The 72,089-nt window shown below is 47.3% G+C and overlaps 2 protein-coding genes across 2 annotated transcripts; both read left to right on the top strand.

The window, feature by feature from the left end:
* Positions 1-27,360: 27,360 nt before the first annotated feature.
* Positions 27,361-28,246, top strand: LOC123099370 (ocs element-binding factor 1-like). Its single transcript, XM_044521541.1, has one exon. The coding sequence runs from the start codon at positions 27,399-27,401 to the stop codon at positions 27,888-27,890; it is 492 nt and encodes a 163-aa protein (XP_044377476.1). The 5' UTR covers positions 27,361-27,398; the 3' UTR covers positions 27,891-28,246.
* A 37,442-nt stretch (positions 28,247-65,688) lies between these two features.
* LOC123099369 (uncharacterized) lies at positions 65,689-67,277 on the top strand. The gene is made up of 2 exons (XM_044521540.1): positions 65,689-66,567; positions 66,665-67,277. Exons 1-2 carry the CDS (start codon positions 66,066-66,068, stop codon positions 67,066-67,068), a joined length of 906 nt encoding a protein of 301 aa, XP_044377475.1. The 5' UTR covers positions 65,689-66,065; the 3' UTR covers positions 67,069-67,277.
* The last annotated feature ends 4,812 nt before the right edge of the window (positions 67,278-72,089 follow it).

Raw genomic sequence — 72,089 nt, 5'->3', positions numbered from 1 at the left:
GAGTTGCGAAACTATTCCGCATTGTTTCAAATGTAGACCAAACTCGTAACTCAAATATTCTCCTCCACGATCAGATCGTAGAAACTTTATTTTCTTGTTACGATGATTTTCCACTTCACTCTGAAATTCTTTGAACTTTTCAAATGTTTCAGACTTATGTTTCATTAAGTAGATATACCCATATCTGCTCAAATCATCTGTGAAGGTGAGAAAATAACGATACCCGCCGCGAGCCTCAATATTCATCGGACCACACACATCAGTATATATGATTTCCAACAAATCTGTTGCTCGCTCCATAGTTCCGGAGAACGGCGTTTTAGTCATCTTGCCCATGAGGCATGGTTCGCAAGTACCAAGTGATTCATAATCAAGTGATTCCAAAAGTCCATCAGTATGGAGTTTCTTCATGCGCTTTACACCAATATGACCCAAACGGCAGTGCCACAAATAAGTTGCACTATCATTATCAACTCTGCATCTTTTGGCTTCAACATTATGAATATGTGTATCACTACTATCGAGATTCAACAAAATAGACCACTCTTCAAGGGTGCATGACCATAAAAGATATTACTCATATAAATAGAACAACCATTATTCTCAGATTTAAATGAATAACCGTCTCGCATCAAACAAGATCCAGATATAATGTTCATGCTCAACGCTGGCACCAAATAACAATTATTTAGGTCTAAAACTAATCCCGAAGGTAGATGTAGAGGTAGCGTGCCGACGGCGATCACATCGACTTTGGAACCATTTCCCACGCGCATCGTCACCTCGTCCTTAGCCAGTCTTCGCTTAATCCGTAGTCCCTGTTTCGAGTTGCAAATATTAGCAACAGAACCAGTATCAAATACCCAGGTGCTACTGCGAGCTCTAGTAAGGTACACATCAATAACATGTATATCACATATACCTTTGTTCACCTTGCCATCCTTCTTATCCGCCAAATACTTGGGGCAGTTCCGCTTCCAGTGACCAGTCTGCTTGCAGTAGAAGCACTCAGTCTCAGGCTTAGGTCCAGACTTGGGTTTCTTCTCTTGAGCAGCAACTTGTTTGCTGTTCTTCTTGAAGTTCCCCTTCTTCTTCCCTTTGCCCTTTTTCTTGAAACTGGTGGTCTTGTTGACCATCAACACTTGATGCTCCTTCTTGATTTCTACCTCCGCAGCCTTTAGCATTGCGAAGAGCTCGGGAATTGTCTTATCCATCCCTTGCATATTATAGTTCATCACGAAGCTCTTGTAGCTTGGTGGCAGTGATTGAAGAATTCTGTCAATGACACTATCATCCGGAAGATTAACTCCCAGTTGAATCAAGTGATTGTTATACCCAGACATTTTGAGTATATGTTCACTGACAGAACTATTCTCCTCCATCTTGCAGCTGTAGAACTTATTGGAGACTTCATATCTCTCAATCCGGGCATTTGCTTGAAATATTAACTTCAACTCCTGGAACATCTCATATGCTCCATGACGTTCAAAACGTCGTTGAAGTCCCGGTTCTAAGCCGTAAAGCATGGCACACTGAACTATCGAGTAGTCATCAGCTTTGCTCTGCCAGACGTTCTTAACATCGTCAGTTGCATCTGCAGCAGGCCTGGCACCCAGCGGTGCTTCCAGGACGTAATTCTTCTGTGCAGCAATGAGGATAATCCTCAAGTTACGGACCCAGTCCGTGTAATTGCTACCATCATCTTTCAACTTTGCTTTCTCAAGGAACGCATTAAAATTTAACGGAACAACAGCACGGGCCATCTATCTACAACAACATAGACAAGCAAAATACTATCAGGTACTAAGTTCATGATAAATTTAAGTTCAATTAATCATATTACTTAAGAACTCCCACTTAGATAGACATCCCTCTAATCATCTAAGTGATCACGTGATCCAAATCAACTAAACCATGTCCGATCATCACGTGAGATGGAGTAGTTTTCAATGGTGAACATCACTATGTTGATCATATCTACTATATGATTCACGCTCGACCTTTCGGTCTCAGTGTTCCGAGGCCATATCTGCATATGCTAGGCTCGTCAAGTTTAACCCGAGTATTCTGCGTGTGCAAAACTGGCTTGCACCCATTGTAGATGAACGTAGAGCTTATCACACCCGATCATCACGTGGTGTCTCGGCACGACGAACTTTGGCAACGGTGCATACTCAGGGAGAACACTTTTATCTTGAAATTTAGTGAGAGATCATCTTATAATGCTACCGTCAATCAAAGCAAAATAAGATGCATAAAGGATAAACATCACATGCTATCAATATAAGTGATATGATATGGCCATCATCATCTTGTGCTTGTGATCTCCATCTCCGAAGCACCGTCATGATCACCATCGTCACCGGCGCGACACCTTGATCTCCATCGTAGCATCGTTGTCGTCTCGCCAACTATTGCTTCTACGACTATCGCTACCGCTTAGTGATAAAGTAAAGCAATTACAGGGCAATTGCATTGCAGACAATAAAGCGACAACCATATGGCTCCTGCCAGTTGCCGATAACTCGGTTACAAAACATGATCATCTCATACAATAAAATATAGCATCATGCCTTGACCATATCACATCACAACATGCCCTGCAAAAACAAGTTAGACGTCCTCTACTTTGTTGTTGCAAGTTTTACGTGGCTGCTACGGGCTGAGCAAGAACCGTTCTTACCTACGCATCAAAACCACAACGATAGTTCGTCAAGTTAGTGTTGTTTTAACCTTCTCAAGGACCGGGCGTAGTCACACTCGGTTCAACTAAAGTTGGAGAAACTGACACCCGCCAGCCACCTGTGTGCAAAGCATGTCGGTAGAACCAGTCTCGCGTAAGCGTACGCGTAATGTCGGTCCGGGCCGCTTCATCCAACAATACCGCCGAACCAAAGTATGACATGCTGGTAAGCAGTATGACTTGTATCGCCCACAACTCACTTGTGTTCTACTCGTGCATATAACATCTACGCATAAACCTGGCTCTGATACCACTGTTGGGGAACGTAGTAATTTCAAAAAAAATCCTACGCACACGCAAGATCACGGTGATGCATAGCAACGAGAGGGGAGAGTGTTGTCCTGGTACCCTCGTAGACCAAAAGCGGAAGCGTTAGTACAACGAGGTTGATGTAGTCGTACGTCTTCACGATCTGACCGATCCAAGTACCGAACGTACGACACCTCCGAGTTCAGCACACGTTCAGCTCGATGACGTCCCGCGAACTCCGATCCAGCAGAGCTTCACGGGAGACTTCCGTCAGCACGACAGCTTGATGACGGTGATGATGTTGCCACCGACGCAGGGCTTCGCCTAAGCACCGCTACGATATGACCGAGGTGGAACTTGTGTGTCTAGAGGTGCCCCTGCCCCCGTATATAAAGGAGCAAGGGGGGAGGCGGCCGGCCAGGAGGAGGACGGGAGTAGGACTCCACCTTTCCTTGTAGGAGTAGGAGAAGGGAAGGAAGGGAGAGAGGAGGAGAAGGAAAAAGGGGGGCACCGCCCCCCTCCTTGTCCAATTCGAACTAGAGGGGGGGGGGGGCGCGCGGCTGCCCTGGCCGCCCCTCCTCTTCTCCCACTAAGGCCCATTAGGCCCAATATACTCCCCAGGGGGTTCCGGTAACGCCCCGGTACTCTGGTAAATGTCCGAAACCTCCCAAAACACTTCCGGTGTCCGAACATAGTCGTCCAATATATCGATTATTATGTCTCGACGATTTCAAGACTCCTCGTCATGTCCATGATCATATCCGAGACTCCGAACTACCTTCGGTACATCAAAACACAAAAACTCATAATACCGATCGTCACCAAACTTTAAGCGTGCGGACCCTACGGGTTCGAGAACTATGTAGACATGACCGAGACACGTCTCCGGTCAATAACCAATAGCAGAACCTGGATGCTCATATTGGCTCCCACATATTCTTCGAAGATCTTTATCGGTCAAACCGCATAACACCATACGTTGTTCCCTTTGTCATCGGTATGTTACTTGCCCGAGATTCGATCGTCGCTCAATACCTAGTTCAATCTCGTTATCGGCAAGTCTCTTTACTCATTCCATAATACATCATCCCGCAACTAACTCATTAGTTACAATATGCTTGCAAGGCTTATAGTGATGTGTATTATCGAGTGGGCCCAGAGATACCTCTCCGACAATCGGAGTGACAAATCCTAATCTCGATATACGCCAACTCAACAAGTACCTTCGGAGACACCTGTAGATCACCTTTATAATCACCCAGTTATGTTGTGACGTTTGGTAGCACACAAAGTGTTCCTCTGGTAAATGGGAGTTGCATAATCTCATAGTCATAGGAACATGTATAAGTCATGAAGAAAGCAATAGCAACATACTAAACGATCAAGTGCTAAGCTAACGGAATGGGTCAAGTAAATCACATCATTCTCCTAATGATGTGACCCCGTTAATCAAATGACAACCCATGTCAATGGCTAGGAAACTCAACCATCTTCGATTAACGAGCTAGTCAAGTAGAGGCATACTAGTTACACTATGTTTGTCTATGTATTCACACATGTATTATGTTTCCGGTTAATACAATTCTAGCATGAATAATAAACATTTATCATGATATGAGGAAATAAATAATAACTTTATTATTGCCTCTAGGGCATATTTCCTTCAAGTACATGTGTGAATACATAGACAAAACAGAGTGTCCTTGGTATGCCTCCACTTGACTAGCTTGTTGATCAAAGATGGTTATGTTTCCTAACCATAGACATGTGTTGTCATTTGATGAACGGGATCACATCATTAGAGAATGATGTGATGGACAAGACCCATCCGTTAGCTTAGCATTATGATCGTTTAGTTCTATTGCTATTGCTTTCTTCATGACTTATACATGTTCCTCTGACTATGAGATTATGCAACTCCTGAATATCGGAGGAACACCTTGTGTGCTATCAAACGTCACAACATAACTGGGTGATTATTAAGATGCTCTACAGGTGTCTCCGAAGGTGTTTGTTGGGTTGGCATAGATCAAGATTAGGATTTGTCACTCCGTGTATCGGAGAGGTATCTCTGGGCCCTCTCGGTAATGCACATCACTATAAGCCTTGCAAGCAATGTGACTAATGAGTTAGTTGCAGGATGATGCATTACGGAACGAGTAAAGAGACTTGCCGGTAATGAGATTGAACTAGGTATGATGATACCGACGATCGAATCTCGGGCAAGTAACATACCGATGACAAAGGGAACAACGTATGTTGTTATGCGGTTTGACCGATAAAGATCTTCGTAGAATATGTAGGAGCCAATATGAGCATCCAGGTTCCGCTATTGGTTATTGACCGGAGATGTGTATCGGTCATGTCTACATAGTTCTCGAACCCGTAGGGTCCGCACGCTTAACGCTCGATGATGATTTGTATTATGAGTTATGTGTTTTGGTGACCGAAGGTTGTCCAGAGTCCCGGATGAGATCACGGACATGACGAGGAGTCTCGAAATGGTCGAGAGGTAAAGACTTTCATATATTGGAAGGTTGTATTCGGACATCGGAATGGTTCCGAGTGATTCAGGTATTTTTCCGGAGTACCGGGAGGTTACCGTAACCCCCCGGGGAAGTATTGGGCCAACATGGGCCTAAGGGAGAGAGAGGGAAGCCCACGGGGGTGGTCGCGCGCCCCCCTCCTAGGGAGTCCGAATAGGACAAGGAGGAGGGGGCGGCGCCCCCTGCCCTCTTACTCTCACTCTCCTTCCTATTCCCTCCGGTGGAGAAAGGAAAAGGGGGGGGGGGCGAATCCTACTTGGACTAGGAGTCCAAGTAGGACTCCTCCCTTGGCGCGCCCCTCCTGGCCGCCAGCCTCCTCCCCCCTCCTTTATATACGGGAGCGGGGGGCACCCAAAAGACACACCAAGATTTCTTTTAGCCGTGTGCTGTGCCCCCCTCCACAGTTTACGCCTCCAGTCATAGCGTCGTAGTGCTTAGGCGAAGCCCTGCGTGGATCACATCACCAACGCCGTCGCCACGCCGTCGTGCTGACGGAACTCTCCCTCGACCCTCTACTAGATCAAGAGTTCGAGGGACGTCATCGAGCTGAACGTGTGCTGAACACGAAGGTGCCGTACATTCGGTACTTGGATCGGTTGGATTGTGAAGACGTTTGACTACATCAACCGTATTAACATAACGCTTCCGCTTTCGGTCTACAAGGGTACGTGGACACACTCTCCCCCTCTCGTTGCTATGCATCTCCTAGATAGATCTTGCGTGATCGTAGGAATTTTTTTGAAATTGCATGCTACGTTTCCCAACAGTGGGATCCGAGCCAGGTCTATGCGTAGATGATATGCACGAGTAGAACACAAAGAGTTGTGGGCGATAATAGTCATGCTGCTTACCACCAACGTCTTACTTTGATTCGGCGGTATTGTTGGATGAAGCGGCCCGGACCGACATTACATGACCGCGTTCATGAGACTAGTTCTACCGACGTGCTTTGCACACAGGTGGCTGGCGGGTGTCTGTTTCTTGAACTTTACTAGAAGCCCGTAGCAGCCATGTAAAACTTGCAACAACAAGGTAGAGGACGTCTAACTTGTTTTTGCAAGGCTTGTTGTGATGTGATATGGTCAAGACATGATGTGATATAAGTTTTTGTACGAGATGATCATGTTTTGTAAAAGTTATCGGCAACTGGCAGGAGCCTTATGGTTGTCGCTTTATTGTATGAAATGCAATCGCCATGTAATTGCTTTACTTTATCACTAAGCGGTAGCGATAGTCATAGAAGCAATAGTTGGTGAGACGACAACGATGGTACGATGGAGATCAAGGTGTCAAGCCGGTGATGATGGAGATCATGACGGTGCTTTCGAGATGGAGATCAAAGGCACAAGATGATGATGGCCATATCATGTCACATATTATGATTGCATGTGATGTTTATCTTTTATGCATCTTATTTTGCTTAGTACGGCGGTAGCATTATAAGATGATCCCTCACTAAATTTCAAGGGATAAGTGTTCTCCCTGAGTATGCACCGTTGCTACAGTTCGTCGTGCCGAGACACCACGTGATGATCGGGTGTGATAAGCTCTACATTCACATACAATGGTTGCAAGCCAGTTTTGTATGCGCAGAATACTCGGGTTAAACTTGATGAGCCTAGCATATGAAGATATGACCTCGGAACACTGAGACCGAAAGGTCGAACGTGAATCATATAGTAGATATGATCAACATAGAGATGTTCACCATTGAAAACTACTCCATCTCACGTGATGATCGGACATGGTTTAGTTGATATGGATCACGTGATCATTTAGATGACTAGAGGGATGTCTATTTAAGTGGGAATTCTTTAGTAATATGATTAATTGAACTTTAATTTATCATGAACTTAGTACCTGATAGTTTTTGCATATCTATGTTGTTGTAGATCAATGGCCCGTGCTACCGTTCCCTTGAATTTTAATGCGTTCCTAGAGAAAGCTAAGTTGAAAGATGATGGTAGCAATTACACGGACTGGGCCCATAACTTGAGGATTATCCTCATTGCTGCACAGAAGAATTACTTCCTGGAACCACCGCTAGGTGTGCCACCCCCCTCCCCAGCAACTGCACACGTTGTGAACGCCTGGCAGTCGCGTGTTGATGACTACTCGATAGTTCAGTGTGCCATGCTTTACGGCTTAGAATCGGGACTTCAAAGATGTTTTGAACGTCATGGAGCATATGAGATGTTCCAGGAGTTGAAGTTAATATTTCAAGCAAATGCCCGAGTTGAGAGATATGAAGTCTCCAAAAAGTTCTATAGCTGCAAGATGGAGGAGAACAGTTCTGTCAGTGAACACATACTCAGAATGTCGGGGTACCATAACCACTTAACTCAGCTCGGAGTTAATCTTCCTGATGATAGTGTCATTGACAGAGTTCTTCAATCACTGCTACCAAGCTATAAAGGCTTCGTGATGAACTATAATATGCAAGGGATGGAAAAGACAATTCCCGAGCTCTTCGCGATGCTAAAGGCTGCGGAGGTAGAAATCAAGAAGGAGCATCAAGTGTTGATGGTTAACAAGACCACTAGTTTCAAGAAAAAGGGCAAAGGGAAGAAGGGGAACTTCAAGAAGAATAGCAAGCAAGTTGCTGCTCCCGGGAAGAAGCCCAAGTCTGGACCTAAGCCTGAAACTGAGTGCTTCTACTGCAAAGGGACTGGTCACTGGAAGCGGAACTGCCCCAAGTATTTGGCGGATAAGAAGGATGGCAAAGTGAAAGGTATATTTGATATACATGTTATTGATGTGTACCTTACTAATGCTCGTAGTAGCGCCTGGGTATTTGATACTGGTTCTGTTGCTCATATTTGCAACTCGAAACAGGGGCTACGGATTAAACGAAGATTGGCTAAGGACGAGGTGACGATGCGCGTGGGAAATGGTTCCAAAGTCGATGTGATCGCCGTCGGCACGCTACCTCTACATCTACCTCGGGATTAGTTTTAGACCTGAATAATTGTTATTTGGTGCCAGCGTTGAGCATGAACATTATATCTGGATCTTGTTTGATGCGAGACGGTTATTCATTTAAATCAGAGAATAATGGTTGTTCTATTTATATGAGTAATATCTTTTATGGTCATGCACCCTTGATGAGTGGTCTATTTTTGTTGAATCTCGATTGTAGTGATACACATATTCATAATATTGAAGCCAAAAGATGCAAAGTTAATAATGATAGTGCAACTTATTTGTGGCACTGCCGTTTAGGTCATATTGGTGTAAAGCGCATGAAGAAACTCCATGCTGATGGGCTTTTGGAATCACTTGATGCTTGCGAACCATGCCTCATGGGCAAGATGACTAAGACTCCGTTCTCCGGAACAATGGAGCGAGCAACTGACTTATTGGAAATAATACATACTGATGTATGCGGTCCGATGAGTGTTGAGGCTCGCGGCGGGTATCGTTATTTTCTGACCTTCACAGATGATTTGAGCAGATATGGGTATATCTACTTGATGAAACATAAGTCTGAAACATTTGAAAAGTTCAAAGAATTTCAGAGTGAAGTGGAAAATCATCGTAACAAGCAAATAAAGTTTCTACGATCTGATCGTGGAGGTGAATATTTGAGTTATGAGTTTGGTCTTCATTTGAAACAATGTGGAATAGTTTCGCAACTCACGCCACCTAGAACACCACAGCGTAATGGTGTGTCCGAACGTCGTAACTGTACTTTATTAGACATGGTGCGATCTATGATGTCTCTTACCGATTTACCACTATCGTTTTGGGGTTCTTTAGAGACGGCTGCATTCACGTTAAATAGGGCACCATCTAAATCCGTTGAGACGACACCATATGAACTGTGGTTTGGCAAGAAACCCAAGCTGTCGTTTCATAAAGTTTGGGGCTGCGATGCTTATGTGAAAAAACTTCAACCTGATAAGCTCGAACCCAAATCGGAGAAATGCGTCTTCATAGGATACCCAAAGGAGACTGTTGGGTACACCTTCAATCACAGATCCGAAGGCAAGATTTTCATTGCTAAGAATGGATCCTTTCTAGAGAAGGAGTTTCTCTCGAAAGAAGTGAGTGGGAGGAAAGTAGAACTTGATAAGGTAATTGTACCTTCTTCCGAGTTGGAAAGTAGTTCATCACATAAATCAGTTCCAGTGATGCCTACACCAATTAGTGAGGAAGTTAATGATGATGATCATGAAACTTCAGATCAAGTTACTACCGAACCTCGTAGGTCAATCAGAGTAAGTTCAGCACCGGAGTGGTACAGTAATCCTGTTCTAGAAGTCATGTTACTAGACCATGACGAACCTACGAACTATGAGGAAGCGATGATGAGCCCAGATTCCGCGAAATGGCTTGAGGCCATGAAATCTGAGATGGGATCCATGTATGAGAACAAAGTGTGGACTTTGGTTGACTTGCCCGATGATCGGCAAGCCATAGAAAATAAATGGATCTTCAAGAAGAAGACTGATGCTGACGGTAATGTTACTGTCTACAAAGCTCGACTTGTTGTGGAAGGTTTTTGACAAGTTCAAGGAGTTGACTACGATGAGACCTTCTCACCCGTAGCGATGCTTAAGTCTGTCTGAATCATGTTAGCAATTGCCGCATTTTATGATTATGAAATCTGGCAAATGGATGTCAAAACTGCATTCCTTAATGGATATCTTAAAGAAGAGTTGTATATGATGCAACCAGAAGGTTTTGTCGATCCTAAAGGTGCTAACAAAGTGTGTAAGCTCCAGCGATCCATTTATGGACTGGTGCAAGCCTCTCGGAGTTGGAATATACGCTTTGATAGTGTGATCAAAGCATATGGTTTTATACAGACTTTTGGAGAAGCCTGTATTTACAAGAAAGTGAGTGGGAGCTCTGTAGCATTTCTAATATTATATGTGGATGACATATTGTTGATTGGAAATGATACAGAATTTCTGGATAGCATAAAAGGATACTTGAATAAGAATTTTTCAATGAAAGACCTCGGTGAAGCTGCTTATATATTGGGCATCAAGATCTATAGAGATAGATCAAGATGCTTAATTGGACTTTCACAAAGCACATACCTTGATAAAGTTTTGAAGAAGTTCAAAATGGATCAGTCAAAGAAAGGGTTCTTGCCTGTGTTACAAGGTGTGAAGTTGAGTCAGACTCAATGCCCGACCACTGCAGAAGATAGAGAGAAAATGAAAGTCATTCCCAATGCCTCAGCCATAGATTCTATTATGTATGCAATGCTGTGTACCAGACCTGATGCGTGCCTCGCTATAATATAGCAGGGAGGTACCAAAGTAATCCATGAGTGGATCACTGGACAGCGGTCAAGAACATCCTGAAATACCTGAAAAGGACTAAGGATATGTTTCTCGTTTATGGAGGTGACAAAGAGCTCGTCGTAAATGGTTACGTCGATGCAAGCTTTGACACTGATCCGGATGACTCTAAGTCGCAAACCGGATACGTATTTATATTGAATGGTGGAGCTGTTAGTTGGTGCAGTTCCAAGCAGAGCATCGTGGCGGGATCTACGTGTGAAGCGGAATACAAAGCTGCTTTGGAAGCAGCAAATGAAGGAGTTCATATCCGATCTAGGTGTAATACCTAGTGCATCGGGTCCAATGAAAATCTTTTGTGACAATACTGGAGCAATAGCCTTGGCGAAGGAATCCAGATTTCACAAGAAAACAAAACACATCAAGAGACGCTTCAATTCCATCCGCGATCAAGTCAAGGAGGGAGACATAGAGATTTGCAAAATACATACAGATCTGAATGTTGCAGACCCGTTGACTAAGCCTCTTCCACGAGCAAAACATGATCAGCACCAAGACTCCATGGGTATTAGAATCATTACTATGTAATCTAGATTATTGACTCTAGTGCAAGTTGGAGACTGAAGGAAATATGCCCTAGAGGAAATAATATAGTTGTTATTTATATTTCCTTATTTCATGATAAATGTTTATTATTCATGCTAGAATTGTATTAACCGGAAACTTAGTACATGTGTGAATACATAGACAAAACAGAGTGCCCCTAGTATGCCTCTACTTGACTAGCTCGTTGATCAAAGATGGTTATGTTTCCTAACCATAGACATGTGTTGTCATTTGATGAACGTGATCACATCATTAGAGAATGATGTGATGGACAAGACCCATCCGTTAGCTTAGCATTATGATCGTTTAGTTTTATTGCTATTCTTTCTTCATGACTTATACATGTTCCTCTGACTATGAGATTATGCAACTCCCGAATACCGGAGGAACACCTTGTGTGCTATCAAACGTCACAACGTAACTGGGTGATTATAAAGATGCTCTACAGGTGTCTCCGAAGGTGTTTGTTGGGTTGGCATAGATCAAGATTAGGATTTGTCACTCCGTGTATCGGAGAGGTATCTCTGGGCCCTCTCGGTAATGCACATCACTATAAGCCTTGCAAGCAATGTGACTAATGAGTTAGTTGCGGGATGATGCATTACGGAACGAGTAAAGAGACTTGCCGGTAACGAGATTGAACTAGGTATGATGATACCGAGGATCGAATCTCGGGCAAGTAGCATACCGATGACAAAGGGAACAACGTATGTTGTTATGCGGTTTGACCGATAAAGATCTTCGTAGAATATGTAGGAGCCAATATGAGCATCCAGGTTCCGCTGTTGGTTATTGACCGGAGATGTGTCTCGGTCATGTCTACATAGTTCTCGAACCCGTAGGGTCCGCACGCTTAACGTTCGATGACGATTTGTATTATGAGTTATGTGTTTTGGTGACCGAAGGTTGTTCGGAGTCCCAGATGAGATCACGGACATGACGAGGAGTCTCGAAATGGTCGAGAGGTAAAGATTCATATATTGGAAGGTTGTACTTGGACATCGGAATTGTTCTGAGTGATTCAGGTATTTTTCTAGAGTAGCGGGAGGTTACCGGAACCCCCCGGGGAAGTATTGGGCCAACGTGGGCCTAAGGGAGAGAGAGGGAAGCCCGCGGGGGTGGCCGTGCGCCCCCCTCCTAGGGAGTCCGAATAGGACAAGGAGGAGGGGGCGGCGCCCCCCTTCCCTTTCCCTCTCCCTCTCCTTCCTATTCCCTCCGGTGGAGAAAGGAAGGGGGGGGGGCGAATCCTACTTGGACTAGAGTGTAGGAACCCCCCCTTGGCGCGCCCCTCCTAGCCGCCGGCCTCCTCCCCCTCCTTTATATACGGAGGCGGGGGGCACCCCAAAGACACACCAAGATTTCTCTTAGCCGTGTGTGGCGCCCCTCTCCACAGTTTACGCCTCCGGTCATAGCGTCGTAATGCTTAGGCAAAGCCCTGCGCGGATCACATCACCAACACCGTCGGCACGCCGTCATGCTGACGGAACTCTCCCTCGACCCTCTACTGGATCAAGAGTTCGAGGAACGTCATCGAGCTGAACGTGTGCTGAACACGGAGGTGCCGTACGTTCGGTACTTGGATCGGTTGGATCGTGAAGATGTTCGACTACATCAACCGCGTTAACATAACGCTTCCGCTTTCAGTCTACGAGGGTACGTGGACACACTCTCCCCCTCTCGTTGCTATGCATCTCCTAGATAGATCTTGCGTGATCGTAGGAATTTTTTGAAATTGCATGCTACGTTCCCCAACACCTCCCAACGCTCCTTGACCGCAGGGATGAAGCCTTCCTGCCGGAGCCAGAAGGATTCAAACCGAAACCGAGGAGGGGGTCGGGGATGCTCGTCAACCGACGATAGCATCAGAGGGACATGGTCAGAGCCAATGGGCGTGATCGCCTGGAGAGTAGCTAAAGGGAACCTAAGTTCCCAATCCGAGGATATAAATACCCGGTCAAGAACGCTCTGGGTGGGGGCCATCTGTCGATTAGTCTAGGTGAATCTAGCGCCCACCCTATCAAGTTCACGCAGACCAAGATCAGCCACCCAGTCATTGAACCTCTGGATGCTGGATAGGTCAATTCTAGCATTACTCTTATCCTCCGCCGAGCGGAGGAGGTTAAAGTCCCCTCCCACAACAACGGGAAGGGAGGCTGAACCTATCTTGAGGCGAAGCTCCTCAAGAAAGGCCGGAGAGCGACGATGGTCAGCAAGGCCGTAAACCACTATCACCTCCCATTTGAAGTTAACGGCCTGCTCCCAGATCTCCATGCTGACAAAGAATTCACCACGGTCCATAGACCCAACGTCAAAGGTGGTATCCTTCACACCAAGAAGGATACCACCGGAGTGGCCAGCCACTCCACTAGATGGCAGCCAGTGCCATGCAAACAAATGCCTACTAAGGCCCTCAAGTTCAGCCAAGGAGAATTCAGTACGCATCATCTCCTGGATCACCACAATATCAATGGCTTCCTCACGCATGTATTCAATTAGCTGCCGACGACGGCCATCATGGCCGAAACCACGCAGGTTCCAGAATAACGCACGCATCTACTCGGCCTCAGGGTCCACTCTGGACCCAACTGTGGTGGAGGCACTAAGAGAACGGCGGAGCTGGGTAGTACGGGGCCGAGTCCGTCCCCTAATCTCACCCGGATCTAATTCCGGGATCTCACGGCGACGCGAAGGGCGAGGGGCAGGGATATCCGCACCCTCGGCCATAGAAGCCGCGCGAGCCCGGGCAGCCGCAAGGCGGCCTTCGAGGATCTCCCTAGCCTGGAGGGACACAATCTGTTCTAGGGCAGGACCCTTTTCCCCACGAAAACTATTGCTGAATCAATCGCAATCTAGCGAGGTGTCCCAAAGGTACACCCGCTAGCGCCGAGAAGGAATCATCACAGGTATCATCATCAATAGAAAGGTGTGTAGTATTGGAAGACGGGCCTGCATCGAGGTTACGGGCAGCGGCCCGACGAAGGGCTTTCTCCACCGCGTTGGGAGTCGTCCCGCCTGTCTGCGCAGAACCCAGGAGAGAGCTCTTCCGCGTGGAAGACGGTGGAGAGGAAGCCGACCGAGGGCGCCCCTTGGCGCGAGGAGGTCAAGTCGGCGGTGGGGCCGTCTCGGGGTCCGGGTCAGCCAACCCCAAGGACGGCACCACCACCGAAGTTGGAGCAGCTGGAGTCGGGGCGTCCGGAGCCGAGGCAGGGAGGTGAACAGGAGACGCAACCCGAGGGGAGGAGGGAGGGCACACGGCCAGGCTCTTATAAAAGGGTCGACACGGGTCGTGTCGTGTCAGGTCTTTTATAGGCGAGCTGTGCCTGCCCATATAGTCAGATTTGCCAGGAGGGAGGTGAAGGATGGAGTTGTGGACGTAGTGGTGGGCACAACTTAGGGTGATGGATTGTGATGTTCTCATGCTCGCTCTTGTTGTTGCTGATTGAATAACCAAGAGGCGGAGATTGAGGGGAATCTGTGCATTATGTGTATACCTACTGCTATTTGCGCTCCCAATCTAGGTGTGAGTTGATGTTGGATCACTACCGAGCTTGAAATCCTGCAACAATAAAGACAAAGCATCAAACTCACGGGAGGCGACCAAGGTTAGACGACCACGAAGATTCACAAGTAACCCATTTTTCATGATAGAGGCTAAAATGTTTATGTATGTGGCATGAAAAAAAAAGTTTGGAAGTGGTCGACAGAGGGTTTATCGATGAGCAAAGCCATGTGTCTAGACAAAACAAGGTAGTTGTCCCACCGTTTCGGAGGATAATGGAGTTCTTTTGGAGGAAACTGGTCATTGATAATTTTGTGGATGTAGGAAGGTTGTGGTGAAGTCGTAGGTATAGAGTTTGGGTGTTGTAGCCATATACCACTCTAACAAGGGCATGGAGGTGCGAGGAACAAGTCCAACAGCGAATTTCATGAGAGCATCTACAGCTGTAGGTTGCAAATTTGGGCCTTCAAACGTCCGCCGACATGCCCGCGGACAGTGATCGGGTAGGCCTCAAATTTTACCATTTGCAACCATATATTCTATTTTCAAAACATCTATTACATGGAGGGCCATGCACGACAATCATGCCGTCCGTCTCAGGCCGGCTGGCCTGTCAAAACACACACAGAATTGCTCATACTTATGATTTTTACATCCGTGTTAGTCCCACCTCACCGCGTGATGAGCTACTCGGCCGGCTTAAATAGTCGGGTCGTCCAGAAGCGATGAGCTTCTGACATCATTGCATCCTTTGTTAAGAAGATAGACTATTACTATGAATCTTAGTCACGTTTTATCTCCTTGACAAGGGAAACATTCATGTCAGTACTGCTTTTTATGAATCACAATGTGTCGATCAAAATTGATGAACAAAAGAAAAATCTATTATCATTGTAGTAGGGATACCAACTTATATGAACGAGGTGAACTTGACACTCGATGAACAGTCATCAATTGATGAAATGCAATCTAGTGTCAAGTTATCCCGTTCACACAGCGAGAATTGATAGACCTACACAACAACAGATAAGTTTGCCACCATCCGCCAGCGCGGCTATTTAAGCCGGCCGGCATCCGCCTCGCGCGGCAATGTGGGACTAAAATTTGGGTGCACTGACGAGAGAGGAAGGAGTTTCTGTCGCTGCAGGTGGGACTGCTACGACCTACAGCGGGGTCGGCGGACGTGTCCGGACGCCCCCATATCCGCCCCATATTTAGGCTGGATATGAGGGGTGCCGGTCAGCCCGGGCGTTTGAGACCCGTTTAAGGCGTCCTGCCGTCTAGGTCGAACTTTTGTGACCGTTTAGTGACCGGGCCATGTGCCCGGGCGCTTGAGGCGGGTTTGGGGCGTCCGGCTGTAGATGCTCTGAGGCACATGTTTGGGTGTGAATATTTTGTGTGTCTATAAACCACCAAAAACTTTGGTTTCCAAACATTTTCCCAAGCGATTATTCATTCAGCTCATGTGCAACAAAGGCGAATATAGGGGAGATAATCTTATGGCAGAGGAGCCGCTGGAGTTGAACGGAAGTTAGGGGAGAATGGTTGTAGGGCCATTTTTTAGTCCACAATTAGGAGAACCTAGGCCAGCCAACCCACGGGCTCGAGGTTCAGTTCCATCGCTTTCATCAGACCTATAACAAGGTTCAGGTTGATCCCCCTTCCTGACTTCCTGTGTTGTGCATCCCTGCAGTTTTTCGTACCGTGCCCATTAGACTATCAGTCCAATTCGAAACTTGTCGCTCATACACTCGATGCTGACCCCTAAATTCAGGGAAAATACACATGAAACTTTTGCTGGCAACTGGCAAAGATGCATGCATGATGGGGAGCTCCTCCTCCCGCCCTTTTCCTTGGGGCACCAGCACCACCATCATGCGTTCATGTGCTACTCACTCCGGCCATAATCCACACCCGTGACATTATTTATGTGTACCTAATGCGACCCCGTCCCTTCTCCTACTACAAAGGGAGACAGCAAAGGACACTAATGGCCGCTAGCCTTGCAACTCTTACACGGGCAAACTTTTCATAAGTACTAGCCACCAAATTGGATGCCGACCCTTTGTGCTGGCCAGTACTGGTAATGTTTTATGAAGTTATTAAAAAGGGCGAGTTAAGATTGAAAGTTTGATGATAGGGAGGCGAGAGAGGTCAAGATCCTCTGCGGTAGTGTGGATGACATGTGGGGTCGAATCCACTCGACAGAGATCATATACTGAACAATGTGATATTACAAAGGATCGCGAGCCAGAGATGAGAGGTCGAGACAATTTGAGGTAGTGTAGATGACATGTGGGTTCGGGTCCACACGGCAGTGATCATACTACACAAGTAATACTGCAGAGGATCCAAAATACTCCCTCCGTCTCGAAATTTTGGGACGGAGGGAGTATTAGATTCGACCGAGAGAAAATTAATTTTCTCAGTGTTCAGTTTCTTGCCGCCTCTGAGCTAATTAGTAATTAGCACATTATCTGCAGCAATTATCATAGGCAGTGATGCGTGCTTGCTTTTTACAAAGTTTGTCAAGGGCAAAACAGGAATGCAAAATGCAGCATTGGAGTAGCTTTAAGCCCTTTAGCCATTGGCGCCAATTAAGAACCTTCGTGCGCCGCTCACATTTTCCCTTTTAAACAACCCCCCAAAGAGTGGCCTCTGTTCCTTCCCTTCCCCTTCATCACATCACATCGACTGCTAGCCCAGCTCAGGTCATCATGGCGACGACGACGCTCACGTCAACCACCATCGCGTCGTCCCCGCGGCCGCCCGCCCCCTTGTGCGGCCGCTCCGGCTGGCAGCGTGCACGCCGCCCGCCGTCATCATCTTCATCCTCCGGTCAGGGCGGCTGCGCGCGGCCGCTGGACCGCGTGGCCGGGTGGGTCGGCGGCGGCATCGCCGCGGCCTTCTTCGCCTCCCTGGAGCGGTGCTCCTGCGTGAACGTCCGCACGCACGACGACCTCGACGACGACGAGCAGAGGGACTCCGTGGCGCCGCTGATGCTCTACGACGACGGCAACGACGACGAGGGCAGGGGGAGGAGCAGGAGGAGGTGCGGAGGAAGCAGGAAGGGCAGGAGGAGCGGCGGCGGCGTGGGTTGCTACGGTGATCAAATTTGAATGGTCGATCGACGTCCAACGCTAATAAGAATCTGTACTAGCTTCTTGACGTTGATTCTTGAGCTTTGTTGCAAGCGCCCTTGTAAGTTTGATTAATGGTGTATGGATGATTGATTAACTGAGTCCAACTACATACTACCTTATGTACGTACAAGTGTAATTATAGGCTGTGAATTAGTAAATTCCATCACAGTGTATACCAAATGTTATGCTTCAATCGTATAGCAAAACAAAAGAAGTGGAGAAGATGTGAAATGCTATTTTTTTTTGGTCCGAAAAAGACGTGATATGTTTAAGCTAGCATCGATTCTGATGCCCTCCTTGCATACTCTACTTGATGCCTTCGAGTTAGAAAATGGAGTAAAATATGAGAAGATTAAGTGGCCAGCGTAGCGTTAGTGTTACGGGTGCTTAGTGCTTACATTAAAAATAGCGCTGATGCTGTTCAAATATATTTGCAGCATGCACTAGATTCGATGCGGCGTTGTGTCGCTGAATTGCTGGACTTCAGGTACAGCTACTCAGCTAGCGACTCTGCTTTGGCCTGGGTTCTATCGGAAGTTAAGGCACTCCGTTAAACAGACCGTTCTGCCTTTCTTCAACGGTTTATACCACCTGATCTCGGACGTGGAACGTTTCAACAGAGCCTTCGTAGTTCGTAGTCCTACATCCAGAGTCTGAGACTGCGAGAACTCATGACACCTTCAGGCCTATTTCCCTGCAAAATTGTCCCCCTAAAGCCATTTAACATTTCTCAAATACATGATTACCATTTTTGAAAATTAATTTTTTATTTGTATTTTTTCATTCACATTGTACATTTTAACATACATCGATATTTTCTATACGCACTAAGAGAATTCAATTTTCTATACACATTAAAAAAATTCAAATTGATGATTAACATTTTTTTACTTATATTTTTTAGTTCTATTTTTCATACACATTGTACATTTTTCGTATACATCTTTTATAACTATATAAAATTTTAAAATGCATTATTAATATTTTTTAAAGTTTTTGTCAAGTATTTTTTGTAGTATATATATTTAGAATATTCGCAAGTATGAAAAAACCAAATCAACAGAGCCTACCGCGTGCTTTGCCGGTGAAGTCTAGCACTCGCCCGCAGGCGAGATTGCCTACATCTCGCCTCAAGCAAGACATAGGCTTTCCCTCATTTATAAACTTATCTTTACATTTTTTTTGAGCAAAAAAGCTAAGCTTTATTCATTAGTTGGTATTGCTACCGGTATTACAGAAGTGTCATGTGGTAGCCCCAGCCAAAAATGTCGGCCATGAACCAACTTTACAGCATGCCTAGCTAATTTGTGAGGCTCAAAATTTGAGACTCTTGATTCAAACTTAAAACAGCAAGAACTAAACGAAGATTGCCACGAAGTTATCTCTTTCACCACTCCACCGTAGTTTCCACCTGATTTTTCCTTGATGTGCTTCACTACCTCTTGACAGTCCGACGCGATCACCATATTCTGTAGCCCCAGATCTTCAGCCAGAGATAAGCCTTCTCTGCATGCAAGAGTCTCAAGAGTAGGCGGATCTATCAATCCTCGAACGACGAACGCCGAGGATCCAAGATAGTCTCCGTTATTGTTCCTACACACTGCTGCGACTGCTCCAACTCCTCGATAAACCGCGACGTCCACATAGATCTTGGCGCAGCCCGGCGTTGCCGGAATCCATCTTCTCGGTACTGCAGTCTTTGGTCTGATCACACGGTCCTGAACTTTGTTCTTCTCCTGCTCTAGCTCTGAGATGAAATGTGTGATGAACATATATGTCGATAGAGGGCTTTGATTTATTCCTTCATGTATTAGCTTTCGTCTCGCCCACCAAATGGCCGAGAGGGTGACCGCTACTATGATAAACTTATCATGTGAAAGTTGCTCGATCATGGCAAATAACCACCTCCTTGCGTTTTTTCCGGTGTTGCTCTGAAGTTCATCAATCAATTCTTGATCAACTAGTGACCAGACACAGTGAGCAGCAGTACACTCCAGCAGACTGTGCTTCCACGAGTCCGGAGTCCCACAAATAGAACATGTGCAGCTCGTACTCATATTCCGGTGCATTCTGACATCTTCCGTTGGGATAGACTGGCGCGCAAGCCTCCATAGAAATACCCGAATTTTAGCCGGAACCGTGGTCTTCCATAGTCGGACCCAAGCGAGCTCGTCCTCTCAGCGGTTAGACGTAGCCGGGTGTGACTCCAACCAGTCCTCCCTCCTCTTCTTGGTTTCAACTATCATGCGATAACACGACCGTACACTGAAGATGCCCGATTTCTCATACATCCAGGACCAGTAATCCGCCACATTCCTAAGGCAAACCGGGATCTGAAAGATTGCCTGTGCATCAAATGGCAGAAACACCTGATTCACCAGCTCCATATTCCAGCGTGCATTTCCTGAGTCAATTAATTCAGCCACTACTTGGGGTGGGTCTAGGACTCTAGAGACGAGTGGTCTCATTAACTCAGCCCGCGGGATCCAATTTGTACTCCATATTTCCGTTTCTGATCCGTCCCCAATTCGCCTAATCAGGCCCTGCTTCATAATATCCCTTCCTTCCAGAATAGACCTCCAAACCTGAGATGGATGGATTCCGATATTGGCATCAAGGATTGAGCTGTTTGGGAAGTATACTGCTTTTAGAATTCGAGCACTAAGTGAATCCGGAGAGACCAAAACCCTCCAAGATTGCCGAGCCAGGAGAGCCAAGTTAAAGAGTTCAAAATCGCGAAAGCCAAGACCACCCATATACCTCGGCATTGTCATGCTATCCCAAGACACCCAATAGGGTTTCCTCTTCCCTTGTTTGCTGCCCCACCAAAAAGCTCTTATGGCTGAGGTTAACTCTTCACATAATCCTCTAGGCAGCTTGAAACAAGACATCGAGAAGACTGGAATGGCTTGTGCTACTGATTTGATAAGCACATCCTTCCCCGCAGCAGAGAGTGACTTCTCCATCCATCCTCTTATCTTGTTCCATAAGCGGTCAATAAGATACTTGAACGCTCCATTTTTGGATGAACCTACGTCCGTAGGCAGCCCCAAATATTTCTCACTAAGTTGTTCATTGGGAACTTGCAAGACTTGTTTCACCTGTTGTCTCACTGATTCTGGACATCCCTTGCTGAAGAAACATGACGATTTGTCCCTCTTTAATCTTTGACCAGAAGCCCTTGCATAAGTCTCCAATAAGAGAGAAACTTCTTCCGCCCCTTCCAAATTTGCTTTAAAAAACAGCAGGCTGTCATCTGCAAACAACAAGTGGTTTATCGGCGGAGCCGTTGAAGCCACTTTAATTCCTCCAAGGTTAGATGACTGAACACGAGATTTTAAGAGGCACGAAAGGCCCTCTGCTGCCAACAAAAACAAATAGGGTGAAATAGGATCCCCTTGACGGATACCACGCGTAGGGTTGAACTCTTCCAATTTTTCTCCATTAAACATAACTGAGAAGGAGACGGATGACACCATCCCCATCACAATATCCACCCAATTCCGAGTGAAACCAAGCTTCAACATAATTGCTCTGAGATAGTTCAATTCAACATGATCATATGCCTTCATCATATCCAACTTCAAAGCACACGACCTATGAACCTGGGCTTTGTTTCTCTTCATAAAATGAAGGCATTCGTAAGCAGCAATGATGTTATCCGTAATTAATCTATCCGGGACGAAGGCCGACTGCTCCTCAGAAATAATCTCCGGTAGTATTAACTTCAAGCGATTAGCTATCACTTTTGATGCAACCTTATACAATACGTTACACAAACTGATTGGACGGAATTGTGTAAGCAGCGTAGGGTTTTTAACCTTCGGGATGAGGACTAGCACCGTATTGTTGATCTCCTTTGCGCTTTCAGTACCCGAGACAATACGAAGTACCACTCTGGCAACCTCCTCAACAAACCTCCCAATGACGTTGAAAAAAGTGAGCGGGGAAACCATCGGGTCCGGGAGCCTTCGTCGGTTCCACATCATCTATTTAGAAAATGGGCTGACCCATGTAGGGTTACCTTTTTCTGTTCAGGGACACCTACACAATCCGGTTTTCTGAAGTTTCTAGAAGCTTCTGATGATTTTGGAAAGCTTCTAGAAGCTTCTGACCACATTTTATTTGCTTTCCTACTTTTCATTTAACTTTTTCATTTTAAATTTGCAAATTTTTAACTCATGACCTTTTTGAATTAGCAAACGTTTTTATATTTGTGAATATTTTTAAAATGATAATTTTTTTTAAACTTGTGCACATATATTTTCAAATTCATGAAGTTTTTTAAAATCAATAACTTTTTTCAAACCAACAAACTTTTTCCTCCCAATTTGTGAACTTCTTTTAGAAAAGTCAACGGTCAATCAATCCACCGGTCAACTCTGGTCAGCAGAGCAAGCGAATGAGGGATAACGTGAACGAGCCAGCACCAAGGCGACAGGAGGCGCATGGCGCCCTTCGAGCAAGACACCCGGGCGCTTGCACACACATGTTTTTTTATATTTTATTTCCTTTTTAATTTTGAATGTTCGTGATTTATTATATTCAGGTTAGTTTGAAAATGGATTCATTTATATTTTAACTTAAAAAACTCTTCATGATTCAAAAAATATTCATGAGTTTAAGAAATGTTCACAAACTCAAAAAAGTTTGCGAATCGACAAAATGTTCATAAATTTGAAAAATATGTTCACGAGCAAAAAGTACATACATTTGGAAAATGTTTGCGAATCTAAAAGTCGTGAATATAGAAATTATGTTCATGATTTCAGAAACAAGAATTGAATTGATAAATTATACATGAATTTTGAAACATTGTAGGATTCGACTAAATGTTCTTAGTTAAGAAAATGTTTGTGAAAATTCGTTAAAATATTTGTGAATTGAGGAAATGTCAAGAATTCAAAAAATGTTCATGAATTCGAAAAAATGTTCTAGAAATTTGAATAAATGTTGATGAATCTTTTTAAACAAGTGTGAATCCAGAAAAAGTTCGTGCATTCAAAAAATGTCTGTGGGTATGAACATAGTGTTTGTGAATTCGAAAAATGTTGAGCACTTACAAAAATGAGAATATGAAAATATATTTACGAATTTGTAAAAAAGGTCATGATTTTAGAAATTTTATAATTTCTAAACCACATGTAAAACGCAACAGATCCGAATGCCTTGGATGCCGTACATTCTGGATCGGATGACCTCTGTTGATCCCGCGAAAAGTTGTAGCGCTAGAGCCGCGTGGAGCTAGCCGTATGTGTCGCGTGTGTCCCTGTCAAATGGGCCTTAGCGCGCACCGTTTCCTTCTCCATTCGCCGCGGTCGCACGATCTCCACGTCCCGCCTCTTTTCCCCCGAACCAACTAATTCACATAATCAATCCAGGCGAGCGCATGTTCAACGTTTGGTAACCGCGCCGCCATTCCTCTTCACCCCCTCTGCCCATCAGTTCCATCAGCGGCGAATCGAGGCGGGATCGCGGGCATCTATTCCTTCAGCGACGAATCGAGGAGGGGCCGTGGGCTGGTTTTGCGGCAGATGGCGGTCGATTTTGCGGCTGAGTTTCTTAGCCATCTTCCTGTTTTGCCGTCGATTTTGCATTTGTTGGCAGAGACTATATTACTCCCTCCATTTTTATATACAAGACCACTTCGTTTTTCGTGTCAAATTTTGACTTATAATTTTGGTCAAGAACATATATTATCGAAAAGTTCTTGCAGTGACATACTTTTTATGGCATTATAACCCACATTTTATTGATAAAATTAGTGGTCAAAATTAGACATAAAAATGTGAAGTGGCCTTGTATTAGTATGTGGAGGGAGTAGTATACACTAACTTATTTACATAGTGACCTAAAATATCTTATATTTCATTATAGAGGGAGTATTCACCAAAGCAAAAATCAACCCGAAATGTAAAAAGCAGGCAAATCCCAAAGGAGACTCCAAAGAGAGGACCAACGGCCCAGAGGTGCCCCTCGGCTGGACACCTGTTCCAAACCGCTCACATGCATGCAGACCTGAAAAGCTCGACCACAACAATCTGGATTTGATCGAAAGTAGGAGGAACACGCAGCTTTATACCGAAATTTGGATGCACCCCATGTGTTTGGCTACATTGCACGTACCTTTTGGCACTACAAAGCTAAAACCATGCAAAAGCATGGACCTAACACCAATCATATATACGTACGTTCATGCATGCAAGATAGCTGCAACTAACTAACTCTACATAGCCAAAGGGAGCCATCTGTCCACTGCATGCAAGCTTGCTGGGAACATTAGTTTTGTGTGAGGCTTTCATGTACTACCTAGCTAGGGCTGTCCGTTAGAGACACATCTCATTTGCTACCCACCACTAGTATTTGGAGACTTGATAAGTAAAGAGAGAAAAGAGGAAGAGATAGTACATTTCACCAACCTGTGTGCTAGCTAGCTAGTGACACTCATCGCAGGTTTTGACACTAGAAAAGGAACGGTGCATGCATCTGATCTCTTTTGATTTTTAGATCGGCGCCTGATCTCTCGTGCTGCCCACTAACTAAGCTGCTGCACTCATCGTTGGAATGGGATGGGCATGCACATTGGCACAGCACTGCTTTCTTTACCCAAAAGGAGCTACATAGGAAAGCTTTAGTGAGACTGAGACCAGAGGTTGATAGGTACTTGCTGCGGCTGCATGCCCTGGAGATCGATCGATCGACCAACGTGTGGATGCTATCGATGCCAGCCCAAAGCAATTTTCTTCTTCTCCTTGCCCTACTCGTCCGTGGCTGGCTCTAAACCCCGAATGATTGGTGACACTGCGGCGACTAGCACTGGGTCGATCCGTAATTTTCATTGTGTGGTCTCTCTTGTGGCTGTGAGGCTTTGAGACAGTGTGGAGTGCGAGGGGTCATGCTGTCTCTGTTGGACAGTGGTGCACCATATGCATGCACCCTTCAGACCTTCACTGGAAGCTCATTTGCTTGCACTAAAGCCGTCGATTCTCGGTAGCAACAGACCCAATGAGATGCTACTTGCACTTGAAACGGATTTGAATATAGATCGATAGTCCCTTTCCTATTTTCTGGGTGCTACTGGAGGTCTGGTTAGTTCGCACTCCACTTCGCCAAAAAATTACTAAATATATATTATCTGCAACAACAACTTGATGATCAGTGATGGCCTGACGTACACTGCAATTGCAATTCTATTGGTCCTTCTAGCGGCCCGTCCCGACGCCGACGTCCGACGTCCAAGGTTTGCATGTCCCATGTCGCCGCTATCTTTTCTCGTTTCTTCTTCCTCCGTACGTAGCATGCATGGAGCCATGGATGGCAATGCAGGTCGGCAGCAGCACGGCGTCCGGCCCGGCCGACTACCGGTCACGTCGTTTGATCAAGCGTACCATGAGTGCACCCAAACGGACAGACAGTTACCAGCAGCTAGCCGTGCCCTACACCCATGGAGTATTGCTCGTTTAATTTATCTGGATCCCCCTGGCCGGATCTGCTTTAGCATATAGGTCGACCGAAATCATTAGATCCGGAGAGGGCGTAAATATCTCTGTCATTCCTTCGTGATTAAGCTCACTCTTTGCGGCTTTGGGTCGTATTCAATCAAAATCACGCAGAAACTTCAACAACGTGGTGCTACTCCCATGAACCCCTTCTTGTCTCATCTGAGCCTTGTCGACCAGCGTCACAGTGTGCATTATGCACGCCCACAGCACGTACAATGTTATTATCTTAGCAACCCACATTAGATAATTGCTCGGTTGGAAAAACTTCTCTTAACTAAGAGATGGTATGTCTAGTGAGAAAGTCATGTTAGCTTTCCATTGTATGAGATGTCTTCTCTAATCATCTCATAATTCTATGTAACATTAATTATTGACCTCACCCGAATATGCATGTAGTTTGGCTTGGCATTGGGAAAACATATTTCGGTTTAGAACATGCTTGTTTTGCTGCCGAAATTAGGCGAGTCAACGTGTTGCAGGCGAAAAATTGGCGATGCCAAGACTGGCCAAAAATTGGTGAATATATGAGGTCGGTCAGAAAAATAAGTCTTTTTTTGCATTTCCTACAATAATATGCTCATAAAATCATAAAATGCAATAAGAGATGTTTCTAAAAATGATATAATTTTGCAAAAGTACCTTGTGCAGTCAAAACATACAAAATTATGCCGATCTCCCTCGGATTTAGTCCAGGTTGAGTAATAGATGCGTCTGGTTGCACTACAGTGCTCCCTCGGCCCCTCTTACCGCACCTAGTCCACTGCGAAGTTATCGCACACCCATATGGATCCACCTATATCATTTGGAGACAATATAATAATACAATTAGGGTAAAACTATATGAATAATAACTGAGGAGTGTGCGCATGCTATGCCTGCTGAGAGCACGTTGGACCGGTTTGTGCTCTCGGGTGGGTTGGATGGGGCCTCCGATTTTGATGTTCCGTGTTGGTGTGAGGTTAGGGCAGGCGGCCACAATCATGTGCACCCTCTTCATCATTTGATAGGTGTAGCGACTGCTGTTGCCAAAGAAGGTTGCTTCAGACTTGTTGATGTATTTGTTTGTAAGGTCTTGTCAAATAATTAATAAAATGGTTGTATGCATCGCCCTGATGCACCCTGTTCATCATTTGATAGGTGTAGCGACTACTGTTACCAAAGAGGGTTGCTTGAGACTTGTTGATATATTTGTTCGTAAAGTCTTGGAAAATAATTATTAAATGGTTGTATAATCGTCATGATGCAGAGGCCAGGGGTCATCCTCCTTTTCGAAAAAGAAACTAAGGAATATTGCAAGAATAACTTAAAAAGAGACAAATGTTGTCCAAACGTCGCAAACTCGCAATGGGAAAGCGGTGTCAAGTGGCTACGGGAGGAAATAGGAGAACCGAGCTACCTTGTGAAGGTCGAGCTCAGTTCGGACATACCTAGGGCTGAACTATTGTGTGTTTGGCCAGGATCTAGCGGCAGAGAGGAACTACGACAAATTCTATATTGCTAAAGATTGTAACGATGCTATTTGATGAATGAAATCCTCTTTACCGGTAAAAAAATGTAGCTGGCAATTCAAAAGATTATCTGCAACTTTTCCAACAATACGATGTACACTAATGAACTTGGACGGTCTATAGGCCTTTTAGCATATGCCTTAGCAATATTGGTTTGTTTTTAATCAAAATATACAATACCTAAAGTAGACAGCTCAGCAACCACTACAAAATGGTCCCACAAATGATTCAAAAAATCCCGGAAATGCCCCTCTAAAACCCTCTATAAATAGCACGGCTCTTCATTTCTTCCCTCCCTTTTCCCCCTTCTCCTTCCTAAATCACTGAATTACCACTCTACCCTTATCATGCCGTCCTCAAGTTCCGCTTCCGTTCAAGCCTTCGCGCCACAAAACCACGGGTTCGGAACGAACACGGAGCCAATTCCGATCGAAGATGCGGCAGCGGCCTCGCCGCCGGTGACGGATGCCTTTGTGGTCGGCGTCGACACCGCGGACGACGTCGACGGCCGGAGGCTCAGGCGGAAGATCTCCAACCGGGAGTCGGCGCGCCGGTCGCGCGCGCGCAAGCAGCGGCACCTCGACGACCTCCGCGCCCTGGCCGCAAGCCTGCGGGGCGGCCGCCGCGAGCTCGCGGCGCGCGTGCACGCCGCCCGAAGCCGCGTCACTATCGTCCTCCACGCCAACGACGAGCTCCGCGCGGAGGCCGCCGCCCTGAGCCGCCGCCTCGAGGTGGCGGCTCATCGCGCGCTCGCCCTGAACCAGCTGTACGCCGCGGCCGCCGGTCTCGGAGCCGGGACGTTCGAGCAGGCCGCTGCCTCGCTGATCGCCTGGAGCTGATAGGCGCCGTGCGTGCATGCATCATGCACGTGCACGGGTAGGGTCTACGTACTTTCTCTGGTAAACGGTAAAGAGAAGGCACGACGTACCGTGGGATAGCTAGCTAGCTTCATCAGTCCTGAAGTGAATGTCAAAGAAAAAAGCTTTCAGTCCTGAAGTCTTGTGATTGGGTAGATATATCAGTCACCAAGTAAAAGAACGGGACATAATGGCACGATTAATTCGTGACCGTTAAAGGCACAAAAAAAAGTTGGAATGTAATTTTACTAAACCAACATCTAAACCTTGTGTTCGTCGACTGGTTCCCCCTGTCCTGCCGGCTCCATATATATTTTCTCTTCTGAATTCTTGGTTATGCATTGCACGACCGAGTACGTACGTAGCACCATTCAGTGGTTCTGACATGAGCACTGGTATATCTCGCCTCAACTACAAACGCATAAATAGTGGTCTAAATTGATTATGGTGAGACGGATCTTGGCCGTTAATATTAGTGGAGGCGATCGACGATCTGTCGAGTCCCATGATTGGCCGTGTACGTGGTACTACGTCCTTGTTTAATTAGTGGTGGGGAGACAGGCCAGATGCTCTCTGCTTGCTTTCCAGGTTAGTTCAGCAGAGAGTAATGTAATGTAATGCGGCCCCTAGCTAAGCAAAAGCTGTCTGCTTTGGGCGTTAATATCGTTTTCGGGTGGGATTAGATTTGTATTTTGTGCGGGTGTCATGTCGCGCTCGCCACGTCGAAAGCGGGGAGCGGGGCGCTGCACGTCTCCGAATTCGTGGTTTAGATTCGGTAACGATCCTTTTCCGGTGATCGCATCCGATTATGCTTTGCGTTGCATACCTTAATCTCTCACCTCATCGCAAAGAAAGCAAAAAAAAGAGGAGAGAAGCCAACGTAATCTCGGCCTGGTGCATCGTTTTTTAGCTGAAGCGTAGCTAAGATGGTTAGGTTCCTCGTGATGGAACCAACCCATCAGGGTTCAAGTACTAGACTTTGTATTGGAGGTCGCATTTGTCTGAATTTATCTCAGTCATTTGGCGGCCTATCGACTACGAAGGCATCTGTAGCAACTTTGTCAATCTGAAGATGATATATCGGCTTAGTCTCTCGGAAGTGCTTATAAGATTAGGGTGTGTATGCATGCGTTCATACGGGTCAGTGTATGTGCATATCTTTGAGCGTATGCGGGTCTTTCTTGAAAAAAAATCTTACACATTATCAGTGGGATTGGCCCAACTAACCAGCTCAATTTATTTTCTGGGCTATTGGCCCAACTGACCAGCTAAGATTATGTTTTGGGCTATTGGCCCAACCTCACTTTGGATCCTTTTTTCTCGAAACACTTTGGATCCTTTCATTGCCTCAAAGAAAAAACTTTGATCCTTTCAGGCACAACTTCTCATTTCCCTCCAAGAGAGAGAGAGAGAGAGGGAGAAGGCACAAGCTCTCATGAACTCACTGCGAGCCTGCAAAAAAGTCACTGCTCCAACAACACCTTGTCCAAAAATTCAATTTTCTGATTTCTCGGTTTGGTGCGTACTGTGCGTCTGTGTGTGGTGAGTTGCTCTGTCACCTTGGCCTGCGCCTGGTGTGCCAAGCGCGGCAGTGGGCGTGGCCGTGGCTGGCAGGCAGGAGCAAAATGCAGCTCCACCTGGTGCGCAGTGCAGACAATCACGTTTCACAAGCTGGTGCAACTGCAGGCACGCAACATGGTCTGATCTGATCTCTCGGTTTCAGCGCGGAGATGTACCGCGTACGGGCGGGCATGGCGAGGTCGAAATGATGGGGCGGCAAGGAAAGAAACTACCCCACGTAGTAGCTAGCTAGCTAGCTAGCTGGGTCTTCTCCGGCCGGCCACGCGCTGGGGTCGGTACGGCGGCGAGCAGCCGATCGGCCCAGCTCCGGTCAACTCAGCGGCCGTCTCCGTCGTGAACCATCAGATCATTACCATCTTGGGAGAGATGTACAGTAGCATACCATTCCTTCCGGGTCTTCCCCCTCACCCAGCACGTACTACGGCCCTCACGCTTGCACAGTAGGCCTACGCTTCTGCTCGCGGTAAAATAACTCCCTTCGTTGCGTCTGTAATAGTACTACTAGATTCAGATTGAACCGTGACTCTACCTGCACCACTCATCAGATAATTATAGGTTAATGGGCAACTGATGCTGGTCAACGCTTGAGTGACCGCCGGCAACGGCGCTGCCGCAGCCTGCTCAAACATGCTCGCATTTTCAAATTTTCACATAAATGGAATGTCAGGCAGGCAGTCACTGTCTGAAAGTTGCAGGTTTTTGAAAAATGATAGTACTAGGACTAGCACAGGGCGACTGGTGCAAACATGAGCCGCTCCTGTGTTTGATCCTGTCGCGTTGAGCTGTGCGTCCATCACTCCTTGGAACTTTCAGCTGCCTGCCCTGCCTACTGGTAATAAATTTGTAGTGGTGGTAGCAACAGAAAGGGCCCCCGGCTCCCCAATGAGGAGGAGGGGAGGACTCACAGGCTTCATGGCCATGGCTTCGGTCTGTGTACCACAAAAGTTAACCAGAGGGTCGTAGTAGGGCCGGCGCCCAGCAGTGGCATCATTCATTCGCAAGCCAATGGAGCGGCCATGGAGATGGAGCCCTGTGATGTGCATCCAGTAGTGGTGGGAGCAGCTCTTGCGCCGGTTGCTGTTGACTGATGAGAGATTTGGGGGCCTCCACCTCCATTGGCAGTGATACGACTGCGACACTGCTGCCTTTGGACGTGTAAACTTCAGATCAGGAGTGTAAACTTGAGGGAAGGCTGGGTGAAAGAGTGTAAACTTGCAAGCAGTGCACGCGCTGGCTCGGCTTTGAATCTTCTCCTTGGGAAGCATCAGGGCAAAACTTGCAGTGCACGGGCACGCACGCGCCTGCAACCCGGCCCCGGCAGTGTTCTCCTGGAGTTTTATAGGCTCCATTTACCGATGCCTGCTCTGCGCCGCGCACATCTGCCGCGTCTCTCAGGTGCCATCCAATCCAACAAAGTTAGACTCCACCCCTCACTAAGCAAGTACAATAGAGCTGAGTCAGCGGGCTATAAGAAATAAATTAGTATATTTCTGCTTAGTTGGAGGAAAGAGAATAGGAGAAAGAAGGTAAGCGGGCTCTTCGTGAAGAGCCAGCTCTAGCACGTGCTCCTAGTCACTTTGTGAGAATGAAAGATGGGCCACATAATAAAAAAGTACTCCCTCCGTCCCATAATATAAGATCGTTTTTTACACTACACTACTAGTGTAAAAAACGATCTTATATTATGGGACGGAGGGAGTAGTACACTATTTTGATTTACTATTGTACATGTTGACTATAAGATGGGTTGTAAATGACATGGCACTGGCTTATAGCCAGCAGCTGGCTATACTATTAACCATGCTCTAAGGCCAACTGCGCGCGACCCCAAACGGACGTCCGGATTGGTTTGTTTTCGTCCGTTTGGGGTGGCAATGGGTTCACCCATGTCCGTTTGGGGCCTTTGGGTTGTCGGTGCGCCCAACGCGCGGCCGCATCTCAAATCATGTCCGGAGTGGACGTGATTAAAAAACACAAAAACTAAAATAAAATGCTGAACAAATTAAATAAACGCAAACATGAAAACATAAAACATAAATTAACCATCACGGCCACAAAACGGCCCAGTTCCACGGTTCACATAACATAATTAATATTAAAAAACAAAATAAAACCGCCGCCCATGCGCTCCTGCCGTGCCCGTCGATGCCATGGCCGTCGCCGTCTTCTCAGTGGCCGCCTTGTCGTCGTCGTCGCTGACGTGGTTGACGTAGTCCGGCGGCGTCCAGAGGTGGGACGGCGGTGCGTGGTACACGGGGGCGGGCTAGAAGGCGGGAGGTGCCTGCACCACCTCCTCCCGTGGCGACGCCTCCCGCTCCGGTGACCGCGGTGGCGTGGGGCACCAGTTCACGCCCCCACGGCGCTGGCCATCTCCGGAGCCGTGCACGACCAGCTCCACTGCTGGCCCACCAGGCCCGGGTGGAACGCGGCCACGGGCTCCTCCTCCATCACCTCCTCCGTCCTCAGCATCTCCAGCTCGGGGATGGCGACGTCGCCGGCCACAGAAAGGGCCATCATCTCCTCGAAGCCCTCCCATTGGCGCTCATCGTGCGTCTTCATGGAGTCCTCCATGACACGCTGCATGAGCCGGGCCTCCTCCTCCGCCGTCATGCGAGGAGGTGGTGGTGGCGACGGAGATGGTGAAGGCGACGGCGTGGGCGTGAGGCCGCGCACCCGCGTACGCCCGCGCACCTGGGGAGCAGCCACTCGGCGCTCTGGACGTGGCCGCCGCGGCCCCGACGAGGTTCCGGTGAAGAAAGAGGCGCGCCGCGTATCGTGCTCGTCCCGGAACCACGTGTCCCACAGGTCGGAGTCAGGGGCGTACCTGGGGTCGTAGTACAGGTCGTCCGGCAGGAGGCGGCGGCAGCGCTCGATCTCCTTGCGCCGCGCACGGCCGCTCAACGGGACCGACGAGATCGGCACCCGGTTGGCGGAGAGATGCCAGTTAGTGGGGAGGTGCACGTCACTCCAGGGGAGCGACGTCCTTGTCTCCCAATAACGACGGCATACATCCGCGTGGATGTAGTGCCGGTCGCGCTCGCCATCGGCCGTGGGGGCGATGGAGAATGTGGGCGGCACGGGGGTCTGACGCGGTGGTGATGCGGGCTCCTCTTTGACGCCGTGGCGGCGGCGGCCCGAGGACGAGCCAGCCTCAGAAGCGTGCTTCCCCTTGCGGCCGGTGTTCCAGAACCCCATGGCTGCGAGGCGGCCGGCCGGCGAGATCGTGGACGGGGAGAGGGAGAGCTAGGGTTTGCGCCGCGTCGGGTTTCAAGGAGGCGGCACGGGCTGGAGTGGGGAGGGTGGACGACGACCGGTCCACGGCTTCCCATTTAAGAAGGACGGCGGCCGTTCGCCTGGGCGGATGACAGGTGGGGCCGATCACGCGTGCGCATTAATGTCGGGCGGTGGCAGGTAGGTGGCCGCCTGCCAAGCGGCCCCGACGCGGACGAGCGACGCGTCCGTTTGCTGTCCGCCGCGACCCAAACCCAACGCATGTTTGCGCTCGAAATGGGTCGGCCCGGATACAAAACGGACCAGATGGGTCCAGGCCATCACGCGCTGGGCCATCTGGTTTGTCCATTTTGCCCCAAACGGACGGGGCCGGACGAGATGGGGTCGCGCGCTGGAGTTGGCCTAAGGTCCTTCCCAATACTCCATCATGGACAGTGCAACATAAAAATGACATGGCACAACAATTAAGGAGAGAGAGCACTTTGGTGACCCCAGGAAGACCAATGCCAAGCGCGTGGACCTAGGCAAACCACTTAAATGAAACAACTTGACCAATGCATGAAAGTTTTTTTTGCGGGGATGCATGAAAGATTTTAGGTGCTAACTCATTAAATAAAGTGAGCTTAGCAAAAACAAGTTAAGCACCTATGCTTTGGGGAGTTAAGTTGCTAAGCTATTTAATGCACTTAGCACCTCATCTAAGCACCTTTGCATTGGAAGAGGCCTAACCGTAGTGTTTCCCTGCTATCGGCGGTGGCGGTGATACAACTGCGAGACTCGTTTACTGGTCTATGATGACCCAAAAGTATAGGGGATCAATTGTAGCTCTTTTCGATAAGTAAGAGTGTAGAACCCAACGAGGAGCAGAAGGAAATGAAAAGTAGTTTTCAGTAAGGTAATGTCTGCAAGTGCTGAAATTGTAAGTAGCGGGTAGTTTGATAGCAAGATAATTTGTGACGAGCAAGTAACGATAATAGTAACAAATATGCAGCAAGGTAGCCCAATCCTTTTGAGGCAAAGGACAGGCCAAAATGGTCTCTTATGATAATAAAAGCGTTCTTGAGGGTACACGGGAATTTCATCTAGTCGCTTTCATCATGTTGGTTCGATTTGTGTTTGCTACTTTGATAATTTGACATGTGGGTGGACCGGTGCTTAGGTGCTGTTCTTACATGAACAAACCTCCTACTTATGATTAACCCTTCCGCAAGCATCCGCAACTACAAGAAAAAGTATTAAGAATAAATTCTAACCATAGCATTAAACTTTTGGATCCAATCGGTCCCTTACGGAATAGCGCATAAACTGGGGTTTAAACTTCTGTCACTCTCGCAACCCATCATCTAATTGCTACTCCACAATGCATTCCCTTAGGCCCAAATATGGTGAAGTGTCATGTAGTCGACGTTCATATAACACCACTAAGGGAATCACAACATACATACTATCAAAATATCGAACACATATCAAGTTCACATGATTACTTGCAACATGATTTCTCCCGTGACCTCAAGAACAAAAGTAGCTACTCACAAATGATAAACATGTTCATGATCAGAGGGTTATTAAATAGCATAATGGATCTGAACATATAACCTTCCACCAAATAAACCATATAGTAATCAAGTACAAGATGTAATCAACACTACTATTCACCCACAAGCACCAATCTATAGTTTCGGTAACAAGATTGAACACAAGAGATGAGCTAGGGTTTGAGATGAGATGGTGCTGTTGAAGATGTTGATGGAGATTGCCCTCCCCAAGATGGGAGAGTTGTTGGCGATGATTTCCCCCTCCGGGAGGGAAGTTCCCCCGACGGAATCGCTCCGCCGGAGGGCAAAAGTGCTCCTGCCCAAGTTCCGCCTCGAGACGGCGGCGCTCCGTCCCTAAAGCCTTCTCCTTATTTTTTGTAGGTAAAAATGACTTATCTACCAGAAGATGGGCACTGGAGGTGGGCCGAGGAGGCCACAACCTTCAGGGCGCGCCTGGGATGCCTGGCGCGCCCATGTGGGTTGTGCCCACCTGGTGGCCCCCCTCTGGTGGTTATTTTCTCCAGTAATTCTTATATATTCCATAAAAAGTCCCCGTCAAGTTTCAGCTTGGTTGGAGTTGTGCAGAATAGGTGGCCTGACGTAGCTTTTCCAAGTCCAGATTTCCAGCTGTCGGAATTCTCCCTCTTGGTGTGTCCTTGCAAATTATGAGAGTAAAGGCATTAGAATTACTCCAAAAAGCATTATTATGAATAAAAACATTATAAAGAACAGTAAGAAAACATGATGCAAAATGGACGTGTCAACTCCCCCAAGCTTAGACCTCGCTTGTCCTCAAGAGAAAACCGAAATAGAAAAACATGTCCACATGCTTTGAGAGAGAGGTGACGATAAAAACAAACTACGGACATAGAAACATCATGTTGATTATTATAACAACAACAAGATTAAACATAGGACTTTTATCATACACTTCTCATGAATAAGTAACAGTTCATCACATAATCGAAGTATAAAGCAAAAAACTCTATTAGAAACCAACAAATTATGTTCTCAGTCAACTTTGGAACTACAATTCATCATCTTTTCAGGAAGGGTCACGTGTCGAAGCCTTTAGGCAAGTCCACATACTCAACCATCATATAGTCTTCTATGATTGCTAACACTCACCTCGTACCCATGAGCAAAACGTTTCAACCGGACACATAGAAAGATAGGGGCTTATAGTTTCGCCTCCCAACATACTCACCTCAAGGGTGATGTCAACAATAATATTCATGCTATCTATACTCAACTGGACATATGTGCCTAGATCTTTCCTCACCACATGATGCTTGCCAAAGGAGAAAAATAGAAAGGAATAGAAGGAAAACTTTGACTCTTTGCATAAAAGTAAATACATAAAACTAAAAGATATGCCCTTCGCAGAGGGAAGCATAGGTTGCCATGCGCTTATTTGTTTGTGTGCTCAATCCCTTAGTGCAAGAGAACGTCACGTTGTATTGCCCCTTAAGATACCTTTATTATGCAGTCTGTCACTTTTATTCTTTGTCATCCAAGTTCGTATAAGGCTCAATTTTCTCTTACACTAAATGATCTCACATTTTTAGAAGCAATTTTTATTACCTTTTTGCACCGATGACAACTTACTTGAGGGATCTTGCTCAATCCCTAGGTAGGTATGGTGGACACTTGAAAAAGATTTGGGTTTAAGGGTTTTTGGATGCACAATTAGTATCTCTACTTAGTGTGGAATTTTTGCCTAGCAAAGATAGGGGCAAACACCACATGTTGAAGGATCTATGACAATATGACTTCTATGTGAATATAAACAAACATAAACCATTAAGTTATCTTCCTTGTCCAATGTCAACAATTTTGGCATATAATATTTAATGAGGGCTCACAATCACAAAAGATTTCCAGAATAGTATATTTATATGTGAATATTCTCTTCCCTTATTAATTCTTTCATGAGTTGCATCATTGACTAATGCTATGTTTGTCAATCCCTAATAAAATTTCCTACTTATACTTTTCCTTATGTGGTGCCATCACCTACCATAGGATTAGTATATGATCTTATTGATTTATTTCCTTTCTTTTATTTATTTCCTTTCTCTTTTTCTTTCTTATTTCTTTTATTTATTTGCAACATGAAAGTAAATAAAGCAAAAACTCAAACTAAACTTTATTATATAACTTCCACACAATTACAAGGATAGATCACTAAGCAAACTCTCAAATAAGAAAGGATCGAACTAACTTTATTTCATCTAAAGCAAAAAGATCGAACTAAAATGATAGCACAATTTCTAGTATCTTTACTATTAAAGAGGAGTTGGTAGTGTCACCTCCACCTCCTCCCCACGCCCCGTTTCCTTTGGTTTTTTGGTAATCTCAACAGATAGTGCACAAAATAAAAAACAACATAAATAGAGTAACTTGAAATAATCAAAACAAAATTGGTTCTTCCCAAAAACATGTCATGCATTAACTCAATCAAATTAAAATAATCAATTCTTACCAAATTCTCAAATCAATATGAACTTTGTTTGCCTTCCCCTACCCATGCCCAAATCAACTGAAATCTTACCAAATCCTCAACTAAATCAAAACTTTCTCTGTCTTCCCCTACCCGTACTCAAATTAAATTAAATCTTATCATAATCTAGAATATGGTGACCGTAGGGTATACATCGGACATGATTGATGTTGGACCACTAGAATATTTATGCACCTCCTGTAGCCCACGGGAAAATAGGCAGTACATATCGAATCAATCTTGTCATCGGTGCCACCGTTCCTTCTATCACTCTAGCCCCTCACCTCATGTATTTTTTTGGGTACTAAATGACCCTTTTAGAAAGTAAATCCCTTCAATGACCCCTCAAAAAATTATTTCTACATCTGGCCCCAGGAGTCATGCCAAGCCGTTTGGAATGATTCATACACACAACGAAACCAAATCGTTTTGCTACATTACATGTACGAGCCACACCAAATGGTTTGGAGTGGCTTCCAGGCCGAAGGCGCCAAACCGTTTGGAGCAAATCATACACGCGACAAGTGTATGAGTCGCTCCAAATAGTTTGGCGGGACTACCAGGGACCTATTTTAAAATAAGATTTAGGAGAGGCCCCTAACACAATTAAGACATTAGGTTTGGGAAAGGATCCTTTAGTGTAACAACAATCCTACATCTACGAAGCGTTACAGAACTTTTTACGTAAGGTTCCTAGAAAACTCTATCGCCCCCCTAATTTTAGGAGGGTGGGGCCCCTTATCCCCCTTCTCCAATCATAGTTATCCATTTGGCAGCCTACGTAAAACACATAGTTTTATCTACGTGGATGTACCATTACTCTTAGTGTAAATAAGTGTAACTCTAACATGGATTAACAAAATGGACCTCATTAAATGTCAACGGACATGTCCGGACGTGTCCACGGACAACGATAAGGGCGCATGTCATCTGACCGTAGGCACCAAATGTACGCTTCCAGTTTTTTTTACTATACCCGTAGTACTAAGAAAATCATAAATTGCACAATCATAAGCAATTGAAAGATAAATATTTCAATGGAAAAATAATTCAAACAAAAATTACAATCCAAAATAGAATATTTCAAGTTTGAATTCAATTTAGTGGGGCACATGTTCTAATTGTCCCATATGAAACTCCCAAAGATGCCCAACAAGATCATTCTGGAACTACCCATGAGTTTCTCGATTGCGAATCTGATCATTTGGAGAAAATTCTCAAATGTTGCCGGATCCTACTTTTGAAGCTGGATAGGATCACCCGCGTTTTGAAAATCTAGACCGTGGCAAACTTCCGCACCCTCATCCTTCACCAACATGTTGTGCATGATCACACAAAGTTGTCATCACTTCCCACAATGTCTCTAGATCCTATAGTTTAGCAACTCCGTGAACAACTACAAAAATGGCTTGGAGCACTCCAAATATCCTCTCCACATTCTTTCTACAAGTTCTTTGTCTTTGAGGAAAGTGACATTTTTGTTACCCCTTGGTTCGGAGATGGTCTTGACGAAAGTTGCACACGTAGGATAGATATCGTGACAAATATAGTATCACATGTTGTAGTCATGACCCTATTGATGCTATAGTTGCACTCACGAGCTTCACCTGCACACAACATTGCAAACAATAGAGACAATAGCACCACATTGATATCATTTTGAGACATATGCATGTCAAAGAAAGAGTGTCAAATCCGAAAGTCATGTGAGACAACTGCTTAAAGAATGATGGTGAGATTTTTGCAATTGCCTTGGAGTGCCTGTGTTGCGCATATGTACAATTATTCTGTTTCCAGTGCATGCAATCTATGGATCCGAGCAACCTGAAAACCCTCATGCTTCTCCAGTTGACATGAGCCTCATTGTAGTCGTGCACTTATGGTAACGATGGAACCCAATGGTTCCAATTGCACCTTTCTTTCAGGATGAAGTAATTATCATAAACCTGAACACCATGGTAGTTCCGATTGAACAGTTGTCGCCGCATCCGAAATTGAGAGTTGAAATAGGGCTCGAATAGCGCACCGAGGGCAAAGTAGTCATCCAACATCAGATGCCCCATGTGCACTATTATGATTCAACACTCGATGCCCATTTATTAACCCTGTGTAGTTGAGAACATGCTCCTTCACACGCACCGCGTCTGGAAGATCATCGTTGTTCCATCCTCATATTCCTCCTTCTCATGTGACTCATATTCCTCCTTCTTATGTGACGAAGACAACTACATGAACTTGTTGTGGAAGTACACCTCGTCTGAATCCATTGTGTTTGCTTCAAAGTAAACAATGATACATCCATTTTGCATCATGCTTTTATATCGATATTTATTGCATTATGGGTTGTTATTACACATTATGTCACAATACTTATGCCTTTTCTCTCTTATTTTACAAGGTTTACATGAAGAGGGAGAATGCCGGCAGTTGGAATCCTCGGCTGGAAAAGGAGCAAATATTAGAGACCTATTCTGCACAACTCCAAAAGTCCTGAAACTCCATGAAAGTCAGTTTTGGAATATATTAAAAATATTGGGCGAAGAAAGCACCAGAGGGGGGCCACCCACTGTCCACGAGGGTGGAGGGCGCGCCCTACCCCCCTGGGCGCGCCCCCTGCCTCGTGGAACACCTATAAGCCCCCCGATGCCCATCTTCTGGTATAAGGTGTCTTTTACCCTGGAAAAAATCAGAAGGAAGCTTTCGGGACGAAGCGCCACCGTCTCGAGGCGGAACCTTGGCGGAATCAATCTAGGGCTCCGGCGGAGCTGTTCTGCCGGAGAAACATCCCTCCGGGAGGGGGAAATCGTCACCATCGTCATCACCATCGATCCTCTCATCGGGAGGGGGTCAATCTCCATCAACACCTTCACCAGCACCATCTCCTCTCAAACCCTAGTTCATCTCTTGTATCCGATCTTTATCTCAAAACCTCAGATTGGTACCTGTGGGTTGCTAGTAGTGTTGATTACTCCTTGTAGTTGATGCTAGTTGGTCTATTCGGTGGAAGATTATATGTTCAGATCCTTTATGCACATTAATACCCCTCTGATTATGAACATGAAATGATTTGTGAGTAGTTATGTTTGTTCCTGAGGACATGGGAGAAGTCTTGTTATAAGTAGTCATGTGAATTTGGTATTCGTTCGATATTTTGATGAGATGTATGTTGTCTTTCCTCTAGTGATGTTATGTGAACGTCGACTACATGACACTTCACCATTGTTTGGGCCTAGGGGAAGGCATTGGGAAGTAATAAGTAGATGATGGGTTGCTAGAGTGACAGAAGCTTAAACCCTAGATTATGTGTTGCTTCGTAAGGGGCTGATTTGGATCCATATGTTTCATGCTATGGTTAGGTTTACCTTAATTCTTCTTTCATAGTTGCGGATGCTTGCGAGGGGGGTTAAACATAAGTGGGATGCTTGTCCAAGGAAGGGCAGTACCCAAGACTCTTTTCTGGCGTCGTTGCCGGGGAGTGAAGCGCCTTTGGTAGGTGAAATTTGGTAAGGAGAAATTTATATAGTGTGCTGAAATTTACTGTCACTTGTTACTATGGAAAATAATCCTTTGAGGGGCTTGTTCGGGGTATCTTCACCCCGACCAGTAGAGCAAAGAGTTACTCCTCAACCTACTGAACCTACTAAAAATGTTTACTTTGAAATTCCTTCGGGTATGATACAGAAACAGCTAGCTAATCCTTTTACAGGAGATGGAACATTAGATCCCGATATGCACCTAATCTATGTGGATGAAGTTTGTGGATTATTTAAGCTTGCAGGTATGCCCGAGGATGTTATCAAGAAGAAGGTCTTCCCTTTATCTTTGAAGGGAAAGGCATTGACATGGTTTAGGCTATGTGATGATATTGGATCATGGAACTACAACCGATTGAAATTGGAATTTCATCAGAAGTTTTACCCTATGCATCTGGTTCATCGTGATCGTAATTATATACATAATTTTTGGCCTCGCGAAGGAGAAAGTATTGCTCAATTTTAGGGGAGGCTTAAGTCAATGTTATATTCATGCCCCAATCACGAGCTTTCAAGAGAAATTATTATTCAAAAATTTATGCTCGGCTTTCTCTCAATAATCGCTCCATGCTCGATACTTCTTGTACTGGTTCTTTTATGATGAAGACTATTGAATTCAGATGGGATTTATTGGAAAGAATTAAACGCAACTCTGAAGATTGGGAACTCGACGAAGGTAAGGAGTCAGGTATAACACCTAAGTTTGATTGTGTTAAATCTTTTATGGATACCGATGCTTTTCGTGAATTTAGCACTAAATATGGACTTGACTCTGAGATAGTAGCTTCTTTCTGTGAATCATTTGCTACTCATGTTGATCTCCCTAAGGAGAAGTGGTTTAAATATCATCCTCCCGTTGAAGTAAAAGTAGTTGAACCTATTAAAGTTGAAGAAAAGACTATCACTTTTTATAATGTTGATCCTATTGTTCCTACCACTTATATTGAGAAACCACCTTTCCCTGTTAGAATAAAGGATCATGCTAAAGCTTCAACTGTGGTTCGTAAGAGTAATGCTAGAACATCTACACCCTCTGAGCAAATTAAAGTTGAACCTAGTATTGCTATGGTTAAGGATCTCTTGGTCGATAATATTGATGGGCATGTTATTTACTTCTGTGATGAAGCTGCTAGAATTGCTAGACCTGATACTAAAAATAAACATAGACCTGTTGTTGGCATGCCTATTGTTTCTGTTAAAATAGGAGATCACTGTTATCATGGCTTATGTGATATGGGTGCTAGTGTCAGTGCAATACCTTATACTTTATATAAAGAAATTATGCATGATATTGCACCTGCTGAGATAGAAGATATCGGTGTTACTATTAAGCTTGCCAATAGAGATACTATTTCACCAATTGGGATTGTTAGAGATGTTGAAGTCTTGTGTGGGAAAGTTAAATATCCTACTGATTTTCTTGTTCTTGGTTCCCCACAAGATGACTTTTGTCCCATTATATTTGGTAGACCCTTCTTGAATACTGTTAATGCTAAGATAGACTGCGAAAAGGATATTGTTACTGTTGGTTTAGGGGATATGTCTCATGATTTTAATTTTGCTAAATTTCGTAGACAACCCCATGATAAAGAATTGCCTAGTAAAGATGAAATTATTGGTCTTACTTCTATTGTCGTGCCTCCTAATGATCCTTTAGAACAATATTTGCTAGACCATGAAAATGATATGTTTATGAATGAAAGAAGGGAAATAGATGAAGTATTCTTTAAACAGGGACCTATTTTGAAACACAACTTGCCTGTTGAAATTCTAGGGGATCCTCCTCCACCCAAGGGTGATCCCGTGTTTGAGCTTAAACCATTACCTGATACTCTTAAATATGCTTATCTTGATGAAAAGAAGATATATCCTGTTATTATTAGTGCTAACCTTTCAGAGCAGGAAGAAGAGAAATTATTGAAAACTCTGAAGAAGCACCGTGCTGCTATTGGATATACTCTTGATGATCTTAAGGGCATTAGTCCCACTCTATGCCAGCACAAAATAAAATTGGAGAAAGACGCTAAACCGGTTGTTGATCACCAACGACGGTTAAATCCTAAGATGAAAGAAGTGGTAAGAAATGAAATACTAAAGCTTCTGGAGGCAGGTATAATTTATCCTGTTGCTGATAGTCAGTGGGTAAGTCCTGTCCATTGTGTCCCTAAGAAGGGAGGTATTACTGTTGTTCCTAATGATAAAGATGAATTGATCCCACAAAGAATTGTTACAGGTTATAGAATGGTAATTGATTTCCGCAAATTAAATAAAGCTACTAGAAAGGATCATTACCCTTTACCTTTTATTGATCAAATGCTAGAAAGATTATCCAAACATACACATTTTTGCTTTCTAGACGGTTATTCTGGTTTCTCTCAAATACCTGTGTCAAAGAGGATCAGGAAAAGACCACTTTTACTTGCCCTTTCGGTACCTTTGCTTATAGACGTATGCCTTTTGGTTTATGTAATGCACCTGCTACCTTTCAAAGATGTATGACTGCTATATTCTCTGACTTTTGTGAAAAGATTGTTGAGGTTTTCATGGATGATTTCTCCGTGTATGGAACTTCTTTTGATGATTGCTTAAGCAACCTTGATCGAGTTTTGCAGAGATGTGAAGAAACTAATCTTGTCTTGAATTGGGAGAAGTGCCACTTTATGGTTAATGAAGGTATTGTCTTGGGGCATAAAATTTCTGAAAGAGGTATTGAAGTTGATAAAGCTAAAGTTGATGCTATTGAAAAGATGTCGTGTCCTAAGGACATTAAAGGTATAAGAAGTTTCCTTGGTCATGCCGGTTTTTATAGGAGGTTCATTAAAGACTTCTCAAAAATTTCTAGGCCTCTGACTAATCTCTTACAAAAAGATGTTCCTTTTGTCTTTGATGATGATTGTGTAGAAGCATTTGAAATACTTAAGAAAGCCTTGATTTCTGCACCTATTGTTCAGCCACCTGATTGGAATTTACCCTTTGAAATTATGTGTGATGCTAGTGATTATGCTGTAGGTGCTGTTCTAGGACAAAGAGTTGATAAGAAATTAAATGTTATCCAATATGCTAGTAAAACTCTAGACAGTGCCCAGAGAAATTATGCTACTACTGAAAAAGAATTTTTAGCTGTTGTATTTGCTTGTGGTAAGTTCAGACCTTATATTGTTGATTCTAAAGTAACTGTTCACACTGATCATGCTGCTATTAAATATCTTATGGAAAAGAAAGATGCTAAACCTAGACTTATTAGATGGGTTCTCTTGCTACAAGAATTTGATTTGCATATTATTGATAGAAAGGGAGCTGAGAACCCCGTTGCAGACAACTTGTCTAGGTTAGAAAATGTTCTTGATGACCCACTACCTATTGATGATAGCTTTCCTGATGAACAATTAGCTGTCATAAATGCTTCTCGTACTGCTCCATGGTATGCTGATTATGCTAATTACATTGTTGCTAAATTTATACCACCTAGTTTCACATACCAGCAAAAGAAAAAGTTTTTCTATGATTTAAGACATTACTTCTGGGATGACCCACACCTTTATAAAGAAGGAGTAGATGGTGTTATTAGACGTTGTGTACCTGAGCATGAACAGGAACAGATCCTACGCAAGTGTCACTCCGAGGCTTATGGAGGACACCACGCTGGAGATAGAACTGCACATAAGGTATTGCAATCCGGTTTTTATTGGCCTACTCTTTCAAAGATGCCCGTAAGTTTGTCTTGTCTTGTGATGAATGTCAAAGAATTGGTAATATTAGTAGACGTCAAGAAATGCCTATGAACTATTCACTTGTTATTGAACCATTTGATGTTTGGGGCTTTGATTATATGGGACCGTTTCCTTCCTCTAATGGGTATACACATATTTTAGTTGTTGTTGATTACGTTACTAAGTGGGTAGAAGCTATTCCAACTAGTAGTGCTGATCATAACACCTCTATTAAAATGCTTAAAGAAGTTATTTTTCTGAGGTTTGGAGTCCCTAGATACTTAATGACTGATGGTGGTTCACATTTTATTCATGGTGCTTTTCGTAAAATGCTTGCTAAGTATGATGCTAATCATAGAATTGCATCTCCATACCACCCACAGTCTTGTGGTCAAGTAGAACTGAGTAATAGGGAGATTAAATTAATTTTGCAAAAGACTGTTAATAGATCTAGAAAGAATTGGTCCAAGAAACTTGATGATGCATTATGGGCCTATAGAACTGCATATAAAAATCCCATGGGTATGTCTTCGTATAAAATGGTTTATGGAAAAGCATGTCACTTACCTCTCGAACTAGAACATAAGGCATATTGGGCCATTAAAGAGCTCAATTATGATTTCAAAGTTGCCGGTGAGAAGAGACTATTTGACATTAGCTCACTTGATGAGTCGAGAACCCAGGCCTATGAGAATGCCAAACTGTTTAAAGAAAAAGTTAAAAGATGGCATGACAAAAGGATACAAAAGCGTGAATTTAACATTGGCGATTATGTTCTGTTACTCTCATTTAAGATTTTTTGCAGGAAAACTCCTTTCTAAATGGAAAGTCCTTACGTTATCGAGGAGGTCTATCATTCCGGTGCCATAAAAATCAACAACTTCGAAGGCACAAATCCGAAGGTGGTGAACGGCCAAAGAATTAAACATTATATTTCAGGTAATCCCATAAATGTTGACACCAATGTTATTGATACCGTAACCCAGGAGGAGTACATAAAGGACACTTTCCAGAATTTTTCAAACTTCAAAAAGGAATAGGTATGTGGTACGGTAAGTAAACCGACTCCAAAACAGTTCTAATAGCATTTTTTCTCCGTCTTGGAATATTTAAGAAAATAGGAAAATAAGAAGTAGTCCGAAAGGGACACGAGGCATCCACGAGGGTGGAGGGCGCGCCCTACCCCCTGGGCGCGCCCCCTGCCTCGTGGGCACCTCGTGTGCTCTCCGGACTCCGTTTTCTTGCACGATACTTCTTTTGGTCGGCAAAAATTCATTATATAACCTCCCGAAGGTTTTGACCACCGTACCACGACACAATCCTTTGTTTTTGTTTTGAGTTGTTTCTACCGCATATTAGAGCAATATGTCATCTCAGGATTCGGAGGGAGAAAGCTATGTGGCTGATTACCTTGCAGACCCTAAAGTCTACGGGGACTGGGAGCATTGTGGTTGGACCACGGAGAAAGAAGAAGACTATGAACCTAGGGGAAAGGAGGAGACGAGCTCAGATGAAGATGAAATCCAATTACCTCAACCTGGGGACATGCATGTGGAGTTCATAAAGTCAAGCCTCCCTGATAGAGCAAAGAAACCTAAGATCAAGTTTATCCCTTTTCGCCTCTTGCAGGAGAACAAACAGGAACTATGCAAAAAGATATTAAGCCTTGAGCACGAGATCGATGACCCAAGGGAGCAAAATTCTATCCTCAAGCGCAAATTAAGGAAGAAGCCTACATCATCAACAACTCCATCATCACCACCTCCGAAGAAAGAGACATAAATACATGGGTATGGGCACTCCCCTTGGCAACTGCCAAGCTTGGGGGAGGTGCCCCGGTATCGTATCACCATCACACTTCTATCTTTACCGTTTTTCCTAGTTCAATCCTTTTGGTTATATCTTGATCTAGTAGAATAAACTTTAGTATGATCTAGCTTTGAGTTTTTGTGTTGATCCTTATCTATGTAATCGAGTCTGTGAGATATATATAATAAAGATTAGTCTTGAGTCGAGGGCTTGGTTATCTTGCTATGATCTTGAGGGAATAAAAAAAAGAATAAAAAGAAATAAAGAGATCATATTGATCTTATGGAGAGTAATGACTTCACATATAAAGAGTATGATGAATAAAAATTGTTGAGAGCTGAAAAACATAGTCTTGGTCATCGTTGCAATTAATAGGAAGTAATAAAGAAAGAGAGGTTTTCACATATAAATATACTATCTTGGACATCTTTTATGATTGTGAGCACTCATTAAAATGTGACATGCTAAAAAGTTGATGTTGGACAAGGAAGACAACGTAATGGGTTATGTTTTCTTATATCTGAAATAAATTATATTGTCATGGATCATCCAACATGTTGAGCTTGCCTTTCCCCCTCATGCTAGCCAAATTCTTTGCACCAAGTAGAGATACTACTTGTGCTTCCAAATATCCTTAAACCCAGTTTTGCCATGAGAGTCCACCATATCTACCTATGGATTGAGTAAGATCCTTCAAGTAAGTTGTCATTGTTGCAAGCAATAAAAATTGCTCTCTAAATATGTATGATCTATTAGTGTGGAGAAAATAAGCTTTATACGAGCTTGTGATATGGAAGAAATAAAAGTGACGGACTGCATAATAAAGGTCCCTATCACAAGTGGCAATATAAAGTGACGTTCTTTTGCATTAAGATTTTTTGCATCCAACCATAAAAGCACATGACAACCTCTGCTTCCCTCTGCGAAGGGCCTATCTTTTATTTTGTCTTATACCTTTTACGAAAGTCATGGTGATCTTCACCTTTCCTTTTTTTACACTTTATCCTTTGGCAAGCACTATGTGTTGGAAAGATCCTGATATATATATATATATATATATATATATATATATATATATATATATAATTGGATGTGGGTTTTCATAAAGCATTATTGTGACGTTACCCTTGAGGTAAAAGGTTGGGAGGCAAAACTATAAGCCCCTATCTTTCTCTGTGTCCGATTAAAACTTCATACCCATAAGTATTGCGTGAGTGTTAGCAATTGTGAAAGACTAAATGATAGTTGAGTATGTGGACTTGCTGAAAAGCTCTTATATTGACTCTTTCCGATGTTATGATAAATTGCAATTGCTTCAATGACTGAGATTATAGTTTGCTAGTTTTTCAATGAAGTCTCTGATTCATACTTTACATTGTGAATAGATTGTTACTTTATCATAAGAAATCATATGAAAATATATATATATGTTGCTATTCTAAGAATGATCATGATGCCCTCATGTTCGTATTTTATTTTTTTCAACACCTCTATCTCTAAACATGTGGACATATTTTTCGATATCGGCTTCCGCTTGAGGACAAGCGAGGTCTAAGCTTGGGGGAGTTGATACGTCCATTTTGCATCATGCTTTTATATCGGTATTTATTGCATTATGGGCTGTTATTACACATTATATCACAATACTTATGCCTTTTCTCTCTTATTTTACAAGGTTTACATGAAGAGGGAGAATGCCGGCAGCTGGAATCCTAGGCTGGAAAAGGAGCAAATATTATAGACCTATTCTGCACAACTCCAAAAGTCCTGAAACACCACGAAAGTCAGTTTTGGAATATTTTAAAAATATTGGGTGAAGAAAGCACCAGAGGGGGGCCACCCACTGTCCACGAGGGTGGAGGGCACGCCCCCTGCCTCGTGGGCCAACTGGAAGCCCCCCGACGCCCATCTTCTGGTATAAGGTGTCTTCTGCCCTGGAAAAAATCAGAAGGAAACTTTCGGGACGAAGCCCCGCCGTCTCGAGGCGGAACCTTGGGGGAATCAATCTAGGGCTCCGGCGGAGCTGTTCTGCCGGGGAAACATCCCTCCGGGAGGGGGAAATCGTCACCATCGTCATCACCATCGATCCTCTCATCGGTAGGGGGTCAATCTCCATCAACATCTTCACCAACGCCATCTCCTCTCAAACCCTAGTTCATCTCTTGTATCCGATCTTTGTCTCAAAACCTCAGATTGGTACCTGTGGGTTGCTAGTAGTGTTGATTACTCCTTGTAGTTGATGCCAGTTGGTTTATTCGGTGGAAGATTATATGTTCAGATCCTTTATGCATATTAATACCCCTCTAATTATGAACATGAATATGATTTATGAGTAGTTATGTTTGTTCCTGAGGACATGGGAGAAGTCTTGTTTTAAGTAGTCATGTGAATTTGGTATTCGTCGTTCGATATTTTGATGAGATGTATGTTGTCTTTCCTCTAGTGGTGTTATGTGAACGTAGACTACATGACACTTCACCATTGTTTGGGCCTAGGGGAAGGCATTGCGAAGTAATAAGTAGATGATTGGTTGCTAGAGTGACAGAAGCTTAAACCCTAGTTTATGTGTTGCTTCGTAAGGGGCTGATTTGGATCCATATGTTTCATGCTATGGTTAGGTTTACCTTAATTCTTCTTCCGTGGTTGCGGATGCTGCGAGGGGGGTTAAACATAGGTGGGATGCTTGTCCAAGGAAGGGCAGTACCCAAGCACCGGTCCATCCACATATCAAATTATCAAAGTAACGAACGCGAATCATATGAGCATGATGAAAACTAGCTTGACGATAATTCCCATGTGTCCTCGGGAGCGCGTTCCTTTATATAAGAGTTTGTCCAGGCTTGTCCTTTGCTACAAAAAGGATTGGGACACCTTGCTGCACCTTATTTACTTTTGTTACTTGTTACCCGTTACGAATTACCTTATCACAAAACTATGTGTTACCGATAATTTCAGTGCTTGCAGAGAATACCTTACTGAAAACTGCTTGTCATTTCCTTCTGCTCCTCGTTGGGTTCGACACTCTTACTTATCGAAAGGACTACGATAGATCCCCTATACTTGTGGGTCATCAAACAACGAGAATACTTTTTTGGCAATGGCATTTTACCAAACAATTACCGCACGTGGTGTTCAGCATGGACATCATCGGCATGCAGTGGTGGATACCCAGGCTGCGGCCGGATCCGGGGTGGAATGACGACATTTTCCAAGGCGGTAATGCACCGGGTGGAGCAATGTTGGTCCGACAAGGCCTGGGTAACGGCCACGAGGGGGAGGTGCATGGTTGGGAAGGGCAAAGGGCTCTGGGTGTGGTTTTTGGGTGGCTAGGAGTGTTGGGGATTCACATAACAGGTAGGCCCACGAAGGGTCGAAATATCATAAATCATGCGGTCCACACAACATGTGGGTCCAGATAAATTTCATACAGACATACTCGGATGACCACCAAGTCACTCGGACGACAACAACCACTCGGAGCATAACACTCCACTTGACCAACTCATTCCACTCGGAGCACCTGATCTCACTCGGATATGCGAAGACCAGCAGTCGACAAGGCACTTGAAGCATCATCTCAGTAGTAGGCTGAGTTATGGCATTAACGCCCCCACTTTGTAACATAGGAGGCAAGGGGGTGGCGCACTCTATATAAGCCACCCCCACCACTAGACCAGGGGGCTTTTTTCTTCCACCTCTCCCTCTTTCTCACCATTTAGCTTGAGGCATGGAGATCCGTTCTCCGCCTCTCTCTCTCTCTCAAATACACCATGTAATCTCCGGATACATACTCAGATAAAAACAAAGCTCTCCGGAGCACGAGACGTAGGGCTGTTATCTCCACCGTGAGAGGCCCGAACTCGCTAAAACCACCGTGTCACCCATTTGCATATCGATAGATCATGCTCCGTTATCCTATACCTTATTATTGTCAGAATCGTTCCCATGACAAGGAGTGTCAGAGTTTGACATGATGGACGTTCGTACTCCCTCCATGGCCGATCTGAATAATTTTGTAACCATTGTTGGATGACAAAAAGTATCCACACCGTTCGATCCAGTGTGGACGTTTAGGGCATCGCCAACGGCGACAATAAATTTCCTCCCACATCCGTCCGCGGACAGGGAGGGTCAGTCTGCGGACACGGACGTGGGAGATCGCCATCCAACGCTATTATGTATATGTCCGCTAGTAAAGGGAAAATTCAAATTCAAATTTAGTTTGATCCACACATCACGCCGGAGCGAATGCCCGATCACAACCAAAAAGAGGCAACTATGCTTAGTTTTTACAGGCCTGGATCCAAAAAAAATTAGTACGCAGTCAAATTTCTACCCTACCAGGCTGCAATTCCAGCCATCTGCTCCCCGGTCAAGGTGTTGTCGCTGTCACGTAGACAGCCTCTGCATCCGGCTCCGTTGCGTCCTCATTATCCGCCGTCGACAACCGATCTTTCTGCCGCTGCAACATCTGGTAGTGGACAGATTGCACAATCATTCTTGCGCCGGCATCCAAAAAGTCCACATTCAAGGTCAACATATTGGCGTCTTCCGTGTTGGCGGCGATCTTCACCTTCTCTTCCTCGAGCGCGACCTTCCTCTCTTCGATCATGGTCCTCCTCTCTTCGAGTTTGAGCTTCTTTTTCGTCGCCTCCGTCAGCAATTTGAACGTATCCGCCTTTTTCTCCTCCTTGAGGCCCGAGCGCTTCATGCATGCCACCTCCTTTGACAAGATGTCTTCGAACCTGTCCATCATCTTGGCCACCGCACTCTCTTGCTTCGCCCTATCCTCCTCCCACTTCTTCCCCCCCTTAAAAATCTTCTAACCTTCTTCAGCGGTTCTTGGGTTGGGTCAGTAGGGTCACCGGTTTCTTCCTCACTGGCTTGGGAAGCGGTCCTGGCTATGAAAAGTTTCCACTTCGATTGCCCATTCAACTATAGGAGATATGCCCTAGAGGCAGTAATATCAGTTATTTTGTATCTCCTGGTTTGTAATGAAGGTTTATGTTCCATGCTATAACTGCAATGATTCTCGAGTCTACAAATAAAACGAGGCTTGGAGGGAAACTCATGTGCACGTGTGGGATAATAAACGGTAAGATGTATTCCTAGTCAAACCTCTATGACTGGCTCAAGTATTGCATGATGATCCTGTTTTCCTGATCATGGGCATGACTATGTCGGCAATTTTGAGGGCACAATTATTAGTAGAACACTTGTGTTGAATCGACCCAATTTGATGTTATGCTATGAGATACATTGGTCACAAGTTAATGGTTAATAACACAGAGAAGTTAATGTTTACATAATTCCTTAGACCACGAGAGTATCGAGTTCCTTCATACTTGCTGCGTGAACTTTGGGGTTTGTTAAACGTCATCAGTAACTGGGTGGCTATTACGGCGGCTTACGGGTTCACGGAAAAGTATGGCAAGTAACGAGATAGCTCAAGATTGGGATTTTCTCCTCTGACGATGGAGAGATATACTCGGGCCCTCGCGGTGTAACGGTATCCATCATCGTCTGGCCAGACACATTGTGATTTGATCACTGGGATGCCGGAGCAACAGGAATGCAGTAAATCTCACCTCGGGTGTTTGTGACATATCGCGAAGCAACAGGAATAGCTCACGGCAAGTGGAGGTTCACTCGAATATTCATTCGTGTGGGTATAGGGGTCAATATGGGTGCCCACTGCTCCGATGTTGACCATTGATCGGAAGAGGTTCCAGGTCATGTCTATACTTCACCGAACCTATAGGGTCACACGCTTAAGGGTCATCTATCTGTTAAATACTAGACAGGGAATCTGAGAGAAAATCACCGAAAAAAGTTTCGGACAGCGGAAAAGCTCCGCAGAGAGAGGTCATTGGATGAGTTTCGATGAAACCGAAAAGTTGTTTCGGGATATACTATTAAGTCAAATTGGTTTCGGCACATGCCTGATAATTCTTGGAAGGTGCCATAATCATTCTGGAAACTTTTTGGAATTTTCCGGGATAAAAACAGGAAATGTTCCGGAGCTGCCGAAGCCACTTCAGATGCGTTTCGCAGATGAAAATCACTAAACCGGAATTGTTTCAGAAGGCGTTGAAAATTATTTTAGTGGGTACTGGAAATGTTCTAAGCCCACATAAATATTTTCTTCGGATGATTCTTTGGGCCTGTCGGATATGAACAGCGATTCACTCCCGACGGCCTCCTCCCCCCGCCCTACGGATGACGCCGAGGTGTTGTCCCGAAGGGCACTAAACCAAGGGGAGGCGGTTCCGGAGGCGCCCCAAGGCGACATCCGAGACGCTGGGCGCACAAGGGGCAAGACTCCCATGGGCCCTAATGCCGGGGGTAGCAAGTCTAGCCCCCAGCCGAATACTGCGCCGGAACCTCCAGTGGTTCCGGATTCTGTTAGGCGACCCCTCGCAAAGGGGGGCAAGCCGTCTGTGCCGACGGCCTCTGTCCATCCAAAGGCATCGGAGAACTTGCTGGAAGCGCTTCGCAGCGCTTCCATTGATGAAGAGCACCGCACTATCATGAGTGCGGTGGTCAAGAAGGTTCAGTCCGCCAAAAGCGGACTGACTGAAGCCTGTGCTAGCCTCCTAACAGGCTTTGAGGTAAGTAATCAAATTATGAGAAAATGTCACAGCATAGACAGTAGCCCCTGATGCTCTGTTTGGTGGTCGCAAAGAAAGGCCGAACAGAGGATCAAATAACAATCACAGGAGTCTAATCAAAATATGTCTATGTGAATAAGCAGGCTTCGCTGCTGGCCGCTGCTGCTCGCACGGCAGAGGTCGCCGCACTAAAGGGGGACCTTGAGCGGTCCAAGGAAGAGCTCGGCCTTACCAAGAGGCAGCTCGCAGAGAACAAAGGTAAGTAATACCCCGTCTGTTTATTGATAAAGAGAAAGTGGTTTGTAGATCATAGGATCATCATGAATTTTGATAGGGGCCTCGGCCGAAGTGGCGGCCCTGAAGAAGGCGTTGTCTGAGGCCGAAGGCAAGGCGGCGACGGAACGCGCCGAGTGCGAGAAGCAAGAGGCCCGAGTCGGCGAGGTTCAGCAAGAGCTCCAGGACTTTGTCAAGAAGTACGAGTCCTTGGAGCGTGACTCTAAGACGCAAGGGTCCGAGCTTGCGAAGGCCCTCGAGAACGCACAAAATGCCAAGGCCGAAGCCCAAAAGGCCCTCCAGGAAATTGAGGCGGCCAAGAAGATAGCGGCGGGTAAGGCATTCATTATTCAAAGCAAGCATGTGAAGGAAACTTTCCTTTTACTTACCCGAATTCGGAGCTCTCCAGGAGCGTTCGCAGATCTACCCAGCAGTGTGTCGGATGCCGCGGAGTTCTACCGGGCCGAAGAGGGGAGCTCGACGGAGAAGTTGTTCTGGTCTCAGTATACTGGGACCGAACATCCGATGGCCTTGAGCGACTAGTTCAAGCAACTGGTCGAGCTTCACAAGGCGGCCGAACTGGCCATGAAGGGTCTCATAGTTCGGATGTGGCCTGGCGAGCCCCTGCCTAGCAGCTACTTCGGCCTGGTAAAGCGGCTTGTGAATGCCTGCCCACGGCTCGAAGTCATAATGCGGTCCGTATGTATTGAAGGTGCACGCAGGGCCTTTGCCCGTGCGAAAGTGCACTGGGCAAAGATGGATGCCGAAAAGCTGGTGAAGGAGGGGCCACTGGAGGGCATGGAGCTTCGCCACCCCAGACATTCTGAGTATGTGCTCACTGACAGAACTATTTTCCTCCATTTTACAGCTGAAGATCTTGTCGGAGACTTCATATCTCTCGACCCGGGCATGAGCTTGGAAAACCAATTTCAGCTCTTCGAACATCTCATATGCTCCATGTTTCTCAAAACGCTTTTGGAGCCCCGGTTCTAAGCTGTAAAGGATGCCGCACTGAACGAGGGAGTAATCATCAGCACGTGATTGCCAAGCGTTCATAACTTCTTGGTTCTCTGGGATGGGTGCTTCACCTAGCGGTGCTTTTAGGACATAATCTTTCTTGGCAGCTATGAGGATGATCCTCAGGTTCCGGACCCAGTCCGTATAGTTGCTGCCATCATCTTTCAGCTTGGCTTTCTCTAGGAACGCGTTGAAGTTGAGGGCAACGTGGGCCATTTGATCTACAAGACATATTGTAAAGATTTTAGACTAAGTTCATGATAATTAAGTTCATCTAATCAAATTATTCAATGAACTCCCACTCAGATAGACATCCCTCTAGTCATCTAAGTGAAACATGATCCGAGTTAACTAGGCCGTGTCCGATCATCACGTGAGACGGACTAGTCAAGATCGGTGAACATCTCCATGTTGATTGTATCTTCTATACGACTCATGCTCGACCTTTCGGTCTTCCGTGTTCCGAGGCCATGTCTGTACATGCTAGGCTCGTCAAGTCAACCTAAGTGTATTGCGTGTGTTCCGAGGCCATGTCTGTACATGCTAGGCTCGTCAACACCCGTTGTATGCGAATGTTAGAATCTATCACACCCGATCATCACGTGGTGCTTCGAAACAACGAACCTTCGCAAAGGTGCACAATTAGGGGGAACACTTTCTTGAAATTATTATAAGGGATCATCTTACTTACTACCGTCGTTCTAAGCAAATAAGATGCAAAACATGATAAATATCACATGTAATCAAATAGTGACATGATATGGCCAATATCATTTTGCTCCTTTGATCTCCATCTTCGGGGCGCCATGATCATCTTCGTCACCGGCATGACACCATGATCTCCATCATCGTGCCTTCATGAAGTTGTCACGCCAACGATTACTTCTACTTCTATGGCTAACGCGTTTAGCAATAAAGTAAAGTAATTTACATGGCGTTATTCAATGACACGCAGGTCATACAAAAAATAAAGACAACTCCTATGGCTCCTGCCGGTTGTCATATTCATCGACATGCAAGTCGTGATTCCTATTACAAGAATATGATCAATCTCATACATCACATATATCATTCATCACATCTTCTGGCCATATCACATCACAAGGCACATGCTGCAAAAACAAGTTAGACGTCCTCTAATTGTTGTTGCAAGTTTTTACGTGGCTTCTATAGGTTTTTAGCAAGAACGTTTCTTACCTACGTAAAACCACAACGTGATATGCCAATTTCTATTTACCCTTCATAAGGACCCTTTTCATCGAATCCGTTCCGACTAAAGTGGGAGAGACAGACACCCGCTAGCCACCTTATGCAACTAGTGCATGTCAGTCGGTGGAACCTGTCTCACGTAAGCATACGTGTAAGGTCGGTCCGGGCCGCTTCATCCCACAATACCGCCGAAACAAGATAAGACTAGTAGTGGCAAGAAAAATTGACAATATCTACGCCCACAACTGCTTTGTGTTCTACTCGTGCATAGTAACTACGCATAGGCCTGGCTCATGATGCCACTGTTGGGGATCGTTGCAGGATTTTAAAAATTTTCTATGCATCACCAAGATCCATCTATGGAGTGTACTAGCAACGAGGGGAAAGGAGTGCATCTACATACCCTTGTAGATCGCGAGCGGAAGCGTTCTAGTGAACGGGGTTGATGGGGTCGTACTCGCCGTGATCCAAATCACCGCTGACCGAGTGCCGAACGGACGGCACCTCCGCGTTCAACACACGTACGGAGCAGCGACGTCTCCTCCTTCTTGATCCAGCAAGGGGTAAGGAGAGGTTGATGGAGATCCAGCAGCATGACGGCGTGGTGGTGGAAGTAGCGGGGATCCCGGCAGGGCTTCGCCAAGCGCAAGCGGGAGGGAGAAGTGTCACGGGAGGGAGAGGGAGGCGCCAGGGGCTGTGGTATTGCTGCCCTCCCTCCCCCCCCACTGTTTATAGGGGCCCGGGGGGGCGCCGGCCCCCTGGAGATCCCATCTGAGGGGGGGGCGGCGGCCAAGGGGGGTGGCTTGCCCCCCAAGCCAAGTGGGGCGCCCCCCACCCCTAGGGTTTCCAACCCTAGGCGCAGGGGGAGGCCCAAGGGGGGCGCCCCAGCCCACTAGGGGCTGGTTCCCCTCCCACTTCAGCCCATGGGGCCCTCCGGGACAGGTGGCCCCACCCGGTGGACCCCCGGGACCCTTCCGGTGGTCCCGGTACAATACCGATAACCCCCGAAACTTTCTCGGTGGCCGAAACTGGACTTCCTATATATAATTCTTCACCTCCGGACCATTCCAGAACTCCTCGTGATGTCCGGGATCTCATCCGGGACTCCGAACAACTTTCGGGTTTCCGCATACTAATATCTCTACAACCCTAGCGTCACCGAACCTTAAGTGTGTAGACCCTACGGGTTCGGGAGACATGCGGACATGACCGAGACGCCTCTCCGGTCAATAACCAACAGCGGGATCTGGATACCCATGTTGTCTCCCACATGCTCCACGATGATCTCATCGGATGAACCACGATGTCGAGGATTCAATCAATCCCGTATACAATTCCCTTTGTCAATCGGTACGTTACTTGCCCGAGATTCGATCGTCGGTATCCCAATACCCTGTTCAATCTCGTTACCGGCAAGTCACTTTACTCGTACCGTAATGCATGATCCCATGGCTAACTCCTTAGTCACATTGAGCTCATTATGATGATGCATTACCGAGTGGGCCCAGAGATACCTCTCCGTCATACGGAGTGACAAATCCCAGTCTCGATCCGTGCCAACTCAACAGACACTTTCGGAGATACCCGTAGTGCACCTTTATAGTCACCCAGTTACGTTGTGACGTTTGGTACACCCAAAGCACTCCTACGGTATCCGGGAGTTGCACGATCTCATGGTCTAAGGAAATGATACTTGACATTGGAAAAGGTCTAGCAAACGAACTACACGATCTTTTGTGCTATGCTTAGGATTGGGTCTTGTCCATCACATCATTCTCCTAATGATGTGATCCCGTTATCAATGACATCCAATGTCCATAGTCAGGAAACCATGACTATCTGTTGATCAACGAGCTAGTCAACTAGAGGCTAACTAGGGACATGTTGTGGTCTATGTATTCACACATGTATTACGATTTCCGGATAACACAATTATAGCATGAACAATAGACAATTATCATGAACAAGGAAATATAATAATAACCATTTATTATTGCCTCTAGGGCATATTTCCAACATCCCTTGTACGTCAAAGCTTCTAGCTTCCTTGGTGTTTCCTTCCCTTGACGAGTTCGACAATCAGACGATCGGAGAGGGCCTTCAGAGAATAGGGGCCTGAAAGGAAGAAAATGTTAAAGGTATACAGGTCCTGAAGCGGTTGAGCTACATTGTGGGCCGTGCCATGGTCGTGCCTCCGCCTGTGCCCATGGTATTTTGAGTGCATAATTATGTACGCGCGGCGTAAATTTCTCCGCTTCACTTGGGCTGGGACGGAGGCCGAATTGCTAGGCGAGCTCTAAACGTGCCTGGCGATCCTCTTGCAGGGTACTCCGGACTCGCTTAAAGGTGTCCGGGGTCTTTTTCGCTGAATTGGCGGTTTGCCTCATAAGGCTGCTTTGCGCTTCTGCTGCGAGGGCCGCAGTGTGGTCCTCCGTGCGGAGCGAGCGTTCTGTGTTTCCATTAGCTGTTATAACCCCGCGAGGTCCTGGCATTTTGAGCTTGAGGTATGCATAATGCGGTACCGAATTTAATCTGGCAAATGCGGTTCGTCCGAGCAGTGCGTGATAGCCACTTCGGAAGGGGACGATATCAAAGATTAACTCCTCGCTTCGAAAGTTGTCTGGGGATCCGAAGACCACTTCTAGTGTGATTGAGCCCGTGCAACAGGCCTCTACACCTGGGATGACACCTTTAAAGGTGGTTTTGGTGGGTTTGATCCTTGAGGGGTCTATACCCATTTTGCGCACTGTATCCTGATAGAGCAGGTTCAGGCTGCTGCCACCGTCCATAAGGACTCGAGTGAGGTGAAATCCGTCAGTGATGGGGTCAAGGACCAATGCGGCAGAACCGCCATGACGGATACTGGTGGGGTGGTCCCTGCAATCGAACGTGATCAGACAAGAAGACCATGGGTTGAATTTTGGGGCGACTGGCTCCATGCATAGACGTCCCTTAGTGCACGCTTCCGTTCCCGCTTGGGAATATGGGTTGCGTATATCATGTTCACCGTTTTCACTTGGAGAGGAAATTTCTTCTGTCCTCCTGTGTTCGGTGGCCGGGGCTCGTCCTCGTCGTCGCTATGCAGCCCCTTTTCCTTGTTTTCGGCATTCAACTTGCCGGCCTGTTTGAACACCCAGCATTCTCTGTTGGTGTGGTTGGCTGGTTTATCGGGGGTGCCGTGAATTTGGCACGAATGATCGAGTATGCGGTCCAAGCTGGACGGGCCCGGATTGCTTCTTTTGAACGGCTTTTTCCGCTGACCAGATTTAGAGCCACTGAATCCGGCATTAACTGTCGTGTCTTCAGCATTGTCGCCGTTATTGCGGCGCTTGTGTCTGTTGTGCCGTGGCCTGCCGTTGCTATCTTTGGCATCTGAATTGCCGGGGTCTCTCGATGTGTTGTTGCTGCGAGCCAGCCAGCTGTCCTCGCCCGCACAAAAGTGGGTCATGAGTGTCGTCAGGGCTGCCATGGACTTCGGCTTTTCTTGGCCAAGGTGTCGGGCGAGCCACTCGTCACGGATGTTATGCTTAAATGCCGCTAAGGCCTCGGCATCCGGACAGTCGACAATTTGGTTCTTTTTAGTTAGGAACCGAGTCCAGAATTTCCTGGCTGATTCCCCTGGCTGTTGGATTATGTGACTCAAGTCATCGGCATCCGGTGGTCGCACATAAGTGCCCTGAAAGTTGTCAAGGAATGCGTCCTCCAAGTTCTCCCATCTGCCTATGGAGTTTGCCGGCAGGTTATTGAGCCAATGCCGAGCAGGTCCTTTGAGTTTTAATGGGAGGTACTTGATGGCATGTAGATTGTCGCCGCGGGCCATGTGGATGTGGAGGAGGAAATCTTCAATCCATACCGCGGGGTCTGTTGTACCATCATATGATTCGATGTTTATGGGTTTAAAACCTTCCGGGAATTCATGATCCATTACTTCATCAGTGAAGCATAGGGGGTGTGCGGCGCCTCTGTGCCGGGCTATATCACGACGCAGTTCATACGTGTCTTGTCTGCTGTATTCGGCCCGGCCGGATTTTCTTTTAGTATATCCGGCGTGACAGTCATCGTCACGTGTTGGGGCGCGCCCCCGTGATCCGTAGATCAATCTTGCATGTCCTGCTTTGTTTTCCAATACGTCTCGCAGGTCCGCGTGTTACCCTGGGCCTTGGTATTTTTGTTTGATTGGCGACGGGGTGCGGGCTGGACTTCGGCCTGATATGCCATTTTGTCTCGGCCACGAGGTGGCCGGTCAGCCGCATCATACGCTGGAGGCGTAGGCTTTAATGCTTCCTCCTCGAGTTGAGGTAGCAACCTACGCTTTGCGTAACTTTTGGTTGGGCGCTCGAGTTCGTATTCCTCGACCGCTAGGACCTCAGTCCATCTATCCGCTAGCAGATCTTGGTCAGCTTTAAGCTGCTGTTGCTTTTTCTTCAGGCTTTTTGCTGTGGCTATAAGCCGGCGCTAGAAGCGCTCCTGTTCGACGGGATCCTCAGGCACGATAAATTCTTCATCGCCGAAGCTCACCTCGTCTTCGGAGAAAGGCATGTAATTTGTTGGAAATATGCCCTAGAGGCAATAATAAAATGGTTATTATTGTATTTCCTTGTTCATGATAATTGTCTATTGTTCATGCTATAATTGTATTATCTGGAAACCGTAATACGTGTGTGAATACATAGACCACAACATGTCCCTAGTAAGCCTCTAGTTGACTAGCTCGTTGATCAATAGATGGTTATGGTTTCCTGACCATGGACATTGGATGTCATTGATAACGGGATCACATCATTAGGAGAATGATGTGATGGACAAGACCCAATCCTAAGCATAGCACAAGATCGTGTAGTTCGTTTGCTAAGAGCTTTTCTAATGTCCAGTATCATTTCCTTAGACAATGAGATTGTGCAACTCCCGGATACCGTAGGAATGCTTTGGGTGTACCAAACGTCACAACGTAACTGGGTGGCTATAAAGGTGCATTACAGGTATCTCCGAAAGTGTCTGTTGGTTGGCACGAATCGAGACTGGGATTTGTCACTCCGTATGACGGAGAGGTATCTCCGGGCCCACTCGGTAATGCATCATCATAATGAGCTCATTGTGACTAAGGAATTAGCCACGGGATCATGCGTTACGGTAACGAGTAAAGAGACTTGCCGGTAACGAGATTGAACGAGGTATTGGGATACCGACGATCGAATCTCGGGCAAGTAACATACCGATAGACAAAGGGAATTGTATACGGGATTGATTGAATCCCCAGCATCGTGGTTCATCCGATGAGATCATCGTGGAACCTGTGGGAGCCAATATGGGTATCCAGATCCCGCTATTGGTTATTGGCCGGAGAGGTGTCTCGGTCATGTCTGCATGGTTCCCGAACCCGTAGGGTCTACACACTTAAGGTTCAGTGACGCTAGAGTTGTTATGGGAAATAGTATGTGGTTACCGAAGGTTGTTCGGAGTCCCGGATGAGATCCCGGACGTGACGAGGAACTCCGGAGTGGTTCGGAGGTGAAGATCGATATATTGGACGAAGGGTATTGGAGTCCGGAATTGTTCTGGGAGTACCGGGTGACGACCAGCGTGACCGAAAGGTGTTTCGGAGGCCCCGGCAAGCGTTTGGGGGCCTTATGGGCCAAGGGGAGGGGGCACACCAGCCCACTAAGGGGCTGTGCGCCCCTCCCAACCCCTCTCACGTAACGTGGAGAGGTGGGGCGCCTCCCCTAGGGCAGCCACCCCTCCCGGCTTGGGGGGGCAAGTTTCCTAGGGGTGGGGGCGCCCAAACCCATCTAGGGTTTCCCCTGTGGCCGCCGCCCCTCCCCTAGGGAACCCTAGGGCGCCTCCTCCACCCCCCTTCCCCCTATATATAGTGAGGGAGAGAGAGGGCAGCCGCACCCCTTGCCTGGCGCAGCCCTCTCCTCCTCCAACTCCTCCTCCTCCTCCGTAGTGCTTAGCGAAGCTCTGCCGGAGAACCACGAGCTCCATCGCCACCATGCCGTCCTGCTGTTGGAATTCTTCCTCAACTTCTCCTTTCCCCTTGCTGGATCAAGAAGAAGGAGACGTCCCCGGGCTGTACGTGTGTTGAACGCGGAGGCGCCGTCCGTTCGGCGCTAGATCGGATCTTCCGCGATTTGAATCGCCGCGAGTACGACTCCATCAACCGCGTTCTTGTAATGCTTCCGCTTAGCGATCTTCAAGTGTATTAAGATGCACTCCCTCTCTCTAGTTGCTAGCATCTCCTAAATTGATCTTGGTGACACGTAGGAAAATTTTGAATTATTGCTACGTTACCCAACATAATTGTCATCCTCTGATTCTCCGTCTGCTGCCTGTTCCTTAGGGCTAGCTTGCCCATCCTCCCGCTCGAGGTCTGGTTGGAGGGGATTGTCTTCGTCTTCGGCACTATCCGTAGCGTTATTGTTTCTTGTGCCGGTATCACCGCTTTTGCTATGGCGGGGCTTAGAGCGGCGCCGTTGACGCCGGTGCTTAGATTGCTTCTCGAGGGGATTATCCTCTGTTACCTTATTGCCATTGCTCTCTTTGGGGGTGTCCACCATGTATATATCATATGATGAGGTGGCAGTCCACCGTCCTGTGGGCGGTGGTTCCTGTTCGTCTCCTGCATTGTCGTCCATACCGTCGATGTCTTCGGAGCCGAAATCGAGCATGTCGGTTAAGTCGTCGACAGTGGCTATCAAGTGGGTGGTGGGTGGGGAACGAATTTCTTCGTCGTCCGCTTCCCACTCAAGCCGGACATAGTTCGGCCAAGGGTCTCCTGACAAGGAGAGAGACCTTAATGAATTTAGCACGTCGCCCAAAGGCGAGTGCTGAAAGATATCCGCGGAGGAAAACTCCATGATTGGCGCCCAATCAGATTCGATAGGTACGGACGCAGGCGGTTCGGAGCCCGTGGCCGGGGACGAATCCAAGTGTCCGGCAACACAGGTCTCATAGGAGGTGAAATCAGTATTCGGCTCTATCGCCACTGAGCGTGCGGCCTCCGTGGCGGGGTCCATCCAGCCGTCCTCGGACGGCGCACTCTGCTCCGGATTTAGGGCCGAAGTAGCCACAGGTGTGATCTCCTGAACACCGTCTGACGACAGAGTTAAGTCATGCTCGTCGTGACTGTGTGGCGCACCTAACATAGGCTCGAATCCGGCAAAGATTAAGTCCCCGCGGATGTCTGCAGTATAGTTTAAATTACCAAACCTGACCTGACGGCCAGGGGCGTAACTTTCGATCTGCTCCAGATGGCCAAGCGAGTTGGCCCGCAGTGCGAAGCCGCCGAATACAAATATCTGTCCGGGGAGAAAAATCTCACCCTGGATCGCATCGTTGCTGATGATCGAAGGAGCCATCAAGCCTTACGGTGACGGCACAGTGGAACTCTCAATGAAAGCACCAATGTCGGTGTCAAAACCGGCGGATCTCGGGTAGGGGGTCCCGAACTGTGCGTCTAAGGCGGATGGTAACAGGAGGCGGGGGACACAATGTTTACCCAGGTTCGGGCCCTCTCGATGGAGGTAATACCCTACTTCCTGCTTGATTGATCTGATGATATGAGTATTACAAGAGTTGATCTACCACGAGATCGTAGAGGCTAAACCCTAGAAGCTAGCCTATGATTATGATTTATTGTTGTCCTACGGACTAAACCCTCCGGTTTATATAGACACCGGAGGGGGCTAGGGTTACACAGAGTCGGTTACAAGGGAGGAGATCTACATATCCAAATTGCCAAGCTTGCCTTCCACGCCAAGGAGAGTCCCATCCGGACACGAGACGAAGTCTTCAATCTTGTATCTTCATAGTCCAACAGTCCGGCCAAAGCATATAGTCTGGCTGTCCGAGGACCCCCTAATCCAGGACTCCCTCAATGTCCTTTCATCGACGATGTAAGGCACCTTACCGGTGGGGGTTCCGAGCTGCTTGGGGGCCTAGTAGTGCGTAGGCTTGTAATGCGTTGGCCACGACGGCATCTGTACTGTGGGCGCGACCGTTTGGCGACGTTCGCCACGACCACCATGCCCAACTCCATCATCAGGCCCACCGACGGCCAACCGCTTCTTGAGCTTCTCCTCGTTTGTGGCCTTCGCTTTGACGTGGCAAGCTTGCCGCGTAGCCGAGCTAATCTTTTGGGCAAGCGTGATGCTCGGATCCTCCGGCACCTCCATATCCGACGGTTCCATGCGTCGGCGGCAGAAGAAAGGAGAGGGTGGGAGAAAAGAGCGGGAATTGAACGGAGAGCGGCGGGGGGGTGGAGGAAAAGAGTGAGGGGTTTTGGCGTGGAAACAATGTGGATTACTACAAAATAGTGGGCTCCGCCTTCCTTTTGGGTGGGCCAGGGAGGGGGAGTTCAGAGAGCAACGTTTCGCGTGTCTGTACTCTTGCAAAACCCCTCACATTTGGTTCTGGTTTGCGGAAAAATCACGGTTCGAACAGAGTTACGAACCGATATAGGATCGCGTTGGAGCTTCTGTGATCTGGACGGATGTGGGTGGTTTAAGGATCGGTGTTGGAGATGCCCTTACGGGTGATTTGGTGATCTGGTTTGTGGTTTGCACTGGACTTGCCCTAAGAGCAACTCTAGCAGACCCTGCATCCGTCCCCGACCCGGCAAATAACCGCCAAAATGCGGGTCGGGGCGAAAAAACCTGCCCGATCAGACCCCGCATCCCGCCCCGGCCCGTAAAAAATTTTGAGAGGTGCGGCAAAATCCCGACCCCAACCCGGGAATACGCGGGTTCCCCCCTCGCGGCTGCGGTGCCCTCCATATAAGCAGAAGCGGTTGGTGGGGGGACATTTCAGCCCTCGCTTTCCCCACCAACCACCTCTCCTCTCCCCCCTCGCTCCGCCGGCGGGCCGCCGCCCAAGATTCCGGCGAAAGCAGTCGGCAAGAGCACGCCGAAAGGCTTCCACACACACTAGGCCTCCACTCTCTTCCCCCCTGCGTCGGCGGGCCGCCGGATTTGCGGATTTGCGGCACTTCGTCGCGGGCCGCCAGATTTGGCTTTTCCGGCCGCCGGTGGCTGCGCCAAGCGATGGAGTGGTCGGGGAGCATCTCCGGCAGCCCCGGCAAGGGCGCATCGCCGCATGCAGGTACGGGTTCGTCCTCCCGGCGCCGCCGACAATTTACGGGAATGGATTCGTCCGGCCGTCCACCGGGCTCGGCGCTCGCGCAGCGGCTCCGTGGCTCGCTGTTGCCGCTCATACAGTGCGACGATTGCACGCGGACAGTGCTGCGGCTTACTTCGGGCACGCCGAAGCACCCCGGATGGGTGTTCTTCAAATACGAAAACGACGGGGTACATGCGCTTGCAGTAGCTCATTGTGATAGCTCATTCTTTCGTTCAATTGCGGATCCTCATTCCGAACATGGTCATTCTTTTGTGTAGGAAGATGGATGCTCATTTTTGTTTTGGGAAGGCCAATACATTGATTTATTGATAGAAAGAAACTTAATAGATGTTGGTGCACTCCTTAGTAGAATCGAAGGCAATTATGCGACTGCATGTGCAACTAGAGGGGAAGCAACGTCTACTTCTTTTGAACCAAAGATGAAGAATGAAGAATGCAAGATCAAGAATCCGCAGATCAACAATGAGTGCATGGAGAAGATATTGCTTCAACTAATGGGAAGAGTTATGGAAGTTGGAAATCTTCTAAAATGCATACTTGTGGTTCTTGTTTTCTTTAGTCTTGCTATTCTAGCAAAGATTTGGTGATGTCTAATGTATTCAATGTTGTTGAAAAAACAAAGAAGAGCATTATGTTAGATCAAATTAAGGTGTAAATTTAGGTTTTCCGCGCCGGGAGGAGCTGCGCCAGATCATACCCCGCAAAAAGCCGACCCGTAAAAAAGCATATTTCGCGAATATCCTTTTTGGTCCATTATGCGGGGTCTGCATCCGCGGACGTGCGCGCCGGCCCGCAAAAGCATTTTTCCGCGAACTGCAAAGACGTTTTGCGGGCCGGACGGATGCAGGGTCTGCTAGAGTTGCTCTAACTCTCACCTCCTCTCTCTCTTTTCCTTCTCCCTCCATGCTTGCCTCGGACCGCCGCATGACCACCACACACACCCTCACTCCTTTTCCCTACCCAACAACCGTGTCCCGGGGACCCCGATCAAGCAGAACGGACACACTGCACGACATAGCACAGAGCAGACACCTCCTTCTCCATCCCCAGCAATGACGGGGGTGAGTGAGCGGCGTTGTTGGGCGGATGTGGAGGCGGCGGCAGCTGGTAGAGTCGCCGGCAAAAAAGGGCGGCGGCGGCGACGAAGGAGGCGGGCGAGGGTTGCTCTTGGTTGGGGGGTGGCCAATGAGCCACCGACCAGCGGGCTCGGGGAGAGGAGAAGGCGAGCGTGCGCGCGTCCGTCGCGTGTCCGCGCCGACGCAAATCCGGCTCAAAAATGGGCCGGGAATGGGTCGCCCGCGGACGAAAAGCGGACGCGCGTCCGTTTGGGTCGGCGCGTTGGGCCGACTTTTCTGTCCGCGCCGACCCAAACGGACGGCGGCGGACGAAATGGGTCGCCCCATTGGAGTTGCTCTTACAGACCGATGTAGGACCGCGTTGGAGCTGCGGGTGGTTCGAGGGTCGGTGTTGGAGACGCCCTTATGGTTGATTTGGTGTTGGTTTTTTTTTTTGAACGGGGTTGATTTGGTGATCTGGTTTGGGGTTTGCGCTGGACTTGCCCTAGCTCTCACCTCCTCTTACTCTTTTCCTTGTCCCTCCATGGCTGCCTCGGACCGCCGCATGACCACACACCTTTCCACTACCCAACAACCGTGTCCCGGGGACCCCGATCGAGCAGAGCAGACACACTGCACGACACAGCACCTCCTTCTCCATCCCCAGCCCAGCCCCAGCATATGAGAATACTATGATCCCTTCCCTCCCTTCCACTCCATCTTGGCTTCACCTCCCACACATGCGTACAAGAGAACCCACGCACTGACCCTCTCCCACCCCCAATCACCGCCGCCGCCTCCGCTTCAATGGACGGACGGAGCCACCCCCTTGCAATGCACTGAGCACACCGGCATTGCCGCCACCTCCTCGTGCTCTTAGTCAGTGAGCTACTGCGGGTTGTGTCGGCGTTTGTGTGCGGCTCCAAGAAGGGCCGGGAGCTAACCAGGAGCGGCAATGGCCGCCGGGAGGAGGCTGTCGGAGCTGCTCCAGGAGCAGCAGGAGCCGTTCCTCGTCGAGGCCGCCAAGATTCGGAGGCCGCGGCGCGGCCGTGGAGGCGGCGGCGGAGGAGGAGGAGGGGCTTGCTGCCCCGTGGCCGCGTGCCAGCGGCTGCTCAGGCTCTGCAACCACGGCTTCAAGAAGAGGAGCGGCAGCATTGGCGACCTGAGGTCCGCGCTGAGCAAGGCCATGAGGAGCGCGTTCCGCTGGGAAAATCTTGGCGGCGGGTGCTTCACCGGCGTCGGCGACCGCGAATTCCGCCGGCTGCGGCGCTCCGCCGGTCACAGCGGCGAATGCGATGCCCGTGCCATGGAGTTTGACGACGACGACGGCGACGGGTACGAGCGACAGGGAGCAGCGAGGTGGAAGACGGACATGGAGGTGGACTCGTCGCGGCAGCTCAGCCCGGTCTCCGTCCTGGAGCTGCACTCCGACGACGAGTCTCCGGTGCATTCCCGCTGTAAGCTCTCTTGTCTCAATTCATCACGCCATGGACCCAGTCTTGTCCAGTAGGCTGATTTTATCTTTCTTGTTTTGCTCTGTTCTTTGAACAACAGGGGAGGAGGACGAGAAGCCATCGACCTCCGGGAGCTCACCGTCAGCACCATCCTCAGACTTCCACGGCCCCACCTCGCCGTGCTTCACCTACGACGTCCACGGCGACAAGGCGCGCGCAATCTCAATGGAGGCGACAGAGGAAGAGGACGAAGAGACGGCCGGCAAGTCCATCTTGGAGCAGATCTCGTCGTGGGAGAGGATCGCAGGGGACATCTACAAGATCCCCGGGATGGTGGAGCTGGACCTGTCAGAGTCCGGGCAGCAATGGAGGGGGCTCCAGCCTGAGGTCAGGGAGATCGGCGCCAGGATTGAGACCCTCATCTTCGAGGAGATCAGGAGGGAGACCGTATGCGACATGCTCGCCTCACACTGTACATTATTTTCACCAGCAGCTTCTTGTTGACCAGACAGACAAATTGAGAAGGTTTGTGGGGTGGTTGAAATTTTACTAGTGCTAGCAGCAGAGGATTTGTGTAATGTGAGGCTTCTTGATGTGAAAATCATTTTGTTCCCCGGCTCCAAAGTCTTGGTCTGCTCTGCTCCTGGGGACTTGCTGGCTGGGTTTCCATGTTGTTTATTCTGCAAAAAGAAAAGGTAATCCTAGTAGTGCAATTGGTTTTGCAGGCAGAGGCAATCATGCAGAAGAGAATTGTCCAGTTAATTAACGAAAAAGTGACCGAAAACATAGGATACCCTACACAGTGAGCGGTGAAAGGGATGTTAATAACTACCTCACCAGCAGCAGCTAACAACACTAGCAAATCAATGCATAGACTTTGTAAGTATTCAACACTGTGAGCTTCCAAGCTGCAACCTATAGTTTTGGTTGGAGCATGGCCACATTGCCAGAGTGGGGCACTTGGCTCCCGTTCTAAATTGGCCAGCAGACAAAACCATTGAAATCGAGTGGACAAATCTGTGGCCCGGAGGCCACAAGATCAAAGCTGCGTGGCCAAATGAAGAAAAGGGAATCATTGTTGGGATTCAATTCAGTTCGTCCGTGGTGCAGAAAAAATTAATTAATCAATCGGCACCACAATCCACATTTGGAATCTGAGCAGCATGCGCAATGAGGAGTTCCAGATGGAGCAAAGGCAAAGCAATGAGGCCCTGTGCAGCTGGTAAAAGGACAAGGCTGATTAGTTTAGGGTGCACTTTCTGACCATGTGCTTGCATCTTGCTTGGTTACGGGGGGTCAAAGTGGCAGTGGAGTGGTACCTTCTTTGAATCACACCGTGCTAGTTTGTGGCGGTGGTAGCAGTTGATTAGTTAATTAGTAGGTGACGGACAGTGGTGCTGCTAACAGGGACAGTAGACTGGCTAGTAGTACTACTGTTATACTTTTATCATTATCAGAAAGAAGTGGCAGTAGTGGTGGTAGTACAGCTACCACTCGTTGAAAGTTTGAACAGGTTGTTAGTGAGATGGTTCTCCTTTGGGGAAAGGTAATCAAGAAAGGTTAAGCCTTGGCTCTCACCATTAGGTCACGGCAATGGAAGAGCAATAAATAAATAAAAATGCAATAGTATAACATAGTGAACCCTGTCCCGACTTACAAACAAATAGAACTGAAATTCATATATATTTTTAGCTTGACTTTCCCTATCCCACGTCCCCCGCGCCCCCTCTTTGGTGGCGGCGGGGAACCGTAGCCCACCACCACCGCAGTCCCCTTCCAGCCACCCGCCACCTCGCCGCCATCGGAGGAGCGGCCGGTGAAGCTCGCGCCAGCTCCCAGTATGGTGGCGGTGGGGCGTCTCGTCTGGCTACGGCTCCTTGCCGGCCCACCTGTTCCCCGGGTTGAGGGTGGTGTGCTCCTTTGCTGGTCTCGGGACGCCATTGTGGTGTCACAACGGCGCTCATTTCATATGCGGTCATGACTTCAAGGCGATGGCTTTTTGGTGTGCTTTCGGTGGTGTCTCCCCATGGGTGGTTTCCCCTTGCGGTGCGCTTGTTGGCATTCTGCGGCGCTTGCGCCCTTGCAATGGACCCCTTCCCAGTGTAGCTCCGTACCCGGCGGCACTCGACCTGCGTTTTTCAATGTCTTTGCTTGTCGTTGTCTCTTCCAGCAAGACGCCGACTACGCTACTCTGGAGGTTGAGTCTCCTCCAGCCTCTATGGCTGGCCAGTATCCTGACGGCCTCGGCCCTAGCAGCCTGGATCTGCGTCTCCTCCAGTTCTTGGCTTGCAGGTGTCGTCGGACGCCATCGGGTCCCTTGCATCGGCCCATTCGCTCCACCGCCTTCATAGCCCCAGCCACTTTGCTGCCCCGCCCCTCGCCACGTCCGGCACGCCTCCCCTTCTGCTGGTGGTGGTTGACCTACGTTTGACTTCTAACTCTAGGTTCCTGGTCCGGTAGCTTTGGGATTGCTCTGACATAGACCAGGGAGAAATCCCTGCTTGGCTTGGTGGTGCTGGCAGCGGCAACACTAGCGAGTGTCGCCCCCTCCTTGCAGGTGTTGCCATGGTCTCTCTTTGCGCCTCTCTTCGAGCACTAGGGAAACTCTAGGTCTGATCCTTTGGATCGATCGATGATGGCGCCACGACGCCATTTTCCTTTCGCAGGGCGTCGTCTTGTGTGCTCGCGGCGTCCCCGGTGCTGGACTTGTGGTTGTTAGACTTCACATTGGTTTAGCTGTGTCGTTTGCTTGTTCGGGCCAAGCACCCGTTGTCTCGGCATCGTGTTCACGCCATCTCTTCGTTCGTGCATGTGATGTACTCCCTCCGTCCGGTAAAGAGTGTGCATTTGGTTTTAAAACTTGTCCACAAAATAGTGTACTTCTATCTTTTCAACGCACTTTAAAGTACTCCCTCCGTCTTGAAATATAAGAGCGTTTTTGAAACTACACTAGTGTCAAAAACGCTCTTATATTATCGGATGGAGGGAGTAGAAAAAAATATTTCTCTCTTATCACACAGTAATCAAGACCAATAACATTCTACACATGGTCTCCTTAATTTCTACATGCAATTAGCTTATTGGGGTTGGGTAATTAAACAGGAGAGACGGTGTCTTGCACCTTTCCAATGCATTTTTTACTTCATTCCATAATTTGTCCTAAAATTTCTGTATGTACACTTTTCACCGGACGGAGGGAGTATCTCCGCTTGTACTTATTTATTTTTTATCAATGAAAAAGATTTGTACATACGGAAAACTATGTATTTTAGTAGAAGTTAGATGATGATCTTGTCTTTGGTTGGATCGCGTGGAGGGTCCGGCAGCTGTACTAGTACCTGAAATCGCAGCAAATCAAAACGGCGGTTAGAAGGGGACAAAGCCCATTTAATGAACGTTTCGCCATCAACACACACACATGCGGGCGGGCGGGCGGGCGTGGGCGCGCCGCGGAAATATTTATTAGCCTGATGCGATACCATCCTCCTCCCCGTCAACTTGTCTTCTCTGGAGCACCATGAGATGAACATGCGCTCTGAAATTTCAGTTTTTTCAGTCACATGCACCCTAGCATTTCTCTGATATTTATAATGCTGTGTTAAAAGAAAACGAGGCAGCTGGGTCGGTAAGTCGATCGCGCGACGTACGGTTCGAGGGATCACTGAGTCGACATGTACAGGTTGAAGAAAGAAACAAAGTACAGCTGATCTGCTTGGTTGAAACACGGCACGATAAACAGTTCGCCGTTGATGTACTGCCAGTACTAAAATCAGCCGTTGGCACGGGCGGACGATAAGATTTTTCAGCACGGCGGTCTTTGCGAGGACGCATGGATTGGACCGGTAAAACTTTACGCAGCTAGCGGCATTCATGGCGATGGGTGCTGCGCCCCGTACGGTCCCGGCGAGGAGCTAGCCGAAGAAGCGGTTGCTTTTCGGCCGGGGCGGCGACTCCGGCCTCGGCCGCCCGAGCGTGAGGGAGGGAGGAGCCGGTGAGTGAGTGGGCAAGGTCACGGTTCGGGGCTCCGGGCTCCAGCGCCAGCGCCAGCGCCAGTGGTGGCGCGGCGTCACGCCATGTGCGCCATTAATGGCGCGGCGGTGATGGCAGGTTGCTGCACGGTTGCCCCAACGCTGATAGCTGACCCACCCGACCCAAGCTGCACCCGCTGTGGGTGCGGTACGTTGGTGCGCACAGTAACGTACGCTTCCACCCGTCCCCTCCACGGCCGCCCACGGTACAATCATAGGCATAATCATGCATGCATGCAGTCGATCGATCGATGGAGCCGTCCACTATTCCGTTCTCTCTCTCTCTCTCTCTCTCACTGTCTCACGTGCCGTACCATCACTGCACCAACGTGCCAAACTGGGCCGACTGGTGGTGCCACTGCCCACGTCTCCGGGAAAAACTGACGGGGTCGATGGAAGCGAGCGACACATGCGCGGACATTTCGGTCCACTCCAAGCTAGCCAGCCTCGGGTCAACAGCTCAAGCCTGCTGGGTGGCATTGGCATTGGCATTGGCATAGGTCGTGAGCGCCGTGCTAGCGTGGTAGGAGTAGTATAGTTCGTGGCGGCGATTCTGCCGTTCTGGGTGATTGTTTGTGGAGACAGTACAGATCAGGCGCAGCAAGCTAGCTTAGAGCAACTCGATTCATTTCATCCACGTGTGTGTCCGTTTGGATCATCGCGGGTAAAAGTCTGTTTTTCGTCCACTCAAATTTGAGACTCATTTGCGTCGGTGCGGACATGAAACAGATGCGCGCGGCGTCGCCAACTCCTCCCCTGACCTGCCAGTCGGTGGCACATAGGTCATTCCCTTCCACCATCATCGACAGCCTCGCCCACCCCACCATGCCGCCGCCAGCGCCCAGTTCCGGTGCCCCCTGCCCGCAGTCCTCGCACACACACCTCCCCCACACATCGCCACCTCCTACGCCGGCGCCCAGTTCCGGTGCCCCTGCCAGCAGTCCTTGCACACACACCGTCGCCACCACCGCCTCGCCGCCGGGCCACCGCAGCTTCCTCCCAAGCCAATGTCTCCACGAACACGAAGTCACCCCCCTTCCCCCCGTGCCCCCGGCCAGCTCCTTTGTTTGACGCCGCCACGCTCGCCTGCCGCCGCCGACCAGGTACCTGGTCCAGGGGAGGCACGCGTTTCTTCGACGATGCCCGCAAGCTGTTTGACAATTTGCCCCAAAGGTACAAATGGACTCCGGCGACGAGTTCTTTTTCCACAATTTCATGTGCGACTCTGATGATTCCTCATCCGATGATGAGGAGATGGTGGCTGCCATGTTGGTCGTCCATGACCAACTTATTAGGCAGCGGCCATTGTTCCGGGGCTCGATCCCGGGGCACACTCCGGCATAATCGCAACCGAGAGAGTGGCCATTTCCTTCTTTGGAAGGACTATTTTGAGACACCCATCCCGTTCTTCAAAGATCACCAATTCCGGCGCCGTCTCCGCATGGCTAGGCATGTTTTCAACCGTATTCGGGAGGGGGTGGTCGGATATGATAAGTA

The sequence above is a fragment of the Triticum aestivum genome, chromosome 4D (genome assembly GCF_018294505.1).
Source record: "Triticum aestivum cultivar Chinese Spring chromosome 4D, IWGSC CS RefSeq v2.1, whole genome shotgun sequence".
Lineage (NCBI taxonomy): Eukaryota > Viridiplantae > Streptophyta > Magnoliopsida > Poales > Poaceae > Triticum > Triticum aestivum.
This window is presented reverse-complemented; position numbering and strand designations above follow the sequence as displayed.

Excerpts from the sequence above, each read along its gene's own strand:
- LOC123099370 (XM_044521541.1), top strand. The coding sequence starts at position 27,399 with ATGCCGTCCTCAAGTTCCGCTTCCGTTCAAGCCTTCGCGCCACAAAAC.
- LOC123099369 (XM_044521540.1), top strand. The coding sequence starts at position 66,066 with ATGGCCGCCGGGAGGAGGCTGTCGGAGCTGCTCCAGGAGCAGCAGGAG. Across the intron at positions 66,568-66,664 it reads GTCTCCGGTGCATTCCCGCT|GGGAGGAGGACGAGAAGCCA; the intron begins GTAAGCTCTCTT and ends TTTGAACAACAG.